We start from the raw sequence: 56467 nt of genomic DNA, 5'->3' as shown, positions 1-56467 counted from the left end.
GAGGGTGAAGAGGACACAACCTTGGAAACTGTAGCACAAGAAGCAACAACCCGCGATGGAGATGCTGCAGCATCACCATCCGAGCTCTGTTTTTCCAATCCAGCAAGAAGACGCTTACAAGGAGGCAAAAGAACATCAACATCCAAGTGATTAACATCACACACATTCTCCATACTCCTCTGCTAAAATTTAATTCAATTCAATTCTTCTCAGAAAACAGCGAACAAAGAAGCAGGTCCACAAATACCTATCCTATGGAGCACTCCGAGAAAACGACGACGTATGGATTAGGGTTTTGGAGAAGAGAAAAATAATAGGTGGTCAGTATGGTGGTGAAGGCTTTGGGGGAAAAACCAAAGATTTTTATTTTTATTTCCTAGTATACCCTTACCCAAAACTGATTATACTTCTGTTCCTTCTTCTTTATTTAATACAAAAATTCTTTTAAACGCCACGTCTGCTTAGTAATTACACTGACCATGCCACGTAACCAATAGTGTTACGGCCGTTTGTCCAATTTAACGGCAGACCTCTAATTGATTAAATTTTACAAAAACAAGGACTCAATTGATACGTCCAAAAGAAAGAGGACCTATTTGAAATTCATGACCAAAATAGGGACCTACGGAGACATTAAACCCCCTTTCTTTCTTCCATATTTGTTTTTCAATCAAAATCACACTTAATTCTTCTTTCTCCTTTTACTTTTAAAACCAACTTCTTTCTTTCTCTCCAATGTTTTACATAAGATTACTCTCTCTTTCTCACTTTTCCTTCTTTTTTTCTACTTAAACCGAAAACACATATTTCTTACTCTCTCTTATTACATTTACATAAATCACTCTCTCTCACATAATCTTTTATTCAATCCAAATCAAAACAACACACTTAATTCTTCTTCTCTCTCCCAATTTCACCCACTTTCACGTTACCTACCACACACCCTTTCCCTCACTTTTCTTTTTCACTATTACCCATTAAAACCTATTTCATTATCCTCTTCTCTCTCTAACTTATGTACAAACACTTCCTCACTTTCCTTCTCTTCTTTTTTTCTTCATTTACGTAACCTCCATGTACCCCACTAATCTCTCACTTTTTTCTTTCTTTGCTTTGGCTTCAACTTACTCCCTCATCCTCTTCTTCTAATTATTCACGTACACACGCCCACACTCTCTCATGCCTTTCTCTTTTCATTTTTCATCCACTAAACCTTCTCTTCCACTAATAGGAAGAGAAACTCCCAAGCCCTACACCCATCACCCTCTTGATTAGAGAGTGTATGAATGTGCCCCAAGTTTACCATTGACAAGTGAAAGAAAAGAAATAAACCACAACATTAATAGAGCAATGTTTTGACCATGCATACGAGGATAAACTTATATTCACAACATCCAAATGAATCGAAATATTGCATCATTCACAGTAACCTCAAATTTCTACACATGCAATGGTTAACCCTCTCCTTCATACAACCCAACACATAAGACATAAGCATTACAAGAACATATAAGCATTATCATTTAACAAACTTATGTGCCCATCGTATACCCTATTATTTTCCTAGGTTTTCCTCCCTTACATTAACAACAAAAACAAAGGAATGAATGAAAAGTAGCCTAAAGTTATGAAGCACAATTAATATATAATTCATGCAAAAGCAATAAAATAAATAAAATCAACCCACTTTTCTCTTCAAAAACTTGCAACGAAAAATAAATACAAAAAGGGAAGGCTATGAAAAGACAAAGCAACACCCTCTTCTTTTCCACCTAGACACGTGAACTAATGCACAAAGTGGCCTTTTTGGTCTAAGGGGATTCAAACTTGAGACCTTTCAGCGCCCCTCCCTAATCCACACACAAATTATAACCACTATTGACAATAACCAGATCCTAAACTAACATCAAAAATTTTAAACAACAAATTTTGATATCCAATAGTATATTTGTGTGTGGTTACCATATTTTGCAATCCGATTTTATTTTTTATGTACCAGATTTTGAAATCCCATTATGTAAAGTTGTATATTTATCAGATTTTAAAATCTCGATCTATTTGTGTATATTGGATTTAAAAATCTAATTATGTGAGTTTTGTATATTCACTAAATTTTAGAATCCAGTTTTATTTGTATGTGTACTGGATTTCGAAATTCAATTATATGAAGTTATATGTTTACGGATTTTCAAATTCAGTTTCGTTTGTGTGTATGATTTTAAAATTCATTATGAGAAATTGTGTGTGGTCATTAAATTTTCGAATTATGCTTTCTGTGAATTTGATATGCTTTCTATGATTTTCGAATCTGGATTCTAAAATCCGACACTACAGTCCTTAATAAAAGAATTAACTGGTTCGATTAGTTTTCTCCCATTTTGTTATTACTAAGATGGTAAAATAGAAAAAAAAAAGTTTGTAGGTATAGAAAAAAAACATGGAATGCAAGACGAAACACCCTTTATGAGTTCCTAAAAGAAGATTTGTTAAAGTTTTGGGTCCTATTCACTCCACCCAAATTTCTGTTGTCACACATTGATCTTAACCCAACCCATATTTTTATTATCCACACCTTCTTCTTTTTCTTCTTACATCCTAATGGCTAACAAGTCCAAGAAGTTACCTACACCACCTTGTTTTTCATCCTCCACGCCTCACACATAGTAGCCACTAAGGATGATAACAGGTCAGCTTGGACACGAATAGTGTCTACCTGCAACTCGATCCAAAAAGAAAATTTGTCCGTTACTTATTCACTACCTACACGGATATCCATTTAAAAAATATCCATAAATATTTTAAAACCCGCGAATACCCGTGTATACATACAGATACTCGTAAATATTTAAAAAATATATTTTTATAAATTATTAAAATAAAATATAATAAAATTATAAAAAATATATAAAATATAATGTAAATTAAATTAAATATAAATTAAAATTTCATTTCAATTAAATTTAACCCTATAAAATATAAATTAATTTTAATTTTAATTAAATTTAACTTAATAAAATATAAATTAAATTTTTATTTTTATATTTTACAGATAGCAGATATCCATAAATACGAATAGTATAATACTCGCACGAGTATTAAAATATCCGCTACCCGCAATCTACAGGTAATAAATATCTACATATATCAATTATCTGTCATGAATTTTATCCACAAATATTCCCACAAATTTTTTGGCCATCTCTAATAGCGACACCTCGTCTTCATCTTCTTCCTATTCTCCACAAACACTACATCATCACCCACGCCATTACAAATCTTCATCCCCTCCATGCTTCCCATTCCCTCTTCAACAGGTTTTCACAATCATTGACACACAGATAACAACTCTCCATTACTATCATCATCAACCTCCCAGCCTCCATGAATTCTATTCTGTCCCATCCTTCAATTCCAACACTAACTTACACATATACACAACCAATGACAATCACGTTTTCAGAAGAAAGAAAGCGTGAACGAAAAGCCCAATGATTTTTCTCGGAATTCAATGAGTGGGAGTTATCCCTCCACCACCACACCTTTCTCCCTCCACCTTTCCTTTACTATTTTATCCCTCAGTAAAATTTGATTTTTAGGGTTATTATTTTTTAATTTTACTCATTCAGAACCTATTTCACTAATAACCTATTCTAGTCCCGTAGATGAGTAAAATACTTTTCTTTCATTTTAAGATTATATTTCTTCCTCTCTTTCTTTCGTCGTTGTGAGATACTACAAGTTGCAAAGGTTGGTGGTGGTGGAAAGAATTATCAAGCAGTCTTCCTCTCGTGGTGCAGTATCACTCTCGTGGTGCAGTACGTGGAGTGCTTCCTCGTATTCGAATAAACCTTGAAATAAATCCCTAAAATAAAAAGCGTAACCTTTAAACAGAAGTGACATCCTTCAACGGATGTCAACATCCGTTTAAGGAAAAACGGATGTTGACATATGTTGAAGATGTCACCTGTATACTTCCTCACGCTGGTTGATGCTCTAGACGCTCCTCGATGTTCCTCCACACCACGGTGGCGACGCTCTTTCACACCATGGCGGGAATGAAAGCTTTCAAACAAAAAAAAAACTGGGAAGAAAAAGGAATGGAAGTGTGGGAGGTGGGGAGGTGAAACGAAAATGGGGAAAGGGGAAGAGAGTTCCGTGGGTGGGTGCTGGGAAAGTAAAATTAGGGTTTCAAATTATTTAAAATAGAATAAAAGTAAAAATCTTTTTAACTTAAGGATATAATTGTATTTAAAATAATGTGGGGAGGTGGAGGAAGTATAGGGTGGTGGTGTTGGCACCGCGTATTAATTGCTAACTGCAGCACTTATTTTACTATTCTTGCAAGCTCTTTGTTTTGTTTTCGCGTAGTTTCCTCGTTGCATCCCCATGATTTACAAGTAGCACCCTCACGTTATTATCACTAGGTTTGCCTCTTGCACCCATTTATTTACTCTCGCACCTCCATTCCTTTTTATGTCATTTTTAAACCTTTACTTTTACACCCCATATTTTACACATATACCAAATTTATTTTCTTACTTTTTGAAAGTTTTGGATTTCTCTTCTATTTTTTGCAACATTTGTTTTAATTTTTTATACCTCCTCCCTTTTATTATTTGGCATCCTACTTTTTCATATATACATAATTTTTTAAAATAATAATAAATATATAAAACAACAATGAAAATTTTCCTTTTTTCTTTTACCTTTTCTTTTGTCCGTATGACCATTCTCGTCTTCTTGTATTTTTTTCAAATAATTCAAAAATACAATAAATAAAATATGAATTTTCGAAACTAAAAATTAATGTCAAACAATCTTTTTCTTTATTATTTGAATCCTGAATTACCATTATAAATAAAAAAATACATTATTTTTTATTTTATTCGGGTTGCAATACCTTGTATTAGTTATGAATCCTGGTGTCCGAACTCCTTAGAAAATAGAAGATTTAGATTGTATGCATTGTATGAAACTTGTTGGAGGTAAAAAAAACTTAATCAATTAAATATTATCTTCACTGATCCAATGCTTAAGTTAGAATACAAAGTTTACTAGTATTTTTCTTTTAATCTCACATTTTTTTACCTTCTTGGTTTCGAAGAGATTATCGTGGCTTTGACTCGCAAGTTTATTAACAATGTGATTCCTTCGATTAGAGTATTCATGATTTGTTTCTTCTTTAATCGGCTTTTATTTATAATCGATTATTAATATTTTATCAATTATTTTTGTTGATTTTATTGATTATTACTGTGAATTGGTCACCCTTAAGGGTATGTTCACTTGGGTTGATTGGGGGAGATGATTTGGGGGAGAGTGATTGAATGGATTTGAAGGGATTTGAGGGTAATTTTTTTGTGTGTTTATTTGAGTGGATTTGAAGGTGATTGAGAGTGAATTTAGGGGTAAAGTTTGTGAAAATTAGTGTAGAATTTGATTGATGTGACAGTTTTAAAAAATTTGTTTAATTGATTAAAATTTAAGATTACCAAAATGCCCCTAAGTATTTAGGTGATATAAAATGATATTTGTTTATGTTATATTAATTTGTAAAAATGTTTATTAATAGAAAAAAACTTAAAATAATTATTTAAAATAATTTATAAAAATTAATTGAATTATAATTTAGTAAAATGAATTATTATTAAAATGTAGTATTTGTTTTGAATATAATTTAGTTCCGAGTAGTATGAATTTATTTGTAATGAACTGAGATTTATTAATTTTTAATAAAGGCGATAATTAAAAACAGTTATAGTTTTACATAACATAATATAAAAACAACGAACGTAATAACATATAAATATATTTGGAATAGATCGTGATGAAATTGCTTCAGTGAGATTTGTAAGCAATGAAGCACATAAGTCAAGTACAAAAATAAGGTCATGTAATACACGCACCGAAAAGTAAGCAACTTAATCATGTAAATGACGAAGAATTAAGTTAACATTTTGATTGAGGTCAGCAAATTGTCGGTTCATGTCGAGAGATAAGTTTGTCAAGTTATCTTCAATATGCTGAACTCGCACCTGCATTTGTTCCATACCCTGCATTCTGTGTTGCAAGTCTTGAACCCCCTCCCACATTTGAGTCATCATATTAGGATTTGAAAGATGTGGAGGAGGTTCCACAGGGTTGGCATGATGGTGTGGTTGCTCTTCTTCTTCATCATCGCCGACATCGTGTTGCCAAACACCGTTGACATTAGCAATATTCAACCTCTTTAATGAATGAATTGAAAAATGATGTCTGGTCCCAATATGAGTGGTGGCATCGGCATCAACATTCACTCCACAATATTGCATGATTTGGGTGATAAGGACACCGTACGGAAGGGGTGTGTCACCGGCCTTGCATTTAAGCATATGTTGCATGATGTGATAAGGCCAATTGATAGCTATATTATTTTTAAGCACCCATATCATAAAGATATCCTCCTGCAATACCCTTGCAAAATTTGCAGGTCGTGGAGTCAACATGTGCACAATAACATAATGCAGAAGTCTATCATCAATATTTAAAGATCCAACTGTTTTTACACGTTCACCCTGCATTTCTGGTCTAACCATAGTAGCTAATGCCATGTCCCGATCATAGGGAAAGTCGTGTGGGATAGTTGAATAACACAACTTTTTGCCCTGATACTTCAGATTAGCAACTTTCAACCAATCAGCAGGTTTCAATCTAATTCTTGTCTTGTTGACCTCAGTGACCAAATATCCATTACAAGAAATGTTCAGATTTGAATAAAAAACTTTGATCAAATCCGGATAAAAGGGTGCTTGCAACGAAATAAATTCAACCACTCCTTGAAACAACAGATGCTGAGTAAAAAATAAGTTGGAACCGGCAAATGATTCGAAATTCATTATTTTTGGCAGAACAATATTTCTTGTGTAGAAATCAGCTGCGTAATTTTCCATCTGATGGGTATGAGTGAAGAAAAGACGCTGATCTAATTGTTCTGCAATAGATCGTCTGACATCGACTGCATCTTCTGGCTGAGTCACAGATTCCTTTCCCTTACGATTTTTTCTAGGCCTTTTGCTTGATGATGAGGCCATTTAACAATTTCTTCAACAAAACCATACATAAAAACATGCACAAGTTAAGTGATAACAAATTAAAGAATATTAATAATAACAACAATTAAAGACAAATCATTATTCCATAACCATAACCTTTACTTCAATATTCAACATGGATGAAGGAAACATCTAATAGTTTGAATGCAAAACATAACTACAAAGTAACCAAAACATTCTAACATTGACCACCCGCTATCATTTTACATAACTTGTTCCACCTCTTGTGTGGTGGAAGTCCCATTAACCTCTTTGTACAAGTGGGGTTTGAACATAAGAAATCATAACATTGATCGAGCAAGTTTTCATCAGAAATATTCATAGCACTCAACATTTCGTAAATGTCGCTCTCTGTGTATGTGTACGTGGAGGAGCGACGGAGTATTTGATTTCTGTCTTCCATTGCTGATACTTGACGCACAGCAGCATCAGAAATTACACCAAAGTGAACATTTGTTGAGCCTAGGGCATCTGTGAAACCATCGAGGCTGCTTTTCAACTTATCAAATTGTGCATCTATCGCATCGACCATAGGTGCCTTCCTTTTGGAACCTCGTGTGGATGAAGTTCCTCCGGATGGAACGGATGGCACATACTAAGTCTGTCCTAGACTGTACTCATCCACCGATGGAGGAGGTGATGGTGGAGTTGGGTCTCTATAGTCATGATAGTTAGGCTCTTCAGGAATGTACTCCATATTCTGATTCAAATCAACCTGTACACGAGGCCCAACCCGCTGACGGCGCGCTTGACGAGCGGTCCGAACACCACTCCCAGTTGCTCGATCCGCAGCCCATAAATCGACCATTAAATCGTAGTGTCTTATGCTATTAACCCTCCACTTGGTTGCAGTTGGCCTTGACTGAAACAACACAGATGACACAAATAGTGGTTGAAGTTATGTGTTTCAAGAATCTACGAAATCTTAATTTTTAACAAATACCTGGATGAGATCAGCCCACACTTCGTTCTCAGCTTCAAATCTCATAGTAACGGCGTTCCATGCAAATCCACTCAATCCACCAAAGAGGTCATGAACCTCACGCCATCTGTCTTTCAATACCTTTTGACGATTTTTGACATTATTTTTAGTAACATTAACATAACCACAACTATGAAGGTATTGAACCATGTTATTATATGCTTGGGTTGTCCAACTACCATCAACCCTATTACCCAAACGACTCTCCTCAATCATAGAATGCAAAAGCTTAGCATCCATGTCCTCAGTCCATTTAACGAACTCTCTTGTACCAGCAGATGACTCGATCATTTGTCCCTTACCCCTGTCCATATTTAACCTATTTGATAAAGAAAATTTATACAAGTGAAGTAGAGTTAATCATAAATCCAAGTACATGTCAAATTCAAAAAACACAGTCATAATAAAATGATATCAAATACAATACTATTAATGTTCATAATCTCGCCACATTTCATCAGCTATGGCATCCCTAATAGTTGTACCGACCCTATAATCATCTTCTCGAACTTGAGAAGATGCCACGTTATGGTCTTCCCCTTCATTTAACTCATTATGAACCTCATTAAGCAATGGGTCATCCCTATCAACTCCACGGATAAAGTTGTGTAGGATACAACAAGCTAGAATGATGTCTGTCATTGTCTCCAATCCATAATGTGGTTCACTTCCACTGGCAATGATAGGAAACCTTTTCTTCAACACACCAAATGTTCTTTCTATAACATTTCTCAATGATGAATGTCTATGATTAAAGAGCTCGCGTGCATTTTGTGGTCCTGTGCGTGTGAATTCTTTAAGATGATATCTCACGCCTCTGTATGGTGTCAATATTGTACTTTTTAGCATAAACCCAGCGTCGCCAAGATAGTACTTTCCTACAATAATGCATAACATCAGCATTTACTAATTAATAAACAACCAATCATAACATCCCAATGAAGACACTGACCTTGGGGGATGACCAACGGATCATCTCGATCGAGAGCATTTTTTAAGATTCTAGAATCAGATGCTGTTCCTTCCCACCCCGCTAGAACGTATGTGAATTTCATATCAAAGTCACATGCGGCAAACACATTTTGAGTTGGCCAATCTTTTCTTCCACGAAATCTTGGAGCATCTGTTCTTGGCACTCTTACACGAACATGAGTACCATCTATGGCCCCTAAGCAATCCTAAACATTCAAATAACAAGTCATCATACAAATGCGAAACATAAACATTGTTTCGTAGAAGTGCTTCAAAACTGACAGATTCATATGCTTACCTTAAAGTACGGATAAAACCGATTGTTGTTTAAGACATATGGATGCACCTCGTCTCTTGATGGTTGAGTTAAAAATTCAGATTCTAGACTTAAAATAGCATCCAACACATTGTGAAAGTGTTTGCTAACCGTCGCCCCAGATCGATGGAAGAAGAATGCGACACTTCGATTCTTAACATTATGCCCAATTATATGAAGAAATTGAGCTACTTGTTCCTCCACTGTTGAGCGAATGGCATCTTTAACTAACCCAGTTGTTCTTAGTCTCTCACAAAGATTAATAAATGCCTCTGGACCCATCCGAATGATGTCACGACATCGATTAGTATGCACCAAGTACGACATTAACTGTTGCCTGCGACGGTCTTTGTCGGGAAGGAAAGTGCTAACACTACTTGGATCACTCGAGCACATATTCAATATATTCAAGGCATGACAAACAATGCATAACATTGTTAGTGCAGCCATTGAGGTTGTTATTTGTAATTGTTGATGTAACATTGCGACTATATTAAAGTCTACACCAACCACATCGTCGTCTATATCTTCACGGTCCAAGTACGACAAATCTAATTCTTCTTCCATCTATTTTTACTTAAATAAATAATCATACTATAATTAAAATCATGCATTCATATATTCATCAAACATATGTTATTCATATTATCATATATTCATATATAAAGAAATTTAACTAATACATTCATATATTACTAAAATTAAAGGACATATATTTAACCTAAACATTAAAAACGCATTCTTATATTAATTAAAAATAAACAAACAATCACATTTACCTGTTGAAGATCTGTGTATGTAGATTTCCAAGTATGAATTAGCCAAAAGAGTCAAACCGCAACCACAAATATACTCAAAGATTCACTGATTCTTCAATAGCCAAAGTTGGATGGAAAGTTTGTTATGTATTCCAACTATGTCACACGAAACCTGTAAATATGATAATATTAGATAATGGTTAAAAAGCAATGTCTACAAATTTTGTAATTATTAATCAACCTTCTTCAACAAAGTAAAGTCTATTTGTGATCCAGAGAAATTAATACAGCTCAATCTTCAATGTTCTTCCATGTTCAACTAACAAACTAATTTATCTGGGCTTCTCCCAACAACATTCACAGATAAGCTTCTTCAACCACAGAAATTACTCCTGCTTGGTGGACAAAAACATGCACACACAACCTTCTTCACCGTAACCAACAACTCCGGTCCAACACCTGCAAAATAATTAAAGAAAGCATGATGAAGTTCATAACAAATCACAACACACACCCTCTATTCAACAATATTGAAGCACAATCATCTACTTACACCACGGAGCAGCTTGCAATTCAATGTTTAAGCTTGTAATTCAACACTCTAACAACACCTGCATCAAAAACCATCACAAACAAATCGTTAGTCGTATCATATTTCACCCAATAACACCACATCTGCGTTCTTCTCAGCATCCTCATGTGTGCCCATCCTCCTCCTTGGTGCACTGCTTGAACTGTGAAACAACCGCCGTGCATCCTTCTCCAATCACATCGGCATCGTCGCTGGTCGACGGACCATCAAATGCTGCCTCCATTCTCACTCATCACGGACAGCTTCGTCTACTGGTGAAACCTCCATGCGCAGCGAGCTTCTCCACGCCAAACATCACATGCTGCAAGCTTCTCCACGCCTGACTCTGCCAACGACGAACCAAACCGGACGACCTCCATCACATGCGCGTTGCCACCTTCTCCACCCCAAACTCTGCCAACAACGAACCAAATCGGACGACTTCCACGGAACGACGACGACCTCTGTATCAGGATCCAAGCCGCAACATTCAAACCGTATCCGAATACGCATGATTGTATCCGAATACGCATGAGTGTATTCGGATAAGGTTTCCTAGCGATTTCTTCATCCACGGTGTATCCGGATACGCCTTCTCTCATCCGGATACGTTCACACCCTTCTTCTTCTCCGCCTTCACGCAGAGTCATCTTCTTCATCACCGATTCTGTTATTCATCTCCTCCACCGATAGTCTTCATCTACCTCCATCACTTGCAACATAAAAACGATAAACAGCTATAAACAACTACAATCAAAACTCACCTTAGCTTTTTCTCTTCCAGCAGCACCAGCACTGAAACACCTTAGCTTTCTCTCTTCCAGCACCATTGAAACACACTTCCACTTCGAGCTCTTGAACTTGCTTAACCCAATGCTACTCTCGCTTCTTCAATTAACACAACCACACAATGCTCTTCTAGGTTCTGCATTTAACATAACAAGGCTAACACTGTGGATGAAGAAACCGTGTGAACTGTTGATAATTCATGCGCGAATCTTCACTGTTTGGTGTTTGGACGTCTGAACCAAAGCTTCAGGAATCTCTTGTGCATATTACAGCTTTTCCGTGAGTGCACAGTACCTTCCAGCTTTCGAATACTAACTCAACCTGCAACGTACGAGTTGGAAAATTTTTAAATGTTGGGGGCACATGAGTAATTATGCAAGGTATCCCTCCAAATCTTCTCAACTCTGCGGGTGACCAAAAAGAGCGACATCCCGCAATTCAATCGTCTTTCTTCTTCGCAAACTCCATGAAGTGAACACGGTATTCGTTCCTTTTCATCGCTCGCTAAACCTCATCAACAGTAAATTCATGCGAAGTGAACACAGCCTAAAAGTTTAGGATTTTGATTCGAAGATACTATCTTGCTATTTTAGAGTTTCTTCATAGTTCATGCTATCTTGATTCGAAAATTTTTAAATGTTGGGGGCACATGAGTAATTATGCAAGGTATCCCTCCAAATCTTCTCAACTCTGCGGGTGACCAAAAAGAGCGACATCCCGCAATTCAATCGTCTTTCTTCTTCGCAAACTCCATGAAGTGAACACGGTATTCGTTCCTTTTCATCGCTCGCTAAACCTCATCAACAGTAAATTCATGCGAAGTGAACACAGCCTAAAAGTTTAGGATTTTGATTCGAAGATACTATCTTGCTATTTTAGAGTTTCTTCATAGTTCATGCTATCTTGATTCGAAAATTTTTAAATGTTGGGGGCACATGAGTAATTATGCAAGGTATCCCTCCAAATCTTCTCAACTCTGCGGGTGACCAAAAAGAGCGACATCCCGCAATTCAATCGTCTTTCTTCTTCGCAAACTCCATGAAGTGAACACGGTATTCGTTCCTTTTCATCGCTCGCTAAACCTCATCAACAGTAAATTCATGCGAAGTGAACACAGCCTAAAGGTTTAGGATTTTGATTCGAAGATACTATCTTGCTATTTTAGAGTTTCTTCATAGTTCATGGTAAACAATAGATCTTCAAATTATTTTATACTTTTTAGTTTAATAGAAATATATTCTTCCTGAGCAAGAAAAGAATGTGTGGTAAAAAAGAGAAGTTTGAGAAATGAGGAGAAGGAGAAAGAAAGATGGAGATGAAAAGCAGTGAAGAGATTGAGATTGGAAGAGACATAACTCCAACTCTCACTCCTCTCTCTTTCTCTCTCCACAATTCCAATCTCACCACTCACTGCTCCGCCTGTTTCTCTCCTCTTTCCAGCCCTTTTCCATCTATTCCCACTCCCCTCTTCTACTGTTCCCCTTCCTGCTCCGCCGCCCTTTCCCCTCTCCACCACTCCTCCGCCGAGATCCACCTCCCTCCCTCCGCCCATTCCTCCCACCTCCGCGCCGCCCTACGCCTCCTCTGCTCCCACCGCCCCTCCTCCTCCTCCCTCCGCCTCGCCGGCCTCCTCTCCAATCGCCCCATCCTCACTTCTCCTCAAACCCCTTCCCTCTCCCATCACGACGACCATGTGTCGGAGGAAATCAAGCTCGCCGCCGCCGCCATGGCCGAAGCCATCTCCGAGCAGTGCGCCGTTCCGAACGACGACGCGGTTTTGGAGGAGGCTACGATTGCGTTATGCGCGGTGCTGACGAACGCCGTAGAGGTGCATGATAACGAAGGGCGCGCCCTCGGAATCGCTGTTTATGATCCCACCTTCTCTTGGATCAACCATAGCTGTTCCCCCAACGCATGCTACCGTTTCGTCCTCTCTTCTCCTCCTTCCTCTTCTCTTTCCGATGAACCTGAGCTTCTTCGCATTGCTCCGCATCCAAAAGTGAACTACTCTTTCTTCTTCCACTTCGTTATATTACTTTTTTGCTTCTCTTAGTCCTGTGTTTAGACTGTACTTGGTGTTTTGCAGATGGGTAGTGGTGGGGTTTGTGTTAGCAGTAATGAATTTGCCAAAGGTGGTCATTGTCTTTAGTCAGTTCATTGTTTAATATGCTTTAACGTTTCAAAAATTGAAACTAATGAATTGATTTTGTTCATGAAAATGTAGAGGTGCTGGGTTATGGCCCTAGATTGGTTGTGAGGAGTATCAAGAAAATCAAAAAGGGAGAAGAGGTCACTGTAGCCTATACGGATATCTTACAGCCCAAGGTATGGTTCAGATTAGTTTTATTACTTATCCGCTGTTAATTAAAATAATTCTATACTCTCAATCAATTAAAAATCACCCTAAAGTGAATAACCAATTAAAATTACACTCTTAATACTTTGCAAAAAATTAACAATCGTATTACAAAACTCAACAATCTTACATATATGAGATGGTATAATATATATTGAATTTTGTTATTCTGGGAAAAAGATGCTATATGTTCCTTCACTTTGTAGGAAATGAGAGATCGAGGTTAAATAGAAAATGAGAGAGTACGGTCATTTTGAATTTTGATTTTATATGTAGATATTAAGGTGATTTTTTCATATCCAGTTAAAACATTACATTGTTGTAGATTTTTTATAATATTAATTGAGGAGTAAAAAATAGTCCAAACAGTATGGAGAACAAATCAAAAGTGGGCATTACCGGTATAATTGTTATAGATATACATCATGGATTATTCATATGAGATTGGTCCTGTGCTGCTGAGTTAAGACCTTTTACGAGCATTCTTATTATTTTATTGTAATCATATTCTTTAACTTCTATTTGATGGACGTTGACAAATAATGAAATATGGTGCACTTGTGAAGTATGGTGTTTGAACACTAGAATATAAGAGGGTGCAGGTTTGAGCTGGATTTGGACACTCCTGTCTGTCTGTCGCAACAATAGAAAATAGAAGCTTGAAATCTTAATGTAACACTTAATATTGTTGTCACAATGTAACTGTCCACGTAATCAATTCTATTGGTTGTAGCAATGACGGTGAAAATGTGAATATGTGCTTCTGTTTTACTGCTTTGTCATACATCACTTTTATTAGCCTGACCTGCACGAGTGACTTGAATCATTTCTTCAGACTTTAGAAAGAGTTACTGTTGCTACTATCTAGCACTGGTGGGTGGTGATTTTATGTTATACTACTGCCGTTAATGCAGATCCTCGTGGGAGGGGATTGCTTATTATTTTTATCTTGGTTTACTTCTATGGATGAATTACATCTTCTTTGTTGACAGACACACTATAGTTTGTCTCATTTTTTTGACATGAATACAATTTTATGTTGTTTTCATTTTTAGTAGTGATAAATAACTGCATATGTTGTATTTATCCTTTTTCATCGTTTAATATCTCACCTTGGACTTTTATATATAAAATATGTTCCCTCCCCGGCTGGCATATTTGAGCTATTTATTTTATTTCTGTTAATTGTTATATTATTTATCATAAGAATATAGCAATTTGGAAATTGTTACTTAAAAGCTAAGTTGTCTGGTAAATAATAAATGTAAGCGTGTTTCTCATTATAATTAGTTGAAGTTTTACTTTACTTTTCTCTTTGAAAGCTTTTATTTTTTTCTTTTGGTTGTCTTCAATTTTTCTTCGCCCTTTATTGAATTCGTTCAATTCCTTTATTGATCAATTCTATTGATCTCAACTTGTATTTTTCTTGTCTAGGCAACGAGACAGTGGGAGCTATGGTCAAAGTATAGGTTTGTTTGCTGTTGTAAACGATGTAGAGCTCTTCCTTTTTCATACGTGGATCATGCATTGCAAGTAAGTCTTTGAAATTAATATTCTACTCTTTGTTAAGCCTGCCTTTACCAAACATTTTCTGCTGTTCACTCAACTACAGTTTTATTTGCCTTTTGGGTCTGCAATTTTCTACTACTAAACTTGGGATGGAAAGTGCCACGACATACTGGTATTATTATTGGACACCGGACACTAACATCATGGTCAATTTATTTTTTAGGAAATTTCAGCTTTCAGTTATGATTCAATGGATTCATATTCCAAGTTCCTCAAAGACATGGCTGATAGCAAATTGAGTGAGTGCATTGATGATGTCATATCAGAGTATCTTTTGGTTGGTGATCCTGAGTCTTGTCGTGACAAACTTGAGAAGATACTCATGCAAGGTCTAAATGAGCAGCTAGAAGACGTTAAAGGAAAATCAGATTCTAAGTTCATGCTGCATCCCCTCAACCACCATTCTTTAAAAGCGTACACAACACTGGCTTCAGCGTATAAAGTTTGTGCCAGTGATTTATTGTTTGTAGATTCTGAAATAGATACAAATCAGTTAAAGGCTTTTGACATGAGCAGGACCAGTGCTGCATATTCGCTGTTACTTGCTGGTGCAACTCATCATCTCTTCAATTCTGAATCCTCACTGATTGTTTCTGTTGCAAATTTTTGGATAGGAGCTGGTGAATCCTTGTTATACCTAAGCAGAAGTTCTGGGTGGGGTACGTGTGATAATTTGGGTCTGATTGTTCCAAACCATACTTCAGCCATTAAATTCAAATGGTCGAAGTGTTCATTAGTTGATAGGATTAGAACCTGTGTAGCAAATGGTCAAATTAACAGTGCAGATTTTGAGAATGTATCAAATGAATTTATTTGTTGTGTCTCAGATATTACACAGAAAGTATGGGGTTTTCTTATCTCTGATTGCCCTTTTTTGAGATCCTGTAAAGATCCTATTAATTTCAGTTGGCTAATGTCTACCAAAAGCTCCAATAGAATGGATTTTGAGGTTTGCGTTGACAAAAGTTACAAAACTGAGATCAGTTACACCCACGAACCTGAAAACAGCATCTATATTTGTGAAGAACCAACCTCCACTGATGATGTAGTAGCATGCCTTTTACAGCTTGGTTTACACTGCTTAGCTTATGGGGGATTGTTGGGCAGTATTTGTTATGGTTCCCAGTCTCATGTGGTTTGTCATGTTCAAAACGTTCTAGACCGTGAAAAGAATATTGTTTTATATTCTCGAGAAGAATCTTGAAAGTTCATGTAGGCAACCTTGTTGTCAGATATCCTGTCAATACGAATTTTTGGGTTTATCTTAGCTTGATAACTGATAATGGGTAAACATCAAGATGAAGTTGATGGATGCTTTGGGGTTTGTTTTCGGTAGCCAGAAGCTTGATGCATGACAGTTTTGGGAATGCATCGGAGAAGAGATAGACGTACGGTTCATTTCCAGCATCAAAGGGAGTAAAATGGAAGACTGAAGCTTATATGACCATTGAAGAAGAACTGGTATTCTGCTAGCTCTGGATTAGGGCAGTTATGATATTTATGGAAGAACTAAGGAGTGTTATACTTGGTTCAATTATGTATTTTAGCAGTTAATTTGTAGGTCTGGTGGTAGACCATTGGTTTTTGGGAGCAATTATTATGTCCTCTTTCTCTTGAGTTCGTGTATATGAAATGTGGTTTAAAAAAACACTTCAACCATAAAGTTAATTAATTAATATACGAGTGACATAATTAAAAAACTCATATCTTAAGTTTTGTACTTATTTATTTAGTATTATACTTTCTTTACTTTTTATATTAATGTTTAGATCAAGATTAATTATTGATTACTCATTAATCATACATAGCCTAAGAATGATAGAGTATTATCTTTTAAACATTAGAAGAACTTGAAGAAGAATATTTACAATTCAAAAGATATATAATAAGGTTAAAATTCAAAACATGCTTAAATTTTATAATGTTCATGTGCACTAAGCTGACATCAACTTCCTAATAACTATTACATTTTTTTTATGAGAAAAACACATAACTCATGAAAAATTATAACTTTAAGAGTATTAATAAGCATGAATAACAAGTATTTTTCACACTTATCAAAGATTAATTAGAATATATATATATAAATGTAAATTTTATTTTATAAACTGGTTTAATGATTTCCAATTGAAATTAGATTCTGTACCTCTAGCTCTGCACCACCCTCCCTCGTCCTTCTCCCTCAACCCCCACCAACAACTTCTTTATATTACATATTACTATTACGTTATCTTTCTCTGCTGAACAGGAAAAATTCACCACTACCATATTGGGTTTCATTTTAAGACGTTGATGAATCATTCCAAAGTGAAGTTCCTCAAGGATGGTGGTTCTTAACTTTTAAATCTTTTACAAAGAAATATGAAAGATGGGGGCAAAATGGTTGATTGAAACCGAGGCGTGGAAATTAGCAATGGATGTAAACATGCATGATGACCAAGAATTCAGTTGCACACACTTTTGTGGAAATTAGCAATGGGCTTAATTCTATATTTATAACTGATGTAGCGAGTGAAATTGATGAAGTGGTGTCTGTCCAGTAATTTTCCCATCTTTGTAGAAATTGTCACTCCAATGTATATATGTAAGTAACTATGGTTAGTTTCATGATCAAAGCCTAATTTAGGGTGATCAAACTCCATATGCAGAACAAGTCCTAATGAATTTCTAACCACAGAATGTGACTTAAGATTTGAAAATGCATTATTTTTGTACACTGTATCAATTCTGTGATGTTCATTTTAAGTTCCTATCTTGACAAAATAATGATTGAAATATCAAGGCTAATTGTATGGTTTACAAGCAATGGCATTATTGTGTTATATGGCACTGAACAGGAGCATATGATCATTCAATGAGCAGATGGTACTTTTTAAGATTCTTAGTTTTTTTGGCTTTCCCTGGTTGTACTCTTTTAAACTTTAATAAGTATCATGTCATAACTTTACATCATGATGTTATACTGTTACCGCGTATCATGGAGCTTCTCTTTCTAAATATAGCTTTTTGTCTCTTGAAAAGAGCTTAAATTATTCTTGCCAGGGTCGGTGAGATTTCATATTTTAACCTTTCTTTCTACTGTTGTTTGTTATTTTTCTCTTTACAAGCATTACTATACTCGAGCTAGGCCAAAAATTTATGACCCTATGTGACGAATGTTGTGTGGTCCCAAGTTGAGTGTTTCAACGCCGGGAATCTCTCATAGGTAATGGTCGAGGAGCTTACTGCCATAAGGACAATAAAACTGAACCATGCTCTCTTGTTGGGGGAACTATAGTGATGACTAGTAGTTCTGTGAAAGAAAAATTATCATGCCATTTTATTGTTTCAAATTTAATCAATTTCTTTGGAACACATGAAGTTTTTTATTTGATGAGAAAATATTATTAACACTTAATTATTTGTCATATGAAGATTAGTTTACACTATTTAAGTTTAGGGTTATCTGATGATTCATGGGAGAGAAGAGTGTTGTTATTTTAAACCCTTTTGGGAAAAGACCTAACCAGCTACCTATCATGATCCTATCGAAAAGTCTATATAGACTTCAGAAAATCTTATCCAAGCACCGACCCCCACTTGGTTGAGAAAATACATTAAACAAAAAGTTATGAACCTAAGATCTGAATTACCACCGACTTTAACTATTTTGGATTGGAGTTGGATCATGCAATTTGGGTTATGCTCTTTTTCTCTAGGAAAATATTTTTTTTAATAATTTTTTTGACAATTTTTTTACATTGTGGTAATTTGTAATTGGTTGATACTGACAAAAAAAATTGTTAATACATCGAAATCCTTTTCTCTACATACTCCTTATTTAGGTGCTGCACTTTTACATTGGAATTCACCATGTAATTATTGTTTTTGTTGGTAATTCATACGTAAACTCTTCAACTCTCCTTGGATTTTGTGATAATACAGAAAATGGCAAAATAAGTATAGGGAAGATTTATTACTACCTCCATCCCATAATTATATATGCAGTATTAACCTCTTCATTTTGTCCTCAAATAAGTAATGTTATCTCATTTTGAAATGCACTTGCTGTCTTTTCCCTAATAAATTAATATGTTAACTATTCAAACACGACCATTATATATCTTACTTTTCATTTAGTATATGACCACTTTAATAAATTTTATAAAATAACGTGCATGCTTTTCTTAATTTATGTGTAGTAGAAAATTTTATCTATAGATAAGTTGGGGACAACACTTATAAATTGTTGAATCTAAGAATTTCATTAAAAAAAATACAGCAGTAATAATATTTAAACCTTAATTTATACCATTATTTATCTAAATTTTAAGATAATAAATTAATAAAAAAAAATTATATGTTGTTTTACTTACTCATTTTTATTTAATATAAAACTAAAATTCACAATTTGATTCTCAACATATAGATGTTAACTCAAAAGTTGATTTTGTGATTATATTTTATTGATCTAAATTAAATGGTTTAATAATATTTTTTATCTTTATTACTAACAAAAGTGTTTATGTAAAACAATCAAAGATTAGGTAAAAAAGTAAGAGTATAACTGACAAAAAAAAAAGCATAATGAATGTTATTTTTGCTAAAACTATAGTTTAATAGGAAAAACTATAAACATCCGACTTTTCACGTTCAACTTTTTATTCTTGTTATATATATCATACTGATTTGTGTAATTTTTTATTTTGATCTTTCTAGTTCTTTCTAAAAAAAGTTGAATGAGTCTTTTTAAAGAACTAAAATAAAATATATGATCCATTAGTATTTTAAATCTCCATTTGGGAATTTTCTTATAGAATAGGGTCCCAACAGAATGAAAGATATGGTTCTGTGATAACCATAATAAATGAAGACAATGACTAACACTGTTGCATGTGAAGAGGTCAATATGGTCTTTTCAAATAGATCTCTTTTTATGAGTTGGGATGGACTAAGCTAAGTAAAACTTTGACTTGACTTCCTTTCACATGTGAATAAGTCCAATTCCAAAACATTATTGCACCACACATTAAAAACTTCAGATATAAATAATTACATAAAAAGTGTTTTGAAATTCAACATCAATATATTTCTTTTCTCTTTGCATATATGACCCTGTCATAGCCATAGATGCACAACTATAAAATACATTTCTTTAACATGCTAAAAGAAAAAACAAGGTCAATCTATTTTTTTTTTAAATTCTTTTACATTATAAGTGTTTATAATATTTCTTGAAGTTTCTGTTTTTCACTTCTCGAGAAACGTGATATAATTTTGTAAGTAATATTTATAGAAAGGAAAATAGTACAAAATTGAAAATATATATTAATTGGGTAGAAAATAAATTTTATTCATCAATAAATTAAATTATTTTTTATTTAATGAAATATAAAATCATAAAATATTTTATGAAAAATAGCTACACATTATGCAAATACACAAACGCGGGATTGCAAGTATTCCTGTCGGTATATATATATATATATATATATATATATATATATATATATATATATAATAGAAGTAAAAATAATATAATTTATAATTAGATATAGATCACCTTTTTTGTTCTTTTCATCTGAAATAAGACAAATATGGTAAATATTATTATGTCTTTGCTATTTGTTTATATGTTCTTTCACATTTTAGAAGATTCTAAATGACCGAGTTTTTAATAATCGAATGGCTTGTGTTTATTTTCTTCTTCTTGACTTCTTCTAGTTTGACATGTTTCAAACAAAGTATAAAAGACATCTTATTATACATGTTTTAGAATTTTCCTTTTTACAAAATTTAGCCTTTTTAACTCTTCCAAAAATTTAAAACTAAGCCTTTTTGGAATTTTATTTATTAAAAGAATATCCAACATTTTTTAAGCATAATTTTTTAATAAAAAAGTTGTTCTTTCTTGGAAAAAGACGAAAACAAATAAAGTAACATTATCCATTCTTCAGTATGCTTTGGTAATTTGCTTTAAAATGTGCATAAAAATTTGAAACATTCTTAAAATACACACTTTCTCTTTCTAATTATTTTCACTCTCTCTCAACATCACATATTACACTTATATTTTTGTTCTCTTTTTTCTTTTTTCATTTCTCTTTTGTTTTCATTATACACCATAACAGAGTTGTGTATTATTTTTCTAAAAAGATTCTGAACTCTATGTATGGATAAAGATAAAGTTGACAGTGTCGTATGATGTTGGATTCAAATAATTGAAGTAATCAAATAATTGATTCAAAATTTTTGTTCAATAATGTGGATGGTTAATCAAAGCTACATCACATATACTTTGCGTTTAGCTCAAAGGATAATGTGTGATGGATCAACACTATATAGACGACTTACCTAATGTAAATACTCGGCCTAATAAATATGATGAACAAAGGTCAATAATTATTTAGGTTATTTCACTAATATAATATAGTTAGAAGATATTACAAATGTATTTGTTGGTGTAAATATTTATATATTAATAATATATATAACAAAATTTTGATACTTAATTACGTTATAATATCTCTTAATATCATATATTTTTAGGATATTTATTATATTAGGTAAGATATTATGTTATTGTGATTATTTTACTAATCGTCATATATATATATAGTAAGTTATTACTTTATCGATATTATCTATTTTTATCACATGAGTCATAGTACCTAGAACCCCTATAAATACACATGGTATTTCACAAGAAATACACACTCTCTCATACTTATTTTCTCTTACTCAAAAAGATCTAAACTCTTTTACTGACTTGAGCATCAGAGATTCTTTTGTAAATAAATTTTTCCTTGTACTCTAATCTTTAGGAGCCTTCACCAGGAGCTACCAAGCCTCTCAGATCTTGTCCTCTATCACAAGGTCCTTGCACTATTGGAACACTTTTGAGCAAAAGCCCATTCATTTGCCTTTTGGGACCACTTCAGAATGAAGACCCCGCTTAAGGAGAACACCACTAGGAACCTTTTCCTCATGGACAGGATGTCACTCGTTATAGTTGAAACCACTCGTCGACATGATTTATGCAAAATGAACAAAAAAAAGTCAATCGAATCAATGAAGTAGTTATGGAATAACCGTCAATCTTGACCTAGAAAAAGCAACAGAATCCTTCAATGACTGAGTATCAATAGTGAGTAAGGAATCACAGTGAGCACTATTCAAAGATACCTAGTCGACCTTGGCTATGTGCTTCATTTGATAAAAAAAAAACATAAACATACGAGGAGTAAGGGTTAGACCGAGTTGACTACATACAATCTCAAAAGACTTTACAAAAGGCCAATTGTTAGGGTGAAGCTGACTAAGAGCCGCTCAAAGTGCGGATAAGAAACAAATCTCAAAGTTGGACAGAGGAAAGGAAACGTTAATTTCTCAAAAATAATCATAAATATAAACAAAGTTGTCCTCATTCTTGCCACGATGAAGGAACACCTTGTCACTAGTAGAGCAAAGAGGGCAATAAGCCCATCTAGATAGAATTTGAAGGTTGACATCTATTTGACTACCTTCGCTTCATTCACTGATTAAGAGGCATAAATGTCACCTCATCCTGAATCTAGTGTACTTAGGGTCCCTAATGGGAGGAAACTGGTCGCGCCTTTTTGGTTATCAACATGAATAGCTCAACCCTTGTCACAAACGTCGCAACCTTCTTACACCTAGCTACTTGCTTCTTTTTCTTCTTCTTCTCTCTCTTAGAGGCCTCAAAGGTGAGCCCCAAGGAAATCACTAGAGAAAAAGCAACAAGGAGAAGCTTTGATTAGGAAAATTCCCATCAAAAGAAGCAAAAAGAAAAACTCTAACTCATGAGAGTAATTTCCCTTTCTAGAAAGGAACAACAACAATTGTAGCGAATATCAAGAGAAGAGAAAGAAGACATACTTGTAGCAGTGAGTAGACTCGAACAGAAGAAACTCAAACGCCAAAAGAACAAGCATTAAGGAAGCAAAGATGAACAAGAGCGAAGAAAGAAGGAGTCGTAAGGGTCAATGAATATAAGGAATTCGAAAAAATGAAACGCATCACCAAGCATTGTTTTGGGCCAAAAATAGTCATGATGTTTTACCATCTAGACTCGAACCACTAAGGGTGGCCACGTCAACCACTACTAGATGTATTTAATGCGACAAGACATTTTGTAAAGCAAAGCAATCATTACAACGTTTTGGAAGAAACCTTTCATTAATGACTTGTAGTTACCTATAAAGTTATAACTAGCTTGCCTAAACTGACATCACAAAATAAAGTTTGCCTAAGTCGGCGACATGGAACAAAGCTTGCTAACACAACAACACAAAACAAAGTTTGTCTAAGTCGGTAATGCAAAGCTTAACAAGCGACATTAGATCCTACCCAAGTCAACAATTAAAGTACACAAGACAGCGTTCATGTTCAAAGACGACCCACCTACAAAATTATAAAAGTCAGTCATAGCTTTGCTAGAGAGTCTACCATAATCATGACAAGCTCATCTCATACGATAATCAAACTCCCAAGATCGGGGCTTATGTACATACCCAACCTAATATATATGTTCAATAATGTGGCCCAACAAAGTCTAATATACTTCACTAACCTAACATGGAATATATTCTGAGATATATTTGTTGGTGCAAATATTCATATCTTAACAATATATGTGACAAAATTTCAATAGTTTGATTACATCGTATTATCCTTCAATATCATATATTCACAAGATATTTGATATAACAGGGTGTTACTTTATTTCAATTATTCTCCTAATCATCATATATATATGATAAGTTATTATTTTAATAATCTTATTTGTTTTTATCACATGATTCTTATGGCTAGAAATCCAATAAATATACACAGTAATTCACAAGAAATATGTACTTTATCATACTATTTTTTCTTATCAAAAACATTCAATCTCTCTTGTTAATTTGAGTGTCAAAAATCTTTTACAAATATATTTTCTCTTATATTTTAATATTCAAGAACATTCCTCATAAATTAATAAGTCTCTCTCAAATCTTATAGTATATGAAAGATTCACATTTAAGATATAGTAAAAACAACTCATAATTAAATATTCACATACAACATTTTGACATCAAATTCATTATTTTTTTCTTTTTATTATATTGAAAAGATCCTCTAAAATTATCGAAGGATAATTTCTTCAAAAATATAAAAATCTTTTAAATGTGGTTCGTCTTTTGTAATACAGTGCTTTTCATTTACATACTAAAAAATAAATCTCCAATTAAATACCTTAAAATAACATAACTAATACCTACTGATCAATAACACTACAAAGGGTTTATTTTCGACGGTTTTGAAAATGTTAAATAAGTTTTATTTAACATTTTTTTTCTAATTGAAGATTAAGTTAAATATCTTTCTTTTCTAAATTATTACAAAAATATATATTTTATCTTTAAATTAAATTATAAAATATGCAGCTTTTATAAATTATTTAGGTAGGATGGGATTGGTATATATATATATATATATATATATATATATATATATATATATATATATATATATATATATATATATATATGTGTGTGTGTGTATTTTGCTAATGTGCATACGCCTCCTTTTCAGTTGGCATATAAATTATTTCAGTAATGTGTATCAGGTTTTAGTAGACAAATATATTTTTATATATCATGAATTCTAAGTTTTAAGTTTAATGGTATTTTAATAATTTTAAGGGAAACCCTTAAATCCTTACTCACCTCTCTCGTTCCTCTCAACCCTTTCTCTTTCATCTCTCACTCCAACCTTTTCTCTGTCATTCATACGGTAGCCTCAATTGAAAATATCAGAAACACTTGTCGTTAAACAATTTGCCTTTCTAAAGAGTTGAGTCAATGACATATTCACCTTCAGGCAAAGGTTCATTCAAGGTCTCTTCAATTTCACCATCTTCACTAACCTCTCTAATTTCATCATCTGCATATGTTGAATCATCATCTCTAATCATAAAATCATTTTTTTGTAATAAATTGTTTAACAATGAGTGTTTCTGATTTTTTCTAGGCCAATTACCAATTTCTTTGATGTCATTATGTTTGTAAAAATTAGATAAAATTAGATAAGACAAAACTTATAAAATGAAAACTCATTATAAAATCATTATTTATTAAGAAATTGTTTAACAACGGATATTTCTGATTTTTTTCAGTCAATTACCAATTCTTTTATGCTTGTGAAAATTAGATAAAATTAGATAAGACGAGAATTATAAAATGAAAACTCATTATAAAATCATTTTCTGTAAGATTGTTTAACCGCCAGTGTTTCTGATTTTTTTCAGTTGGGACTACCATAAATTGACAGAAAAAATGTTGGAGTGAGAGAGATGAAAGAGAAAGGGTTGAGAGGAATGAGACATGTGAACAAAGGTTTGAGAGTTATATAAGGGTATTTTTATCTACTAAAACACGATACGCTAAATGTACTAACTGAAAAACAAGCGTGCATTAACAAACCATACACATATCAATTATAATTTACGGAAAATAAAAAACACGTCATTAATTTGAAGAAGTGAACTATTTTCCTGATTTTAGTGTTGGTGTTGCAAACAAAATCATTTTTATTTAGAATTTATTATTTTAAGTTAATTTCTTAATAATATTATAATTAAAATCAATTACTTGATGCTCTATAATTTTAAGTTTAATATTTCATTACGAATTTGTCGATAAAAGATATTTCAAAAGATTAAGATCTCTTATTTATTTTTTTGTCTAATTCTTACTTATTTGAACATTAATTTTTTTAGATGGATCTCGTATCGTCCTTTTTCCACAATTTCACAATTAATTCTTGAACATTTAAACTCAAATTCTCAAATATATCACTTTTTTCGGCTTAAGAGAGATTCTTTTTCGATAACAATAACTATGATTTTTCAATATTGATTTTTTCACTTGACTTATTGAAATGAGATCATATTTTTAATTAAAAATAACAGTAATAACTGTATAAAATGCAATACCACACATAAGTTTATTATATTTTTATGCTAATATTTAAAGCTTTTATTTTGTTACCTGTAGAAAATACGTACAAAGTGTATTATATAATTCGTATAGGAATTAAATCACAGTTCCCCAAGAGTGAATTTATAAATTCTAAGAATAAAAACACAAATTATAAGAATCCAGTTTAAAATTTTCAAACCTATAGTGAAGGGGAATCTAGCACACACGTGAAGGTGTAATTGATTAATAATCTCAATTTGATTTTCTTATTAAGCAAAATAGAATAAAACAAACAAGTCTTTTCTGAATAATTTTTGTTCAGATATTCTTCTCCACTTCTAGAATCTGTTTCTCCATCAAATTATTGTATTTGTGAGTTTATTATTATTTATTTTATTTCAATGTCTTTTTTTTAGTTCTCTATTCACTTTCTCAACAATTAATGATTATGAAGATGAGATGTCAATCATTATAATCTAAAAGTCAGAGTCTCTTTCACAGAATTATATATAATTTAATTAAAATCATAAAAATGAAATGTCATATTTTTTATAAATTATGTAATTATCCTTATTAAATATTAAGAAAAGTGAGTTAATTGGATGGTATGTTATAATTGAGCTTGGAATATTGATATAAAATTGCTTTCAATTGGGAAAATTGGATTTGCAAACCAGTATTTGGTTGAGGAATTGATCTGAATAAATTATTAGAAGATATTTATGCTTTGTTAATACCACATAAAACATCTTTTTAAGATAAATGAAAGTTCATTAAGAAAAAGATAAGCAACTAATAGTTATTGCCTAAAACTTGTTTTTCTTTAACATTGGAAGAAGACAAATTAGGTTTGTCGAGAAATAAATTTGTGGACCACATAATACCAATTAGTGTGACAGCAGTGCATGAAGGGGTATGAATACGAATTTAATATATATATATATATATATATATATATATATATATATATATATATATATATATATATATATATATTTATATTTATATTAGAACTCTTACATTTTATCAAACAACCTAAAATATTAACTCAAGATTTAACAACACTAAATAACACTTGTGAATGATAAGAAATCAACAAAAAAAATATCAATTGTCAACAAGAAAAATATGAGAGAGTTGTACTTAAACGTGTAGCGCTTGAAACATAGTGTTTGAGCTTGAATACATAATGCTTGAATGCCTATAAAAAAACACCTAACAATAACTCCAACAAATGGTAAACAAAGACAATAAAAAATAAATTAACGAACAAATAAAAGTTCAAAAATTTTATTCCATAAATTAAAATATAGGCTATGGTTTTCTTATATAACCGTAACATATACCTAATAATCAAATAATAATATACAGTTAATAGTGAAATCGTAAAGTATTCTTTTTTACATATACTAGGTTTATTTTAAGAGAATTGTAACCTATATTCTAATTTATAAAATATAAATTACCGTTAGTTTATAAAAAAAATATAAAAAATTTCATCACGGTTTTATAATCTATTTTCTTAAAAATAAAAAATGCAATAATATATGAATCAGAAAACACCTTTGATATACTAATAAAATAAAGGTTGTTAACAAAAGAACCATATTTCCGATGTTTTTATTAAAAATAAACTAAAAAAAGTATTGGATTAATTGTTCACATCAAAACAAAAACAAGACAAAGACATAAAGTATTTCTTCCATGCAGTTGCAGCGCTAAAGTATCAAAATCTTACGAAAAAAATTCAAAATGTCATTTATTCTTCTATCTGTGATAACTATTGGTATTAAATTAAAGCTGATTATAAAAAAATTTAGAAGAAAACAATTGATTAACTAATTTTAGTAATATATATTCTCTAATTTTTTTTTATTTACAAAATCTTGTTTGAAAATATTAAATATCATTGAAACCAACTATATATATTTCATCTTTCTATCCATTTCATGTGACTAATAAATATATGATTATTAAAAGGTTATTAATTAAAGCCTTATTAAAAAAGGGCAGTCTAACTTGTAATTTATTCTTGATTAGAAATTTTGATATTAGAAATAGAAATAGGCATGAGAAAACGGAGACGTGTTGATGGCTTGGTGAGCAAGGAATATGAGCATAACACGTCATCATCGTCCTTGCCACGCACCATGCCAAAGTAGACCCATTCCCGTTCTATTACCTGACAGTGACATTTAACCACGTGACCCACTCTCCACGTGGTGATGCATGCACCCCGGTTCCCCAACTTCTGAACACACAGCCCCATCACCATTATATTTTCGTTCCTGCCACTGTATGAATGAACCTCTCAAGTACAAAATATTTTGCCCATTATTTTTTATCACACGATTTTAATCCATTTTATGTTGGAATATTAGCTATGTATATGGTAAAAAAATTAATTTTTGATAGATGTATAGTTTAATTATAATTAATATTATAATGGCAATTTAGTAAGATGAGATTTTTTCCTAATATATCATAAATTATTTTTGTTTTAAAGAACATTGAACATAAAAATCGAAACATGCTTGATAGAATGTATTAAAATAAGTTTAAAAAATTTAATCTAATATAAATTTTTAACAAGTTTAATACCTTAGGAACCTTGATAATATTATATTGGGTCTGCACAACTTCCTTTCTTGTTTTCGTTTCTTTTCTTGTTCTTGTTTCAGTCATGGCGGAAGACAACTTTGTACAAAATTATCTGTACCTACATCCCGGCAAGAATCCAATCGCTGTCTTTGTTTCACCGATTTTCAACGACACAAATTATCACTCTTGGAGCCGCTCCATGTTAACTGCTTTCAACGCCAAAAACAAGATTGAATTCGTTTTTGGCAACGTTCGTCCACCTGAAAAGGACAAGCTGGAGCATGCCGCCTAGAATCGCGGAAACAACATGGTTGTCTCATGGATCGTCCATTATGTTTCCATGTCCATCAGACAAAGCATCATATGGATGAATAAAGCCTCGGAGATCTGGACCGACCTAAAGAACATATTTTCTCAAGGAAGTCTCTCTCGCATTTCTAGCCTTCAACTTGACATTGCTACTCTTCATCAAGGTGACTTTACCATTTCAGAGTATTTCACCAAACTACATATTCTTTGGGATGAGATGGAAAACTTATGCTCAGAACCTCTTTGTACCTGTAAACTCGATTGTGGTTGTGAAGTTCTTACTGTTGTCAAACAAAGAAGGCAAGAAGACCAAGTCATGCAATTTTTACGGGGATTAAACGATCAATTTACTAACGTTACATCGCATGTGCTTCTACTGGACCCTATTCCAGACATCACCAAAGTTTTTTCACTAGTGGCACAAAAAGAAAGGAAATTGTCTAGTGGAAATCTGATTGTTACAACTAAGACTCGGGACACCGGTACTGCTACCGCCTACACCGCTTCCACCTCCTTCACTGTTTGTAATTATTGTGGCAAGAATGGGCATAGTGAAGCTGTCTGCTACCGCAAGAATGACTTCCCCAATCAAGACAAAGGTTTCAAAAGTGCACCGACTGGCAAAAAACATTGCACTCATTGCAACAAAAGTGGTCATACAGTGGATGTTTGCTATAAAAAGCACGGTTATCCTCTAGGACATAAGTTCTATAATAAGCATACCCAGATTCATCATACCTCTGTCAAAGCTACCAATTCGAACAACACTGATCACATCCGCCTCACACCACAACAATTTCAAGTTCTTGCAAAGCTCTTCAAAGACCACAATTTGAATGATGCTTCCACTTCTACTCAAATTCACCATATTGCATCTGCTTCGGCAAACCAACATCCTTCAGGTAATATCTTCCCTACTCTTACTTCTAATTACCCTAAGACAAATTGAATTATTGATTTTGGAGCCATTGACCATATAAGTATTTTCTACGAAACTTTTCATCCTATAAAAGATTCAAACCTATTCAAATTGCCTTACCTAATGGTAGTATTGTTTACTCTGAGTATTCTGGCACTGTTATTCTTAACAGTAAGATCCATCTTTTAAATGTCCTTTTTGTTCCGCAATTCTCTTTTAATCTTATCTCCATGTCTCAGTTGATTTCTTTTAATAAATATTAACTATTTTTTTCTTTTCATGACTGCACTATACAGGACATTCAAACCAAAGAGAAGATTTCTACAGCTAACCTCACTAGTGGGTTGTACATCTTAAATTCATCTTTGCTTACTTCTCCTGTAAATTTTGCCAACAATGTTGTAAACAATACTAGCCTATATGGCATCTTAGATTAAGACATCCTTCCGATATTAGATTGAATAGTTTGAAACTCAAATACCCATTCATTGTGCATAATTCAACATACATATGTGATGCTTGCCATCATGCTAAACAAAGCAAGCTGCCTTTCTCTAGTAGTACTTCTAAAACCATGAAAATCTTTGATCTTATTCACATTGATATATGGGGTCCTTGTAGTATTCTTTCCATGCTTGGTTTTAAATATTTTCTCACCATTGTGGATGATTTTTCTCGTTATACTTGGCTTATACCTATGCCTAACAAATCTGCTGTTAGAAAAATTATTACTGATTTTATAACAAACATAGAAAACTGTAACACCTAAATATTTTAAGGGTATTACTAGTGGTAAAAATTAAATTAATTCGATATCTGATATAAACAACCAAACTTTATTTCAATTCAACCAAAGTACGGTTCCAAACTTACAAACTTTAAACAATATAGTCTTCACCACTTAACATAAGTTCGAAATTAAACTTACAAGTCTTACACAACATATTTTTCCAATACAAATTTATTATTTTTACAAAAATCCCTGAAAGTTTTTCCCAGCTTGTCTCTCATCATCTCTAAGCTTTTTCAACTGCATCTGCAACATTATCTGCTCACTATAACATGAGTTATACGATCATAGTACAAACAAATAAGAGTAAGCTAACCATAACATACAATCATTAAACTTATTTATAATATATAATTCAATCATGTATTATTATAATTTATAAACACAATTATCCCGATGTGATTAATTCATTTTTCCTTAACTTCATTTAAAATCATCCTTCTCATTTTCATAAACCTTACAAGTATAATATGCTTACTCACAAAGCCTTATGGTCAGACTGCTCTCTGTCTGCTTCCTTAAGCCTTACCCGTATACTATGTCTTACTTTCCGAAGCCTTATGGTCAGACCGCTCTCTGCCTGCTTCTATAAGACTTATGACTAATATGTTTATGTCAAAGCCTTATGGTTAGACCACTCTTTGCCTGCTTTCATAAACCCCATGCATGGGTTACTCTGCTCATATCAAGGTCTCACGATATAAACCAAATATACTACTCCCGGTAGTAAACATCAACAAATCATATTAATGATTGCTTATATTCACCCCAACATTTCCTAAAATCAACAAATCATATCATCTCAACCACCTAACTCAATCATATTCGTTCTCAAATCATAAATTGATAATAAGCCATTTTCATGTCAATAAAATAAACCTATTGTCAGATATCATACTCTTCTTATAATCTTATATTTCCCATAACGAGTACAAACTCAACACAATTTCACCAATCAAAGGTTATAGATCATCCAATTTTTTTTATGACATTACATAAAAATTTGTTCCTAGTACAAGTCCCACATTCAAGATCTAAACTGGTAAATTTAATCATAATTTACCTATAATCTTAGGTAAAAATTTCAGTTCGATCTAATCAATAATAATAAAGTGAAAATTTGAAATTTTGCATCTGTAAATCAAGAACATAAAATTGAGATCCTTAATAAACATCACTTAGTTTAAAAAAAAATTGAACAGTCAATATACATCAACAGGTATTAGGAACTACATATCTAAATTTTAGGTTAATCTAACGTGTAACCATGTAGAGATTAAGATTTATAAAACTCGAAAACATTATTAAATTTGGATTTCAACTCTATAAAAAATGTGGAATTAATTCCTCTAAGTACAATTCTCAAATTAAAGATCCTAATGGTCAAAGTTAATTTTTGTCTTATAAACTATATATTAAATTTCCTAGATTGATCTAACGGTAGACTAAGTAGCAATTAGAGTTTTACTAAGGTAGCTTAAAAAAATGGAAAACATGATCAAAATTTTAAATTTCACAATTTGATTGAGTATTTACTCCAATATTTTTATAGTTTACTTATTCAACATAGAAAATGCATTCATCACAAATTTCTTACAAAATGAATATATCACAAAATAAATTAACAATAATAAAATATCACTATAAAGAGTCACTGGGAAAGAATCAAATGTTTGACGAATCAAACTCAACCTAAATGCCAGTGTTTAAGATTCCTCTATCATATCATCAAAAAAATAACCTTAATATAAACTTTTGGGGAACTAAGAAGGTGAATCTGGCATAATCGGTTAGACAACTTCTTATCCTTCCAGAAAAATGCAAGAGAAAAAGAAACACAATAAAAGTCCTAGGGAAACAAGAAGTTGAATCTGGCATAATCGGTTAGACAACATTTTATCCTTATAGAAAAATGCAAGAGAAAAAGAAACACAATAAAAGTCCTAGGGAAACAAGAAGTTGAATCTGGCATAGCCGGTTAGACAACTTTTTATCCTTCCAGAAAAATGTAAGAGAAAAAGAAACATAATAAAAGTCCTGGGAAACAATAAGTTGAATCTGGCATAGCCGGTTAGACAACTTCTTATCCTTCCAAAAAAATGCAACAGAAGTAGAATATCATTCTAAATCTTTGATGGAAGGATTGAAGGTGGGACTAGCTGGAAGAGTCAAAATGCTTGTGGACAACAAGTCAGCCATAGATCTTGCCAAACATCCTACATTGCATGGAAGGAGTCAACAGTGGGAGGCTTGAAGTGGTACACTGCAGATTCAAAGATTAGCTTGCAAATATACTCATAAAAGCCCTTAAAGATGAACACTTTCTGTCACTCAAAAAGTAGATCAGAGTTGTACGAGCGGAGATGAGTGAAGATCACTCCAGAAGGAGGTCAAAAACCTAGGGTATTCGTTGGAGAGGAGAAGGTTGCTCAGAAAAGGGGTTTTCCCGATTTTAATCGGTGAAAAACTTTTGTATGCTCGAAAGGAGGTGTTTTTACCGATTTCAATTGGTGAAAATTGCTCAGATTGAAGGAGGAAGAAGTTTCACCGATTCAATCAGTAAAAAGGAGTGTTTTTCTTCAAAAAAATGAATTTTCGTTGCGTTTAGGGTTTTTGTTTAAGAGTGTTGTGATAAACAAAAACCAAACAAAATTAGTTAATGTTTTTCATGTATATAAAAGCTTTAAATCATACATTTCAAAATATACAAAAATTATACATTACCTTGTGAGTTTTGTGTGTTCCTTACTTTCTCTGTGTTCATCATCTTCATCTTTGTCTAGCGTATGCATGGGGAGTGTGCTGAGTTTCCTCTGGAACCCTAAGTTGAGAGATTTTTTTTCTCTGACTTCTCTCTAAAATATTCAAGATATATGTTTTTTCTAAGTGACTTAATACAAACATATATATATATATATATATATATATATATATATATATATATATATATATATATATTAAATTACATATTAATTTTTGAATCCATTCATTATAGTCATAAAAATATATTTAATATTGTTTAAGAAAAACATATTTTGTACATTACTAAAGTATGTATAAATGAATTTTATATGAACTTTCGATAAAACGAAATTTAATTTTATATAAATTAAAGGACTAAAACATACTTAATTTATAAACTTATTATTATCTTTTTGTATTATATTTTCTTTTATATATATATATATATATATATATTTTAACAGTGTCAATTATTTAAAATGAATGAGGAAAAAACAAATATATATATATATATATATATATATATATATATATATATATATATATATATCAATATTTGATGAGAATGAAATTGATTTTAGATATTTAAATAGGATTTAATTTGAGTCTTATAGATAAAATACAAATACTATTATATATAATCATAACCTAATAAAAAATATCGTGAATAACGTTCTGAAAATAAATTGAGAGTATCAATTGAAAGAAAATGTCAAAATAACGTGCATCGAAATAAAACGATAAAGGAAATAACGGGGGATTATATTGACGGAGAAAACGTTACGGCGTTACTAATATGATGTGTGGTGTGGGTCATTTCCCCCCCTTCTTTTTTTGTTATGAATGCGATTTTTGAACACGGATTTATGAAATAAAGATAATAAAGAATCTTATCAGAACCTTTTTTTTTTCAACATACCTCAATTCATATCACCATTAATATATATATATATATATATATATATATATATATATATATATATATATATATATATATATATATATATATATATATATATATATATATATATATATGGTTTATTTGGCATGGACATGGGAGGGAGGAAAAAAAGAAAAAAAGGAAACAGGAAGTAAGATTAACAAATTAACTATAAAGTTATTATTTTATAAAATTTAAATCATGTTAAAAAATAATTAAAAATTTTAATATTAATATATTAGAATAATTAATGACAAGTTATATAAAAAAATTCGCATACCAATTAAAAAAATTAAAGTATAGTACAAACACTTACAAATGAAAATGAGAAGAAAAATTGAAAGAAAAATTAATAGATATAATTATAGCACACTTAACCTTTATTATGTTATATTGCTTAAATAATTCATCTTTTTATATAATTTATTTAGTATTTTCTTAAAGTTTGAAAAATGATCAAAATGGCTACAATTTTAAAAAATAATAAAATTAAAATCAATCTTAAATGTAGATGTGCTGGAAAAATGAATCTAACTAAAAGATTAAAGTTTACAGTAATGTTTAGCACTAGTTTTAAAAAAATAATTTTAAATTAAATTACATTATGCAATATATAGAATGAATAAAGAGAAACGTAAGTAAAAGATTCATTATACATGCAGTTATTTGTGTTTATGAAAATTTGGATGAAGAAATACTGCAAGTATATGAATTGATCATTCTAATTAGATGGAATGCATGAAGAAATAGTAGTAAAGGTTTACATAATGGATTACGTTTTATGTCTCATGACATGATAGATTATGTGTTCCTTTTATACTATTCAATTAACTATTCAACTAACTATTCAACATTTTCTAATAAGAAATTAATTACAAATTAACCACAAGAATAATTTATCATATTTTAAGAACTTAACTATTCTGTGTATTAATGAATTATTAAGATATAGCGTAATTTGTGTGCCAAAGAAAGAAACTAAAATTATAAAGTAATATAATTTATCATTGTGAAATTCGTATAATAATTATTGTTACTACCTTCGTTTTTAGACTTTTTTCATTATCCTTTTTAAAAGTTTAAAGACAATGATATTATAATTTAGTTGCTTTATTTTCTAACAAATATATCTTGGTCTTAATTTATGATTATCCAACATCAATTAAATTGAATTTAGAATTGAACCGATGAATCCTTCGTATGAGATATTGGCACCGTGTTTCAAACGTGTGTACGGAATTCACACAACCTTAGCTTCCGCTAATAACCAAAATTCTAAGTTAATAACAAAAAAAAAAAGAGAAATTTTCACTGCCTCTTGTGGAGATAAATTTTAACCAAATAATTTTCTTTTAAGCTTTTTCGCTTTTTTTGTTTAATTTTCCAACCACTTTAAAACGCGGTCCAAATTCCGATTATCCCCAATATATAACCCTTTCATCTCCAGTTCAGAACACTCATCCAATTTCCTTTCTTCTTCCTTTGATCCTTTGTCTCGTTCCTCTCCCAAGTTTCTCACTTTTTCCCACATTCTCTCAATCCACTCTCTCGTTCCCAACTGGGTCCCAATCGTATTCGAATTTCGTTTCTGGGTTCTCCCAATTCGAAGTTCTGCACTTTCCCTTTTTTGCAGTGGAATTTCTCGTTCTTGGGGTGTTCAATTCCATTGTCTCTCACTAAAGCTTTCAACTTGGAGAGAAAGTGCCATACTTTTCGATTCAATTTGTTATTTGACAACTGGGTCTGTGATCTTCCTGTGTGGGTAAGCAAGGTTACGAAAAACTGTCCGATCGTGATTTTGGCTACAACTTAAAAGGTTCTTGGAGTTGCTATAACTGGTTGAATCTATCGCCTTTGTTGATAATTTCTCGTAGTACTAAGGATCGTGACGACACTATAATTGCTGTTGAAAACCTTGAGTGTGAGAATGCGTACGACGGCAGAGTTTCAAGGTTCTGTTCTGAATCTTCGTGGGGTTCAGGTTCACTCCATGGAGGGTTCAAGCATGGAACAAGAGCTTGATTTGTTTCAGAAGCATGTGACTGAGCGGTTCCTAGAGCTATCTTCGGTTGAAAGCCGGGAATTGCTCTCTCTTTCATGGGTTAGGAAGCTACTGGATTCGTTGCTGTCTTGCCAAGACGAGTTCAGGGTGATTCTCCACAACCACAGGGATCAGGTGTCGAAGCACCCCTCCCTGGATCGCATGGTGGGTGAGTTTTTTGAAAGGAGTGTGAAGGCCCTTGATGTTTGCAACGCAATCCGTGATGGGGTTGAGCAGATTAGGCAGTGGCAGAAGCTGTTGGAGATTGTTATCTGTGCATTGGATCAGAAGAGGAGCATTGGTGAGGGCCAATTTCGCCGCGCAAAGAAGGCTCTTGTTGACTTGGCCATTGGAATGCTTGATGATAAGGAATCCAACTCCAGTGGTTCTATTGCTCATAGGAACAGGTCCTTTGGTAGAAACAACAACGGTTCAAGGGATCATCACCATGGCAATAATCAGCACAATTCCTTTGGGCATTTTAGGTCACTTTCTTGGAGTGTGTCAAGGAATTGGTCTGCTGCTAGGCAGCTCCAAGCCATTGGGAACAACTTGTCCCCTCCTAAGGCTAATGATATTGTTGCCACCAATGGCCTTGCGTTGCCTATTTACACAATGAGTTGTATTCTGGTGTTTGTTATGTGGGCACTTGTGGCTGCAATTCCCTGCCAGGACCGCGGGCTGGGGCTCCATTTCTCTGTTCCGAGGCAGTTCCTGTGGGCGGCTCCGGTGGTGGCGCTGCACGAGCGTATCGTGGAGGAGTCAAAGAAGAGGGAGAGGAAGAACACATGTGGGTTGCTGAAGGAGATTCACCAGATTGAGAAGTGTGCTAGAGTGATCAATGAGTTGGCTGATTCTCTGCAGTTTCCTTTGAGTGAGAAGAAGGGAGAAGAGGTTAGGCAGCGAGTGCAAGATGTTTCAAGGGTTTGTGAAGCCTTGAAAGATGGATTGGACCCTATGGAACGACAAGTGAGGGAGGTGTTTCACAGAATTGTGCGCAGCAGAACTGAAGGGCTTGACACCCATGGCAGAGGGTAAAAAGTAAAAAAAAAAAAAACACTGTTTGTTTGTTGATGCTTAACTCAACATTGCAATTTGAGATCATAGCCTGATTTTGCTTAGATGAGTGAAGTTTGTGAATGACTAAAAGATGACTAGGAGGATAACCAATGAGTGGTAAGAGGATATGGTGATTTGAATCGATGATCATTGTAATAGTAGTAAGGTATGTAAAGGGAGGATTCTTGTATCTATAAACCACAAAAAAATGTATAGAATTTAGGATATTTTAAGTAGACCTTTGAGGTCTATGCTTTTTACTCTTTTCTCCATTTGTGCTCTGATGTGGCTTATTGTATAATCAGTTTTCTCAGTGTTTTGCTGCATCCTCATTATAGCTGATTCTGATCGTATGTGTAATTCAATACATTTTCCTTATATAGCTCCTGCACTTGCAAACATGTGGTTGCTGTGTTCTTTTTTGTTTCAGTAGTCTATATAAAATGTAAATACATTCTATCATTGTCATTATATTACATTTTTACATAAGAAATCTGATTCTACTCAAGAAATTTGAATTGAAGTATTGTAGATGAAAAAAATGAAGCGTGCTAAGTTTGTTCCTTCAAATTGAATATGCTTAGCTCCTCAGTTGTGAAAGATCATTTGTGATGGTCCCTTCGGCTACTCTCTCTTCACCGACACTTTCCCTTTATATTTATTGTGATGACATCTCTATCAGTCCACTAATATTAATATAAAGACGAGTGTCCTGATTTCCTAACTGTGTGAATGTGTGAAATTGATTACTGTAGCCATTCCAAATCCGTTTTTAGATCTTTAATAACCCAGAAACCAAAGGCTAACAAAATGGAGGTGAACATAGAAAATTGATGAGAAACAGAGAGAACTTTATAGTGGCAGCTACATACAAAATGAGAAGTAATCTATCTATAAAAGATGAATTACTATGAACTTTTTAGATGGGGTTTGAGTTCATAAAAAGAGTTGAGGTTGAAAAAGTTTGGAATGATCAAGGGTGTGTAATAGAGTAGAGAGGGAGAGAATGAGAGAGTTGAAGATGTAATTTGCAGGACTTATTTTTGTTGATCTATTATTTCTCTTTGCTTTCTATCAAATCAATCTGACTACATAATTTTAAAAATATGTATATATTTTTCTTAATTTATTTCTGTTCTGCAGAACAACTAAACTTTCAATCTTATTTTTTATTTATTTATCCTTTTTCTATTTTCATTCCTCTGTACCAACCAAAACATGCATGTTTGTATATGTCATAATTGATGTGTTGAGAGTTTAGTGTCCAAAAGAAAAACGAACAAATGGATGTTCTGGTTTGATGTTATCTGCAATTTGGAACCCATGCTTGCCATATATTTGGTTATAGCACAGTGTTTTGAAGGACTTTGAGATTAATTAATTTTCTCAGAAGTTAATTACAATCAAATTGGAGAGGAAGCTTGACAAACTAAATAAACAAACTAAGGTATTCCAGTGTCATGCAAGGAATATAGAGAAAAAAAAAACCATTGCACTTAGTCTCATCTTTGCACATAAGAAAGATAATTTCTGATTTTGGAATTCATAATGACCAAGTTATTAAGACCATTTTGTCATTACTTCAAAATTCATCCTCTATCTGGCTTCAGAAAACATGTTCTGATGAAGATTCTATTCACCAATTTATTCCTATATATGCTATTTACTTACTCTACAAAAATGGAAAATCCATGAAGAAACATTCTAACAGATAATTCAAGTATTTAGTTGTGTTATTTGGACTTTTGTTCCTAGTATTTTATATTTTGATGTGACCACAGCTAAGTAGTGGTGTTCAAGGGATGAATCTGTCACAAGACTGAGTTTGATGAATCCATTAAGAGACTGTTTTCAGTCAAAGTTCATGAAGTGCTTTGACATTGACTTAGTCAATTATCATCTAGAATTTATTTTCTTTGGTAGATTATGACATTATTTCTTGGATCTGGTCAAAGGTGTGACTTCTTTATCAAAAGTCAATCTATTCTTTTGTTGCAGCATCGGGATTTGTACTTTGAAATAAAGTAAAATCACAGTTCTTCTGCCAAACGTTGTGGTCTCTACCATCTTTGTCCTTTTCTTTTTCCTTCTCAGTAAAATATGCTAAAAGTGATTGAATAGAGGTCAATAAGTGCGTTTCGACAGTTAAATTCGGTAAAAAATAAGTTAGTCTCTTACAAATGCAATTACGAAATATGTAAAAATTCTTCAGTGTTCAGTTATGTATTAGGTAAAAGTTTTTATTTTTTTTAATTTTTTTACACAATAAGGATTTCAAAGATTAAATTTGGGATTTCATTTGTTTTGGAAAGGATAACATAAAATAATTTTTTGATTGTGTATTTTAATATTTTTTTGATGCTAAGATGATACGTCCATTAACCGATCAAGAGCTATAGTATAAAGGTATTCAAATACTAAAATTAATTTAGACGTAATAAGTTAACATAATTAATACTATAATAAATGTGTGATAAAAACTCCAACAAATATACCTTTTTCTCGGTGGGGACAACGAGTCGACTCTAAGGACCTCTTCCAAAACCTTGATCCGTGATACATTAAGCGGATTGTAATTACTGAAGTGAGGTTCCTTTGATCGTTCTATTCTCCTAGACGGTTTTTCGTATGCTCCATTCTTGTCTCCTAGACGGTTTTTCGTATGTTCCATTCTTGTCTCCTCTTGATGACTTTGCGTGCATATGCTTTTTGAAGTCCTTAATCTCTTTAACCTGTATGAACTAGGTCGCACGTTGCCTAAGTTCATCCATATTTTCAACAGGCTTCATGCATAAACTATAGGCAAATGACCCTGGTCGTAGTGCCATGATCATATGGTGCATGGTCACGTCAGAACTAAGGTTCCGGATTTGAAAAGATACTTTCCCGAATTGCTCCATGAAGGCTTGAATGGACTCTTCTTTCTTTTTTCTAATATTAACCAAAGTGATCAATGTTAAATGATTGGGTCAACTAGTGGCAACTTGAGCTCAAAATCTTGATTGAATACTTGTGAAGTAGTTCATAAAATAAGTTGGTAAAAGGGAAAACTAAGCTAGGACTTCTCCCTTCGAAGAGGTGGGAAAGACTCTTCCCCATATGGTGTCACTTGTCGTATACAACATCATCTGGTTTGTGAATATCTTGATGTGTTTGTTTGAGTTAGTAGACCCACATACTAGTCAAATATAAACATCCTCTAGTTGTCAAGTAAAGGGGTCTCCATGATCCCCATAGTGAATGAGAGCAAGCTGGTTATGTTGACTATTGCGACAAATAGGTAATGGTCTTTGCTTGCCCTGAAGCTTCTCGCTTGAACTGGCCGATTTGGTTCATCCTAATGCTGCTTTGCTGGTCCTTGAAGGGTCGGGGTGGATGGCATGGGATCTTTACCATCTCTCTCCTACCGAATGATCTCGTTCTTGGTTCGCAATGCCTTTGCATAATTTCCTTTGGATCCATATGATTGTCCAAAGCTTCCTCCAACATAATGTTACTTGCCATGTTCCTAGTTTTAAGAAGTTTTTGTTTGACCCCAAGGTGGGCGCTAAAATGTTTTGGGTGTAGGGTCGAACGTCCAATTAAAACAATTTTCTGATTGTGCATCCAATGTTGTCGTTTCTGTGCTAAGGTAATTTGTTCACCAACCAATCAAGGGTATCTGCTAAAAGTGTTCTAATTCTAAAGTTAGCTTAAGTTGGATTGGTTAAAGCAATTAATGTTACAATAAGTGCATGATAAAAGTCTCAATTATTAGGTTTATCTTAGGAGGTGGTTTGGTGAGGAGATACATCACCAATGAGATCTGAGTCCAACCACATAAGAGATTAACATCACTCTCTACCTAAAACTTTAAGACAATGAGTTAATAGGTCCTTACCTTTATATGGTACTCCACTTTCTCATTTCTATCCAATGTGGGACTTAGACTCACACTTGGATTCCTAACAATCTCTTCCTCAAGGGTAAAACTCTTCCACATTAGTACACTTCTCCTCCAACAAAAGCATTTTTAACCACGAGTACCCATTCGTACTGCCATTCATCTTAACAGGACACGCTTACTTGGAACCCTTACCAAACTTTCGATACAAGAACCATATTGTACTCGTCTAAGCTAGTCACCAAAGACCAACCATCGACTCTGATACCACTTGTTAGGTTTATCAAAGAAGGGGCTTCACTGGGAGATACAACACTAATGAGATTTGAGCTCAACCACATAAGGGATTGACACCACTCTCTACCCAAAGCCTTAATGTTTTGGATTGAGAGTGGTGTCAATTCTTTATGTGGTTAGACTTAAGTCTTATTGGTGTTGTGTCTCCCCAACAAACCTCTTCCTTGATAATCCTAACATCAACAACCATACCTTTGACCTATATTTATAGTTTTTTTCACGAGCTTGTGTTTAAAATCAACCTAATTATGGTTCAATTCTCTTTAAATCTTATTACTTAGATGTTTAACTGATTCTACTCATGACGATAAATATTTTTCATGCTTAAGCGATCGATCGATGACACTATTACTCTCTACATGTATCAGTTAATACATACATTATAATTAATTATTCATTATTTTTAACATTAGACCAATTCTAGTGGTCAAATTGTTTCAATAAGAAAATACATTTTTAAGAAAATAATGGAAAAAAATAAGGGTTAAATATGTTTTTAGTCCCTAAACTATTGGCCGTTTCTGGTTTTCGTCCCTCTTTCAAAATAAGGTACAATTTGGTCCTCATTCTTTTCGAAACTTTGGTTTTAGTCCTCGAAAATTAACACCGTTAAAAATGTGCTGACGTGGCTAACGATAGACTGACACACCATTTTTTTTTTCAAGTATTTCTCACCTTTTCTCCCCTTCTCTCTCTTCCTTCCATCTTCCACCCAACTTCATCCCTGGTTACATCTTTCTCATGCAAATTGGGGCGAAATGAAATTCTTATTAAATTAAATTCACGCGTAGGAGTCATGAAATCCGTGTAGTAGTCATCGTCGTGGATGTAGAGAGAGAAATCATAGAGAGAAACAAAGCTTTTTTTTCTTCTCGTTGTTGCTCTTGTTGAAGAGAAAGAGTGAATCTTGGAGAGATAAGCGCCTGCTCCTTCGGCATTTCCGTCAGATCCCGCCCATTTCGTCCTACCCTCAGATCCCGGTGACGCGTCAGCAGCAGCTTGAGCAGTGGGAGAATTAGGACCACCTGTTTCTTTTTCAAACCCACCTCTGTCAAAGTGTCGCCTTGTCTGTAACTTAAATGCCAATTAGATCAACCAAATGCGATTCCATCACAGGATCATATATGAAGATTCATGAGCAGTGCACATAATGAATAATAAAAAAAGGCAATGAACAAGAAGGTTGGTTTACTTATATTTGCACCTAATGTTTTTCACCCATAAACCAATTAATAGTCTTCCAACAGTCGAAAATGGACAAAAATCATGACTTGTGACATATGAGGCAACTAACTATTTTAGCTTTCACTGTGGCCCTAAGCTGAGTGCCTGCAGATGCCATTGCCTCCCCTCGGCAAAAGTACGATTTCCAAGAAAAACATTGTCATAGAGAAGGGCAATAAACACTCATTGAAATAGTCATATCAAGATCAAGCCGAATTGAAGACATAAAACAGTACCGTAATTTAATAATTTCTCTTTGTGCTAACCAAATGAAATTGGCATATTTTAGATCATAGTAGTTGTGCTTCAGTGGCTGGATTTCAAATAAAATCTTGTGAACTAATTTCTTCCTCTTTAAATTTAGGTTTTTTCGGTACAAAAGAAAAAGATGTTGGGAATGATATCAGATATTTCTCTGCGAACCAAAACGAATAAGCATGGAATATAATTGCAAATTGACTAACTAGTTAAATTCAAGAAATTCTTCACATTGAAAAGAAAACAATTAGAGGGAAGCAACATATACTGTAAAAGTGGTTTTCATTTTATGAAACACCTGTGCTAGGTAAAAGCCAAATATAACTGAGGCTTTTTTACAGTTTTGATATAGCTTACCTCATCAGCTTCAAGTCTTAACTGCAACAAATGACTTTGTAATATTGCATGAGAAAGATGTAACCAGGGATGCTGTGAAAGATGAAGTTATGTGTAAGATGGAAGGAAGAGAGAGAAGGGGAGAAAAGGTGAGAAACACTTGAAAAAAAAATCGTGTGTCAGTCTACGGTTAGCCACGTCAGCACATTTTTAACAGTGTTAGTTTTCGAGGACTAAAACCAAAGTTTCGAAAAAAATGAGAACCAAATTGTACCTTATTTTGAAAGAGGGACGAAAACCAGAAACGACCAATAGTTTAGGGACTAAAAACATATTTAACCCAAAAAATAATAAAAGAAAAAAATATTCAAGTGTATTATTTGTTTAAAAGAAGGTCAAATTATGGTAATTAAAAAAAGACACTTTTTTTCCTAAAAACCTATTATTTATAGATAATTTTACGTGAATTTTCAAGTGCATTTTCATTCTCTCTAATAGTAAGAGTTGAAAATATAATTCATATTATTTTAAAGATTTAAAAGATAATATAACTTATGGGTGATTATACTTTTTACATTATGAAGAGGTCTACTTAACTCTAATTTTCTTGCATGAGTAAGACTATGTTCTAATTTATAAACAATTCAAAGGAATTATTCCGCTTAATAATTAAAGGTAATTTCTTTTTTTATTTTCATATTCTTTTATTTTTATTATAAATAATTTTTTATTATTAAACAAGTGTATTAATATTTAGTTGTAATCTTAAGAAAAAAAAAGTGAATAAATTTTTTATTATTATAGTGTAATTTTATTATGAAATTATTGAAATAAAATCATTTTTACAATAATTTTGATTATAAAAAAATCGTGTTAACTTGACATGACTTTATAAAGAAGAAGTCATGTTATACTGAAATGATTTTATTTTAACTAAAATGAAGTCATGTCATGCTAAAACAATTTTATTTTAATTGAGATAAATTTGTAATAAATAAGATTCTTAAGACAAAATCGTCTATACGTCTAAACGCTCTCAAGTTTTGAAGTTTAACCAAATAACATTAAACGAAATAAGAATCTGAAAATACCATAGGTAGAAACATGTTGGAAGTCTCACATCGACTAGAGATAAGATCAATTTGGAGTATATAAGTGGGTGCAAAGCTCACCTTACGAGCTGATTTTGTGAGGTTGAATTAAGATTAAGTTCACTTCTTAACATGGTATCAAAGTCAGGTTAGAGCCTGTTCTACTCCCTATTGGGCTGTTATCAGACCACCCATTGATGTCTAGTCTCCCGCTCGAGATGTATATACCTATACGTGAACGTGGTGTGTTGGAAGTCCCACATCGACTAGAGATAAGGCCAATTTAGAGTATATAAGTGGGTGCAAACCTTACCTTACAAGCCAGTTTTGTGGGGTTGAGTTAGACTTAAGTCCACTTCTTAGTAAAACATGAGTATTAGGTTCAAAATTCCCAACAACACAAAAGCCTTAGGAAAACACTTAGGATTGTGGAAAACATATAAACACCTAAGTCAAGTACCCAGACGCAATGTTAAACGATTAATAAGTCAAAGCGTTTAAGAGAGTTATGCTAAACACGAAAGCTATACTGTACCCATGGGGTATTTAGTTGAACTCTCGGGAAAACAGAAAAAGTGACACTCTAAAAAGCTTAAACCTAAAACATAAAATAAAACAAAACTTGTTAAACGCTTTTGCTCTAAAAAGGAAAAAACAAAAAACAAAAAACGTTTACATCTGCTAGATGATACCATGAGCTAAAACTTTTACTTCGTCCAACGGTGAAGTTCCTTCTCAATGCTTGGCATCTTTAGAAGAAAAACTTAATTGTCAAACGCTACCTCAACGGTAGAAAATGAAAAACACTTTTTTTTAATGAGCAAACATTTCAATGCTTGGCATCTTTAGAAGAAAAACTTAATTGTCAAACGCTACCTCAACGGTAGAAAATGAAAAACACTTTTTTTTAATGAGCAAACATTAAATGACATTAAATGCTTAATGTTCAAAAACAACAAAGTGATAAGAGATAAGACATATTTTCTGCATGCAGAATCTACTCCATTCTTTGCAGATAACCTACTCTACACGCATCCACATGCTTTATTCAAAATATCATAAGTGTACATGAAGAAAGAGAAGACATAAGGATCAAGGCTAAGAGCTCATTCTAACAGATTTTCTCCAAGAGCCTTTAAATAGAAGAACACTCAAAGCAAGAATGAAGAGAATAACTTACAACGAAAATATTCATCCCGAGAAAAACGTTCAAAAGAGAAGCACGAAAGAGCTTAAGAAAAAGAGAATATGTGAGAAGAAAAAGAAGTTAATCAATACTCTCGAGCTTCATTGTAAAATTTGCTTACGGTTGTAAGAAAGAGAGAAAAAGAGAAAAGAGAGCAACACCTGCGAGTGTTTAGATTGTATTGTATTGTTCACATATCCTCTATGCGAGACTAATAGTCTAAACGACTTGTAAGCAATCGTTGATTGCAATTTTGAAGAGAATTAAAACACTTGTTGAACTCAATGGAGTTAATAAGGAAATCTAGGTAGTGTTGTCTAGTACTAGGAGTAGTTCTAATACTCAACTAATCTAGGGTAACAGAAGGTTATTCGCTGATCAGGGATACTTATCTAGTCTAGGGTAACAAGAGGTTATTCGCTGATTGAGGATATGAGGAGTGGTGCGAATACTCATCCAGTCTAGGATAACAAAAGGTTATTCCAATAAAGGAAAACGATAGAGGTTATTTTCACTTATACGTAGCGGTTCCGAAACCGAGGCATATACAGGCAAGGCGAAAAGGGGTAGGCTTTTTGCCTCGGTTCTCAACCGAGGCAAAACGGTGTGTGCTTTTGCCGGTTCAAATCCAACCGAGGCAGTAAAGGGGTTTTTTCTTTTTTTTTGTTTTCACCATTCGCCAGGTGAGTTGTATCATGCCCACTGCTACATCTCATACCACCATAATCAAAGGACGGTGCGCTCCCACCATCACCTGCAGAGAATAAATCAAACCCCACCACTCCTGCATATAATCAATCACACATAAAACAACCCAATTGAAATCAAAAAAAGGAACGGAAGGAAGCTTCCTCCTTTGCTACAAATCAAAACGGAGAGAAGAAGAAGAAGAACGAGAACGGCCACCGCGCCCTTGCGCCTCTGCCGCGTCTCCATCACGCCTCTGTCGCGCCATTGATGATCCCTCCGTCGCGCCTCATCGAAACAGAGAAGAGGAAGGAAGCCTCCCTCTCGCCAACGAAAGAAAATGGGAGAAAAGAGAGGAGCGGCGCAACTTCTGTCTCTGTTCACGAAATTTAACCCTAAACACATGTTATTACCTCAGTTATTTTTTTAATCGAGGCAATAAGGGTCTACGATCTCGGTTTTATAAAGAACTGATGCCCAAACTCTCTAAAATTTTTTTTTAGCTATTTTATGTCTCGATTCTTTAAACAACCGATGTAATAGACCTTTGCGATAATTATAAAAATGCAACCGCGCCAGTTTTAGGAATCGATTCTTTTTGAACCGAGGCATATCCGTTTGCGATAATTACAAAAATGTCACCGCGCCAGTTTCAAGCATCGGTTCTTTTTGAACCGAGGTGTATACGTTTCTAATAATTACAAAAATGCCACCGCGTAATTTTTTTCTTCGGTTACAGCTAAACCGATATCAAATGCGCGAGTTAAAATCCTTTTTTTGTACTAGTGTTCGCCGATTAAGAATACCAGGAGTGGTGAGAATACTGAGTTGTAATCTTATTGAAGATTATAGCGGAACCCTCTTTGAATAGAGCAGACTGAACGTAGCTTAATTGGAGTGAACAAGTATAAAAATACCAGTGCAATTATTGTTTACTTCTGTCTAATTGCTTTTTTTATTAAAACCAACAACTACATTTTATTTCTACATACAAGTAACATTTGCACTAAACGATTCTCGTTTAATTAAGGAATTTCTTATAAACACTACAGTGTATATTCTGAAGAACACGTAAAAAGGAAACTATCTTTCAAAATTATTTACAAGGTCGAATGTTTAAATACTTATTTAACAAATCTAATACTTGACCAACGTGTTATATCAGAAGAGTTGCGAATTTTTTTTTTCATTAATACTATTTAATCCCTTTTATTGTGTTTTTAGGTACTTCAAAAACATCTTTTATAAAAAAAAAAATAAAGTGATTACTTGTTAAAATGATTATAAATATAATAATTATAGAAAGTAACTTATGTTGATTATAAAGAAAAACAAGTTCATCAAATAACAATATTAAAGTAACTAAATATGAAATTGAAAAATATTCTTCTTAACTCTTTTTTGAATAAAGTAAATGTTTTCTTAATTATAATATTTTTGTAACATGATTATAAAATATTCTTATAACATTTTCTTAAGAATATTTATAAAAAATGGATTCCTCAAGTATCTGACAAAAATATTCTTACATTAAGTTTCCTGTTTATAAGTAAACAATCAATACATTTGAAATCCATTCTGTTAAGTAAATTTAATGATGTCGAGTTCTAGAAATCATTTCCCAAATCTTTCTATACTTTCTAATTATAATTATATGGGTTCATCTCGTAATTCAAACATTACAAACATACTAAATTGTATTAAATAATAATTATAATATTTTAATATATTAATAATTTTAATCAATTCTAATATTAAAGATAACTTTTTATATATTTTTAGAAAATTAATTTAAAAATAATATATTTCGGCACATAACATTCAAATTATATCGCGTGTAAAGACTGTGAAATTCAGAGAAAGTGGAGGAAGACAGGTGTATGCAGCTGAGAAGACCGGTCGATTTTTGACAGTAGTATATAAGCGAAAATTTTAAAATTTAGTGTCACTCTCTGCATGCAACTCTTCTCTCCAAACTTCTGAGTTTTATTTTCTCCTCCTTCTCTCTACAAATTCTCTCTAGAAATTCTCACTTTTTCTTCAACTGATCATCAATCAGGCAGTGACTGAACTTTCCTGGTGTCAATAGCTTCTCTTTTCATCGATCAAGTTGCTGTTTTGGAGTTGGTAAGTTCAATTCCTTCATCCTTTGAGGTTCCTACATTTTCTGTTACATGCAAGCACTGTTCAACTTGCATGTGTTTATCAACTACTTCTCTGAATATGTTTTCTGTCTTTGATCCTCTGGTTGGTTCCTTTTCACCGATCAGAAATTTGTAGGCTGCCTTAGAAGTTAGCCACTTGCGGGTTAGGCAAGACTGTGGAAGTGTAGAATTTGTCTGGTTCATTCGAGGTAAGGGAAGCTAAATAATTTAACTTGTATTTTTATATGTTTGAAATGAATTGTATGATTGATTGAAATGCATGTTGAATTTCTGTTTTCGATTGAATGTGAGGACTGAACTCTGTGAACTGGATTTAGGGAGTAATATGCAGAAAAAGAGTTCGGCCAGTGTCAATTTGAGGAAGTGAGAGAGTGAAAATGAGAGTTTGAGGTTGGGAGTGATTTTTGGCAGTGAAGTGAGTTTGAATAAGGCATTGTGACCGGTTAGAATCATTAAGTTGGCAAAAAAATGTATAAAAGTGGTAAATTCTGGTGTTCTTCGTAATTCTACAGAATTTTGCAGAACGCGAAGTGTGCACAGTTGGTCGTTCGGTCTTGGTTAAGCGCTTGGTCTTATACTAGCAGTTATGCTACTGTTAGCGCTCGGTCTTACACTAGAAGTTATGCTAGTGTCAGCGTTCGTTCTTATACTAATATTTATGCTAGTGTTAGTCTCGGTATTATACTAGCATTTATGTTAGTGTTAGCGCTCGGTCTTATACTAGTAGTTATGCTAGTGTTAGCGCTCAGTCTTATACTAGTAGTTATGCTAGTGTTAGCGCTCGGTCTTATACTAGCGTTATGCTAGTGTTAGGGCTCGGTCTTATACTAGCAGTTATGCTAGTGTTAGCGCTCAGTCTTATACTAGCATTTATACTAGTGTTAACGCTCAGTATTATAATAACACTCAGTTTAGTCTCGGTATTCAACTTAGTTTTAGTACTCAATTTTAATATAGTGTTAGACTTTCCCTAGTAGTCGTTCTTCGTTAGTGTTCGGTAAATTGTTAGGTCTTGTCTGTTATAGACTGTTTGGTCTTGTCCTAGGGTGGTGAGAAACTGTTCGGTCTCCAAAGTTCACAGGGTTTTCAGTCTTATGAGTGAGTATATGATTGGTGAATGACATGCTATGTTAATTGATGAGGATTTATGTTTTCAAGTAATGTGGAAGAGAATTCCAAGGAAGAATGTCTCGTGGATGGTATTGGAATTATAAAGTATGAATGTGGGTATCGTGCTAAGCTGGCGTTTATCCTGATATTTTGTGATTACTCATTCTCAAGTAGAGAGGAGTAACTCATGTGTGAGAATGGTAGGAGGTCCTTTAACCTCAGGGTATCGAGGTAATCTTCATTGGACTAACCTTGTGGGGTAGCTTGATGGGGGTCTTGCTATTTCACCACCACAAGTGAAGGGACGCCTGTAGCTACACATTCATACAATCCGGATGGTCAAGTCAGGTGTTCGGTCTATGCATGAATTATGGTGTTCGGTCTATGCATGAGTATAGTGTTCGGTCATAACTACTTGAGTATTCGGTTTGTATATGCTTGCTTGTATTCGGTTTTGGTATGTTGTAATGTTTGGTCTTGCATTGTTTGGACTTGTGTGAAATGTATGTATGTGTATACAATTAAATTACATTAGCTTACCCTTATTTCCTGTTTTGTCCATGTTTCCTGTTCGGTTCTTCTTTTGCAATGATCATCCTGTGGGTGTGAGCAGTTGGAGAGGAGTGTTCGTTGGAGCAGGCGTTGGATGTCGAGGACCCTGCTGTTTAGATTAGGATCGTTCGTCATACCTCTAATCAGTTTTATATTAACCATTCGGTCATAACTTTATCTTTGTAATAATCGTTCGGTTATGTACATAGTTTTGTAGTAGTATAAGAATTTTGTAAAGTTTTAAATTTTATGGTTATTTTGTAATAATTGTAAGGTAACTTTATTTCCAGTAACTGTTTTATTATATTATTATATGATAACTCCTTTATATAGTTTTATGCTATATTTTGGGATGTTACATCGTCCAAATTAAAAGAGAGAATACATTAAACAGACATAATATTAGTTTAAGAACTAGTCTTCAAACTTTTTCTTTTTTGCTTTTTCTTCTCAACTTTTGTATAAAAATTGATAGGTACATATTACTTTAAGATTGAGTCTTTTCTGATTATTTTATAAACATTCATTTTATTTAAATACATTTAATTGTCAATTTTAGCATTTATTTTTACTTAAAATTCACATTTGATACACTGTATAATTATAATGCATTTAATAAAATAACTTTGTCTATTATTTAAATAAACAAACCTCACTTGTTTCGGAATACATTGAACACAAATTATGTGTTTTGAATAGGTTTCGAAAAGTCTATTCCAAACTATATCTGTGATTTTAAATTAAGCAATGTAGGACGTTCTTAAATCATTGAACCATAGAATAAATTACATAATCCCTAAATATTCTTTGGATTCTTAATTGCGTAATTTAAAATATCGTTTTGAATTACAAAATGTGAAATATGGTTTTTAATTATGTAATTATAGTTTCAAATTTCATAATTTAAACCATGATTTTAGATTATATAACATAAATTATATTATAGATTCTACAAACTAGAACTATATTTTAAATTTTGTAATTTAAAACCATAACCTAGACTTAATAATTTAGAATTATACTTCAAATTGCATAATTTAGAGCTACGTTTAAGATTTTGCAGTTTAGAATTATATTTTTGAATTATGTAAATTATAATTATTATTTAAATTAGTTAATCATAAATACAATTTAAAATTGATAATGAGATGTATTGAAAAAAGTAGTGATGCTTTTTTTGGGAGAAAAAAGGAGGGGATGTAGAAGAAAATGACTCATAAGAATAAGATGATGAGGAGTGGAATATGGTTTCCTGCACCCCATAAATTTCTTCCTGCACCCATCAATTTTTTACAATGACATATTACTTTTGTAGAAGTGACTTCCGAATTATTAATTCTGGGACAGGTTTTTCAAAACAGGATTTGTAGAATTTCTGGAATGAAATTTTTGGAAACAAAATTTTCTAAACGAATTTTTGAAATGAGATTTTCAAAATAAAATTTTCGGGTACACTTAAAATATAGGTTTAATTGCTTCCTTTGTCCCCAGTTTGGTTGAATTGTGTCAAATTCATCCTCATTTTTAAAAAAGTTTCATTGTCGTCCTCACGTGGTATAAAAGTGTCAATTGAATCCAAACATAGAAAAAATTTGTGTCAAAGTAGTCATTTTTCCTATATATCTGTGTCTTCCTTTCATACAATCAAGTACAGATATTCATTTTACCTTATCCAATTTAAGGCTTTTCATAGCTCCAGAGAAGTGACATATGAAAGGAAGACACAGAGATATAGGAAAAATGACTACTTTGACACAAATTTTTTCTATGTTTGGATTCAATTGACACTTTTATACCACGTGAGGACGACAATGAAACTTTTTTAAAAATGAGGATGAATTTGACACAATTCAACCAAACTGGGGACAAAGGAAGCAATTAAACCTAAAATATATTACTGATTACGTTTTTCGAAATAAATTTCTGCAACAAATTTTGTAGAATACATATAATAGTCTTGGGAATGAATTTTTCTAAACACCCCTATATGTTTCGGATTGAATATTTCTGAATACATGAAATATTTTCCAGAAAAAAACCATTCCCGAATGAGTTCTTTTAGCATTTTTTGTATCTTTATGTGATCCGGTGGTGACACCGGTGACAACAGCAATGAGACAATGATAATGATGGTGTGATACAATGATAAGGGTATTTAAGTATTTTCCTTGGATGGTGTGTGCAAGAAGAAATTTGATTTGGTGCACGAGCCTACCAATTTTCATATCCCATGATTATGCTTAGTGTATTATATGGATTGACGGGTTTACGCGAATCCATCGGTCAATCACTTAATAAATCAACTTTAAAAACAAACTTTAGCTTGGTCAACCGAATTGGTGAATACAACTATTATGAGTATTTAGTACGAAGAACTAGTTTTTTTTTATTCATAACTTAGGCATATGAGATTATTGAGAGACAGTATTAAATGGATTTGAAAAGATCTGAAGATAAACTTTTTATTATTTGTTTGAGTGAATTTGGAGGTAATTGAGAGTGAATTTAGAAGTAAAGTTTGTGAGAATTAGTGTAGAATTTGATTGATGTGACCTATTTAAAAAATTTGTTTAATGGGTAGAAAATAAATATTACCAAAATTTCCTAGTTATTAAAATAATATAAAATGATATTTGTTAATGTTATACTTAATTGTAAAAATGTTTATAAAGAGTAAAAAATTAATCTTAATTTGTTAAAATTAATTTTAATATTGTAAAAAATTTTATTTTAATTGTAATATTTTTAATTGTAATATTTTTGTAATATTATTTATGACAAACCGGTATGATTTTATTTGTTATTTTATTTGTAACATTATTTATTTTATCTTTAAGTTGTATAATTATTTTGCTTAATCCAATTAATCTATCTTTAATAAACAAAATTATCTATATTAAAATTCTAAAAAGTATTTATTCTATATACCTATGTTTCCACTTATTTATCTAAAAAACAATTTAAAATCTACTTTAGTTACCTTTCTGGATTTAAAAAATTGACAAGATTTTACAGTATTTTTCATTCATCAGAGGTGAAGAAGAATTGAGAATCCATGTGATGGAAGGGGAAGAAGGAGGAGGCATAAGTTGATTACAAGACCAAATCCAGCACTGCCTGGAGCCACTCCTATCTCAACCAGAAGCCATGGCATCCTCTCTCTTATCCTAACCAACGCTGCAAGTGGATCGCCGAACAAACCCACGCCAATCGGCAACGCCGCACCGAAGAGGTTTCTCGCGAGGTAAGTTTTCTGTTATTCCTGCCTTTCCACCGCAATTCGTCCTTCAGGACCAGGAGTTCTTCGTACGCGTGGAATCAAATACTAGGTAATGGTAACCGAATACACCTTGCCTTTGTTGTTCTTCATGGGGCTAGAATCGAATACAGGTTCTTTGGAATCGAATACAGCTTGCCTTTGGTGTTCTTCACGGGACTGGAACCGAATAAATGCCCCTTGGAATCGAATGCGCTTTGCTCTTCTTCATCTTTTTCAGCTTCAAACACTCTCTTCATCAACCACTTTCTTCTTCATCTTCCATCAACATTATCTTCTTCATCTACCACCAACCTACAAGGAAAAAACAACAAATACTTCTAAACAATCATACACTCATACTAACCTCATCACATTGCAGCAGCGTAACTGTGTTTTTATTTTAAACAATGCAACTGGAATCGATTCGAATTTACTTATATCCGATTATATTAAGGTGCCAAATTGCAACTGGAATTAGTTTCACATGGAGGGACACTTGTGACTTTTTAGAAAGGATCTCTCCAAATCTCACCACATTCACGGGTGAGTGAACAGTAGAGTCATTCCGCTTTTACCTTCAAATCCGTCTGTGCATTTCTCCGAACATGACATTCATCTCAATTCATCGCTCTCAAGACTGAGTAAACAATACTTTCCGCTCATACGAACACAGACTTAAAATATCGAAGTATCTTTAGGAAGTATTCACCATGTAGTTTTCAATCTACTTATCGAAATACTTAATTTTTGAAACTCTTTCAAGTTTTTTAATATTTTTTTAATAGGATTTGTATATTTATTTTTCTTTTAGTTTTATAGGTATTTATTATGTTTTAAGTATAATTGTGCCGTTTGATTTTTCAGGTAGAATTGAAACTTCAATGCTCATGATGAATATAAAAACTTTGAATGCCTAAATTTGGGTTGCTAAAAGAAACCTTTTTTCCTCTCCTTGTAAGTGTGAGAAAAAAAAAGTTTCTAAATAATCAATGAATAGAAAATATGTGAATTTGAAAATATAATTCTAGTGTGCAATTTGAAATTAAAAAAAATATTTTGAGTTGTTTAATCTTTAAATATATTTTTAAATTTAAAAATTTAATTTAAATTATAATCTATAATGTATTTTTTTAAGTTTTATAATATAAATATTGTACCAGTAGGGACCGGACGGCAGATAGGCCGGACGCCTACAGTGGACCAAACACGCCACTCTTCGGTTCGTCATTGAAGGATCGACACAACAAACAAGACGCCCATGCGAGATCACGCAACCTTACCTCGTCATCCGGATACACTAAAAGGTCGGTCGGACATGTCGTTTGCTACACAAGTCGCCCATAGGGGCTGGCTGGTTCAAAAGCCGAACTTTAGGAGACCGACCGGCCATACCGCTAATTAACCAGGTTTAAGGTAAGTTGAGGTTAAAAGCTATTGGGCTGAATTTGGGCTGAATTTGGGCCGTGATTAACTTTTCACTAATCCCAAGCCCATAGCGAAAACTATAAATACAGATCCAGGGTGAGTGGTAGATAGGTTGCATTTACTACACATTTATTACTGTTCGACAGAAAAACGCCAGTGCTCTCAGCTGACTTTGGCATCGAAGAATCTTTCGCACGTTTCCCACCCGCGGATTGAGGAAGAAATTGAGGAGCGAGTACGGAGGACCGAACACACGAAGCATGAGCCGAAGAGGACGTGGAGACATTGGACGACACAACCCTTCACATCCGAAACATTTGGTGCCCACCGTGGGGCCGTGTAGTTTTATAAACCCAATGGTGACCACGAGAAATATGAGCATGGATGACCCAATTGAGATGATCAGAGTTCTACAACAAAAGATGGACGAGATGCAACAGCGTCATGAAGACGAGCTGGCGGCGGTTAAGGCCGACTGCGAGGCCCGGATAGCCCGGGAGATTGCGGGAAAGGACGGGGAGGACGAGCGGGCCAAGGAGAAAGGAAAGGCCGCTGCGGAAGATCACATGGAACGCAACAGTGAATGGGACAAGACTTGGAGGCCGACAGAGTCCGAGGCCGAAGGAAGCAAGGCTAAATAAGTGCACGCGGAGAGCGCGGCCGAGGATAGGCGGATGGTGGTGAAGCCGGAGCCTTCATCCACGCTATTGCTTCCCTTCACCCAAAATATAATGGACGTTCAGATTTCGGAACAGTTCATTGCACCGCAATTCAAAATGTACGACGGGACCACAGACCCCGAGGCCCACATCAAAACGTTCTCAAACGCCATGGCATTCAGAACAGGCAACGACGCTATCTGGTGCCGGGCGTTTTCGTTGTCTTTGGAAGACGAAGCATTGGAATGGTTTAACTCCCTACCCCCTAACTCCATAGAGAATTTCGTCGGCCTAAAACGACTGTTCAACCGGCAGTTCGTGGCCAACACTACACAAGACCTGACCGTGTTCGAATTGGTCACCCTGAAGCAAGGAAAGGAAGAAATGCTGAGGGCGTTTATGGACCGGTACCAGAAGACCGTCCGATGGGTGAAGGCGTTAAGCCCTAAGCTCGCCCTCCACTACATTCTCCCGGAGCTCAAGCCGGGGCCGTTTAAAGACAGCTTCTGTCGGCGGGCTCCCAAGACTATGGAAGAGCTGAGGGAACGCACGACAGACGAGATAAG

The 56467-nt window shown here is 33.3% G+C and overlaps 4 protein-coding genes across 4 annotated transcripts; 2 read left to right on the top strand and 2 right to left on the bottom strand.

The window, feature by feature from the left end:
* Window positions 1–5921: 5921 nt before the first annotated feature.
* On the bottom strand, window positions 5922–7070 carry LOC148195654 (uncharacterized). The gene has a single exon (XM_088095262.1). It carries the CDS (start codon window positions 7068–7070, stop codon window positions 5922–5924), a length of 1149 nt encoding a protein of 382 aa, XP_087951388.1.
* A 616-nt stretch (window positions 7071–7686) lies between these two features.
* LOC124819813 (uncharacterized) lies at window positions 7687–8385 on the bottom strand. Its single transcript, XM_047291399.2, has 2 exons — window positions 8035–8385; window positions 7687–7953 (listed from the first exon to the last, which is right to left on the bottom strand). Exons 1-2 carry the CDS (start codon window positions 8383–8385, stop codon window positions 7687–7689), a joined length of 618 nt encoding a protein of 205 aa, XP_047147355.2.
* A 4370-nt stretch (window positions 8386–12755) lies between these two features.
* On the top strand, window positions 12756–17021 carry LOC148195653 (protein SET DOMAIN GROUP 41-like). Its single transcript, XM_088095458.1, has 5 exons — window positions 12756–13478; window positions 13566–13611; window positions 13704–13804; window positions 15270–15368; window positions 15568–17021. The coding sequence occupies exons 1-5, from the start codon at window positions 12789–12791 to the stop codon at window positions 16606–16608; spliced, it is 1977 nt and encodes a 658-aa protein (XP_087951584.1). The 5' UTR covers window positions 12756–12788; the 3' UTR covers window positions 16609–17021.
* A 19091-nt stretch (window positions 17022–36112) lies between these two features.
* LOC124819542 (protein ROH1D-like) lies at window positions 36113–38147 on the top strand. The gene has a single exon (XM_047291094.2). The coding sequence runs from the start codon at window positions 36597–36599 to the stop codon at window positions 37746–37748; it is 1152 nt and encodes a 383-aa protein (XP_047147050.1). The 5' UTR covers window positions 36113–36596; the 3' UTR covers window positions 37749–38147.
* Window positions 38148–56467: the final 18320 nt, after the last annotated feature.

Source organism: Vigna umbellata, chromosome 7 (assembly GCF_029865625.1).
Source record: "Vigna umbellata cultivar VRB3 chromosome 7, Vumbellata_1.0, whole genome shotgun sequence".
NCBI classification, from domain to species: domain Eukaryota; kingdom Viridiplantae; phylum Streptophyta; class Magnoliopsida; order Fabales; family Fabaceae; genus Vigna; species Vigna umbellata.
The sequence above is the reverse complement of the archived record's forward strand: the minus strand, read 5'-3'. Positions and strand labels throughout refer to the sequence as shown.

Coding starts and splice junctions, on each gene's coding strand:
- LOC148195654 (XM_088095262.1), bottom strand. CDS start 7,070: ATGGCCTCATCATCAAGCAAAAGGCCTAGAAAAAATCGTAAGGGAAAG.
- LOC148195653 (XM_088095458.1), top strand. CDS start 12,789: ATGGAGATGAAAAGCAGTGAAGAGATTGAGATTGGAAGAGACATAACT. Junction 13,479..13,565: donor GCATTGCTCCGCATCCAAAA/GTGAACTACTCT, acceptor GGTGTTTTGCAG/ATGGGTAGTGGTGGGGTTTG. Junction 13,612..13,703: donor CAGTAATGAATTTGCCAAAG/GTGGTCATTGTC, acceptor ATGAAAATGTAG/AGGTGCTGGGTTATGGCCCT.
- LOC124819813 (XM_047291399.2), bottom strand. CDS start 8,385: ATGGACAGGGGTAAGGGACAAATGATCGAGTCATCTGCTGGTACAAGA. Junction 7,954..8,034: donor TGTGGGCTGATCTCATCCAG/GTATTTGTTAAA, acceptor GTGTTGTTTCAG/TCAAGGCCAACTGCAACCAA.
- LOC124819542 (XM_047291094.2), top strand. CDS start 36,597: ATGCGTACGACGGCAGAGTTTCAAGGTTCTGTTCTGAATCTTCGTGGG.